The sequence below is a fragment of the Hypanus sabinus genome, chromosome 14, assembly GCF_030144855.1.
Source record: "Hypanus sabinus isolate sHypSab1 chromosome 14, sHypSab1.hap1, whole genome shotgun sequence".
NCBI classification, from domain to species: domain Eukaryota; kingdom Metazoa; phylum Chordata; class Chondrichthyes; order Myliobatiformes; family Dasyatidae; genus Hypanus; species Hypanus sabinus.
In genome coordinates, this window is record NC_082719.1 from 75,009,039 (window position 1) to 75,081,127 (window position 72,089).

Genomic DNA, 72,089 nt, shown 5'->3' on the forward strand with positions numbered 1-72,089 from the left:
TCAGACACCCTGAGCCAATAGGCTGGTCCTGGACTTATTTTTCTACTTGGCATGATTAACTTGTTATTATTTAATTATTTATGGTTTTTATATTGCTATATTTCTTCATTATTCTTGGTGCGGCTGTAATGGAACCCAATTTCCCTTGGGATCAATAAAGTATGTCTGTCTGTCTTAACGTTGCACACAATATTTTGAGATCTGAATAGGTTTTACACCTGCCTGTCTATATGCCCAAGACGGCAGTGGTACCAGCCTACCCACTATCAAGGACATATATACAAAAAGGAGCCAAAAGGGCCAGCAATATCATGAAGGATTCACCGACACAGCTCATCGACTGTTTGTCCCACACCCATCAAGGAGAAGGCTAGGTAGTAACCACGCCAAGACCACCAGACTCAAATAGTTGCTTTCCCCAAGCATTTCCACCTTCAACACTTATTAACCCACCCCACCACACCCTCAAATCACAGCTGTTTTATCATTTCCTGTCAGGGTCACCTTATATACAAACATCAGTCTGTGCTTGCATCACTTTATGAACACAGCCAATCTATGTAGTATATAAGCTAACCTATGCATTTATATTTATTGTGTTGTTTATTATTGTGTTCTTTTACTTATTGTGTTTTATTTTCTGCTGTATCAGATGTGGAGTAACATTTATTTTGTTCTCCTTTACTGGAAGTGGCATTAAACAATCTTTATCTTGATCTCTTGTTCTAAAGTAAATCTCTGATGCTATATTCAAGTCTATATACAGTGGTACCTAGATATGTGCAGATTGCTTGAATTTGCTCAAAACCATAGTTGCAGCCCTGTTTCCCAGGTTGTCTCCCACTCCAGCCTCCTTCCTTTACATACCTGCTGCAGTACCATTATTGTTTTATGCTCCCTATGCTCCCTTTTCCTCTGCATTACTTAACTTATCTTGCTGTATAATATCACTTTACCAAAAATGCAGTATACATTTTCAGAAGAGAATTTATTTTTAAACTCTTCACTTTCTCACTTGACATTCATGCAGCTTTTCGATGCCCCTTTCCCACAGGTGTAAAAAGATACATTTTGGGAACAGCTACTTCCAGGCATATTATTTCTTTTTTTAAATATTTTATTTATAATTTTCTACAAACTACAACGAAGAAAAGAAAATCAATATTATATATAGAAGGATCATTGCCATATATACAAAAATAACAATAATACATGTCTTAACAAATGAGCAAGTCACCCATAGTAAAAAAGGAAAAAAAAGAGAAAAAGAAAGAAAAGCACCCAATCCATCACCTATCCAACTCCAAGCCAACCATTATATGAGATACACTTTTATTACCCCAGAACCACATATTGTAATAAAAAAAGTGGGGGGGGGAGGCAGCCTGCTACCTGTTCAGAAAAAAACAGAAGTCAAAAAGAAACTGGAAATGTAGTGTCCGATTATCAATGGAAAAAAGAACAAACACCTGTAAATCTAGGTGAGAGTTATGAAAATATTCAAGAAAAGATCCCCACACCCTATGGAACTTTATGTCCGAATTAGAAAGTGAGTAGTGAATCTTTTCGAGATCTAAACAAGACATAATATCCCTAAGCCATTGAGCATGGGTAGGGGGAACTACATCTCTCCATTTAAGAAGTACTGCTCGTCTGGCTAGAAGTGAGGCAAAAGACACTGTTCGTTATTTAGCCGGGATCAAATGCTTGTCAGGGTCTCGAAGAATACCAAAAAGAGCAATCAAAGGATCAGGTTCCAAATGATAATTTAATATAGAAGATAAAGTTAAAAAAAACATCTTTCCAAAATTTTTCCAGAGTAGGACAGGCCCAATACAAATGGAAAAGGGAGGCCTCACCTCCTTTGCGTTTGTCACACCAGGGACTAATATCAGGGTAGAACTTCGCCAATTTGGTTTTGGACATATGAGCCCTGTGGACAACTTTAAACTGCAGGAGGCAATGACGAGCACATAAAGAGATTGAATTGACGGATTTAAGAATTGAATCCCAAACCTTGTTGGACAAAGAAAAACCCAAGTCATGCTCCCAAGCTCCCAAAAATACTCATTTTTTTAGATACCTCCAAATTAGATATTTTATTAGCCCTTTAATACCACATTTTCCTGAACAACCTGATAAAAATGTTGTAGACTTGTTTCTTCAAATGAACCCCTTGGGCAAAGGCGTAATTTCTACTATTCGTGTTAAATTTATGATTCTCAGACGAGCCCCTTGTGATAAAACTAAAACTGCTCAGGCATATTATTTCTATCATTTGCATATTCTATTAACATTGACAATGGGGTGGACTAACCTCATCTTCTTGCAGCTGCTTTTTTCCAATATTTAGTATGCATTTCTGAGCAAAGTCAATATGTTTCTCAACTCTATTCTGCTGTTCGGATAAATTACATGCTTGCTATCATTTCTGATCAAGCATACAACTAACCCAAATATTTTCGAAAATTTCAAGCAGATGATGGTACATTTCGTGCATGAATTTAAAAAGACTGACAACCATATTACTACAAATGATTGTTTGAGAATTTTGGCTCGTAAACTTTATTCTTAAGAGTTTTATTTTTTGGTGACTTAGAAATCATTTTGGAAATAGGTAGGATCAGGTTAATGATCCAACAAATTTGTTCCATCATTCAGTGAGATTATCGCTGATCTTTGATTTAACCCCAAATGGATTTCTTTCCCCCATGTCAATTAGTCCCTTATATTTACAAAATTATTTGGGCCAATATTTAAATTAGCATTGACAAAACATCAATTGTCTTTTGCAAAAGTGAGTTCATATAGTGAATACATATAGAAAAGAGACTGGGTAGAGCAGATACCATACAAAGATGTGATGGTGAGAGTTAACATAGACATGTCAAATTTCCTTAGATTTCAGAGGAAGTAGAGACACTGGTATTCTTTCTTGGTCACTATGTCTACATGGTTGGAAAGAACAAGTTATTGGTGATAAGGAAAGGCAACTTTTCTCAATCCTTCAAGAGCCGGAATTCTCGTGTGGTTGAAATGTATTGGAAGCTAATCATCAAAATTCATCATACAGTGAATAGAATATTGGAACTAAGATTAATGAATGTGAGAGTCAATGGCAATAATCTCTTTGCATATTTACTACTTAATGCTTCAAAGACCAATAGTAAATATCATCAGAAATTTGATGCTATTTATTATTTAGTAAAAGTGTATACAACTACTGTACTCCAAAGAGCGCTATGTGAGGTCATTCTTACCCTCGGCCATTAGGCTCTGTAATAAGTCAACCTATAGCTAGAAAAGTGATGACCCCCCCCCCCCCCGTTAGACTGTTTGAGGTAACTTTTTTTTTATTCTTTCTTACTTCTAATATTTGTATTATTTGCATATCTGTGTCCTACTGTGATACTTCATTTTCCTTTGGGATTAATAAAATGTCTATCTATCTATTGGAAACAAAATTTTGAATTACTAAGAATGGAATACCAATCAATAAAAGCAGAAGTAGACATATGGCCTCTCAGCCCTGCTTTACCATTGAATAAGATAATGGCCAATGAAATCTTGGTTTCAGCTCTCTATTCCTGTCTGCTGTCCTTCATGCTTGACTCTCCAAAAGGCTTAAAAAACCTACTTTGAAGAAAATAGCCCAGAGCTCTTTGGATTAAAAAAAACACACACACACAAATGACCAAACTCCTGAGAGGGGGAAATCTTCTTTATTGCCATCTTAATTTGTCAATGCCTCATTCTGAAACTATGCCCCCCCACCCCTGTTCTGGTTTGCTTCAAGATCATTCTCTATTCAAAATCCATCCTGCCAAGCTCCTTAGAATTAATATGTTGTTCTCTCATTCTTCTGATTTCCCACAAGAAAAAGAAACCCAGCCTAATCCTCAGTTCCTCATGAGATAATCAATTCATCTCATCAATTCATTGAGTCAACCTCCTCTAAACTGATATATAGAAATCTGTATGTAGTACCCTAGGAGTGCTCTCATCAGCATCCCCTACAATTATAGCAATTCTTCCCTACTTTTATATCCGATTCCTTTTTTGCAACAAAGGCCAGCATTTAATTAGCCTTCCGAATTACGTAGGGTGCCTCTGTATTATTTTTCCATGTTTCATGCACACAGCAGCATTCTGCAGTCAATTTACAATTGGTTGCTTTCATCCTTAGCTTCAGGTGCATTCCTCCACTGGCATCTGAGACCAGCATGATAAACAATTAGCAGGTGTTGTGTTCAGCATGATCTGCTGAGAAAGGAGCTTGTGTCAATAAATTAAACCACTGACACCACTGTACTTCTCCCTGTTTGTTGAAACATGACCTAGAAAAAAGCATTTTCTGCTGTGTGCAGATGGAAAATGTTATGAAAGACCTTGATGCAAGAATAACAGTGGACTAGACTCCCAATAACAAATTTCAGTGTCATTTGACTTCCGAATTTGATACCTGCCTGTAGATAAAGTGCAATATTGGAGAACTGCAAATCACTTCACCCAGAAGTTATTACAAGATCTCACTTGCACTCCATAAAATGTGCATCTTTTAAAGCAAAATACTTCAAAGGTCCTGATTATTGTATTCTTTTGGAATAACATGATAAGGCAAGGAAAGAGAACAGAAATGTAACTAAAATATCCTACTTTTCTTTAGAAAAGTCAATAGAATGAGCATTTATCAGCAACAATTAAGTTAGTGCCTCTCCAAAATAATGGAGAAATTCCAGTGAAAGATTTTATCATTTTATACCCATTATACCCCTATCTTCAAGTTTTCATAATTTTGGAAGTGTTGTTATATAATAAATTATATACATACTTAGTATTTCATTAGCTTACAGAAAACTAGATACTTCTCATTTTACAATGTTGCTAAATTCTTTCACATTTAAGGTTAAGGAGGTTGAGGCAAGCTAAACACAAGCAATATGTAAATATATTTTCATAAATATAATCAAAATACCTTGCAATTTTGATTGACAGAAAGAATCTGTGGGCTGCAGTAACAGGTGTCAAATGCTGCCAGATTTATTCAAAATCTCCTCATGCCAATAATCTCATGCATAGGTAAATGAGCTGCATGCCATTCAGAGATATCTCAATACCAGAGGCTCTGACATGAAAAAAAATGATAGGAATGAAGCCTTGGGTCTTCTTGATAAAATGCTTTAGTTAGGGTATTGGAAAAGTGAAGAAAAACTCTTCAAGGATAATAACCCGAAGATGCTGAATTTATTTTTGTTACCTTGATGAGACATCGCAAAGTTCAAAGGAGAAGCAACTGGCGGAGCAGACAGCCAATATTTGTGAAAACTAGTAAACTAACTGCTTCGACAGCAAGCAAAGGCTGGAATGTTGAAATTCAGTCTTCAGCAAATAAAAATATACCATATACATCCACACTGAAGTGAACTTTTAGCTGAGCTATTTTTCATATAGAGAACCCACGAAAAGTATCCAGTCTGGATGAGGAACCTGGCCAAGTACTAGCGATCTGTGCTGATCAATTGTTTGGAGTGTTTACGGATAACGTTATCCTCTTACTTTGGCAGTCTGGGGTACCCACCTGCTTCAAGCAGATTTCAGTTATACTGGTGCCTAAACAAAACGTGGTAACCTGTCTCAATGAATGGCATCCAGTAGCACAAACATCCACTATGATGAAATGCTTTGAGAGGTTGGTGATGAAACATATCAACTCCTGCCAGAATAAGAGCAAATTGGATCTCCAGTTTGCCTACCGTCATAGTAGGTCAACAGCAGATGCTATTTTATTGGCTCTTCACCCAACCCTGGAACATCCCGACTATGAAAATGCATATATCAGGATGCTTTTCATTCACTACAGTAGGCATTCAAAACAATCATCCCCTCAAAACTCTTTAATAAGCCTCAAGTCTTAGACCTCAATACCTCCTTGGGCAACTAGGTCCTTGATTTCCTCACTTGCAAGCCCCAGTCAATTCGGATTGGCAAAAACATTTCCTGCATAACCACCCTTAGCACAAGTGCACCACAAGGTTGTGTGCTTAGCCCTCTGCTCTACTTGTTTTATAATTATAACTGAGAGGCTAAGCACAGCTCCAATAACATATTGAAGTTTGCCAATGACACCACTGCCATTGGCCAAATCAAAAGTGGAGATGAATCAGCATATGGGAGGGAGACTGAAAATCTGGCTGTGGTGCCACAATGAAGTCCTCTCACTCAATGTCAGCAAGACCAAGGAGCTGATTATTGACTTCATGAGGAAGAAACTGGAAGTCTATGAGCCAGTCTTCACTGGGGGATCAGAGGTGGAGAAATTCAGCAACTTAAAATTTTTCAGTTTTATTATTTTTAGAGGATCTGTCTCACATCCAGCTCATAAGTACCATTATGAAGAAAGCACAGCAGTGCCTCTACTTTCTTAGAAGTTTGTGAAGATTCAGTACGTCTTCTAAACCTTTGACAAACTTCTGTAGATGTGTAGAAAAAGTATATTAACTGGTTGTGTCATGGCCTGGTATGGAAACACCAATGTTCTTGTTGATGCACCATCAAAAACTCTCGGAGACATGAGTCAAGGTAGACTTTTATTAGCTGGAAGAAAGCACTGCCAGCAGCAAGAGACCATCACACAACATCCTGGAGACTGAGGGAGGAGCAGTGCCTCCAATCGCCTTTATACAGGGGTCTGTGGGAGGAGCCACAGGAGCAGTCAGTGGGGGGGGGGGGGGGGGCGTGTCCAGACAGGTATATGCAGTTCACCACACTTGTACATAAAAGCCTACAAAAAGTAGTGAATATGAAAAGCCCTCCCCATCATTGAGCACACCTATACAGAATGGGATCATAGGAAAGCAGCAAACATCATCAACGTCCCCCACCACCCTGGTCATGCTCTCTTCTCACTGCTGCCGCCAGGAAGAAGGTACAGGAGCCTCTGAACCTGGACAACCAGGTTCAGAACAGTTATTATCCCTAAATCATCAGGCTCTTGGACCAGTGAGGATAACATCATTCAACTTCACTTGCCCCAACACTGAACTGCTCCCACAATCTATGGGCTCAATTTCAACATCTCTTCATCTTAAGTTCTCAATATTTATTGCTTATTTGTTTACTGTTAGTATTTCTTTTTTTTTTCTTTTCTATCTTATTGTATTTTTACAGATTTATTTTTCTTTTTTGCACGTTGGTTGTTGTCTGTCCTGTTGGGTGTGGGACTTTCACTGATTCAGTTGTGTTTCCTGTACCTACTGTGACTGCCTGCAGGAAAATGAATCTCAGGGTTGTATATAGTGACATATATGTACATTGATAATAAATACACTGTGAACTTTAACAACTGTTCATGTGACGCCCAACATCACCTAATGCATATTTAGGATTTCCAAGAAAATCGGGATGCCATGAGCTTCAATCTAAATTTATAGACAATAGACAATAGGTGCAGAAGTAGACCATTTGGCCCTTCGAGCCTGCACCGCCATTTGAGATCATGGCTGATCATCTACTATCAATACCCGGTTCCTGCCTTGTCCCCATATCCCTTGATTCCCCTATCCATAAGATACCTATCTAGCTCCTTCTTGAAAGCATCCAGAGAATTGGCCTCCACTGCCTTCTGAGACAGTGCATTCCAGACCCCCACAACTCTCTGGGAGAAGAAGTCTGTCCTAAATGACCTACCCCTTATTCTTAAACTATGGTACTGGACTCTCCCAGCATCTGGAACATATTTCATGCCTCTATCTTGTCCAATCCCTTAATAATCTTATATGTTGCAATCAGATCCCCTCTCAATCTCCTTAATTCCAGCGTGTACAAGCCCAATCTCTCTAACCTCTCTGCGTAAGATGGTCCAGACATCCCAGGAATTAACCTTGTGAATCTACACTGTACTTCCTCTACAGCCAGGATGTCCTTCCTTAACCCTGGAGACCAAAACTGTACACAATACTCCAGGTGTGGTCTCCCCAGGGCTCTGTACAAATGCAAGAGGATTTACTTGCTCTTGTACTCAATTCCCTTTTTAATAAAGCCCAACATTCCATTAGCCTTCTTCACTGCCTGCTGCACTTGCTCATTCACCTTCGGTGACTGATGAACAAGGACTCCTAGATCTATTTGTATTTCTCCCTTACCTAACTCTACACCGTTCAGATAATAATCTGCTTTCCTGTTCTTACTCCCAAAGTGGATAACCTCACACTTATTCACATTAAACGTCATCTGCCAAGTATCTGCCCACTCACCCAGGCTATCCAAGTCACCCTGAATTCTCCTAACATCCTCATCAGATGTCACCCTGCCACCCAGCTTAGTATCATCAGCAAATTTGCTGATGTTATTCTCAATATCTTCATCTAAATTGTTGACGTAAATCGTAAACAGCTGTGATCCCAATACCGAATCCTGTGGCACCCCACTAGTCACCACCTGCCATTCTGAGAAACACCCGTTCACCGTTACCCTTTGCTTTCTATCTGCCAACCAGTTTTCTATCCATGTCAATATCTTCCCCCCCGATGCCCTGAGCTTTGATTTTACCCACCAATCTCCTATGTGGGACCTTATCAAGTGCCTTCTGAAAATATCTATTATTGTTCCAAATGCACACTGACGCTAGGTTCCTCAGTGAAATTCAATCATCACTTAATGAGTGGGATCCACATGAAAATCACACGCCAGGTAGGCCCTTTCAGAGAGATTCCCTCACACTGATCCCAGAATGGAGAAATAGCTGTGCTTGACTAAACAGAAAATGTAATATTTGTATGTTGTTAATATGGGGTGTATTTATTTTAATCTTATTTTGATTTATTAATATTGTAGTAATTTCAATAGTTGTCTTAATGCTTCAGGATGATCTTAAATGTGAGAAACAGTAAATGCCAAATCAACCTTATAAAAAGGGGTAGTAAATGTGACTCTTATCTCCCAGGCTACAGAATTAAAGAAATGCAAACATCCTCATTAAGTGTGACTCCTGTTCACTTCTCTCATATGTCCTGCACAGAACCTCAAGGACTTTTCCCTTCAGTACTATTGGCCTTTCCCTTCCACAGGCTGTTCATCATCTAAAGAGTAAAACTTTGTTACAACTTATTTTACTTGCTCTCACGTCTTTAAAGGCTGCTCTGACATCCAGGTTATGCCCTGCTCTCATTTTTGACCACTTTTCCTGGTTTTTCCTGCCAACCTGCATGTTATTGGCAAGCAAGATGATATGCGGCAAGCATGGAAGATCCATACCCATTCCCTACCTTCTTACTGGAGCCTCGGCATCGAACAAAAAGAAAATGGTGTGTATGGAATCAAGTTCCATATATTGTAAGTACTCATTAATATGGCAGCTGTCATCAGTGGCAACACGGAAAGACACACAGAAATCAGCACAAGAACCAATTTTCTATGTTCTTCCCATGTCCATCTGGGTTTCATCCAGGTGCTCTGGTTTTGTTCCACTTTCCAATGACATACACATTAGTAGGTCAATTGGTCATATGGATGTAATTGGGTGGCATGGGCTCATTAGGCTGGAAGGGCCTGTTATCATGCTGGATCTCAACATAAATGAAGTACAGTAAATAAAACTTCATGGCTGACATCACATCAACCTTCCTTTCCTTTGCCCTTTCAGCACTGACCACCAGCTATTTGAACATGGCAGCTGGAGCTGATCGACTCTAACTTAACTAATTACTCTTTATGTTTAATCCACTCCCTTTTTCCTTAATCAAGGGTTTGGCTTATTATTATCACATGCACTGAGGTACATTCAACATCTTATCTTGCATACTGTTCACACAGATCAATTCAATCTCCAGTGTTTTCAGATAATACAAGTTAAAACAATCGCAGAATGCAAAATAAGGTGCTGCAGTCCGGATAGACAATAAGCTGCAAGGTCACGTTGAGGTGGATTGTGAAGTAAAGTGTCAATCTTATCGTACTAGAGAACCGTTCAATAGTTGTATAACAGCAGGACAGAAACTGCCCTTGAGTCTGGCAGTACGTGTTTTCAGGCTTTTGTATCTTCTCCCAATGGGAGCGAGGAGAAGAATGAGTGTCAGGGTGGGTAGAGTCTTTGATATTGTTGGCTGCTCAACTGAAGCAGCAGGAAGAGTAGATAGAGTCCATGGAGTGAAGGTGACTAGTTGTGCATTTCAGCCAAGCTGTAAATTGTATCATGGAGGTCTTGCCCTGAACTATACTGGTATCTATCTGTTTTACTAAAAACAATGTACCCAGGATGTGAAAATCCAAGACAGAAATGCTTGGTAAAAAAGGATGGGAAATACAGATGAACATAAAACTTCTTACAAAGGTCACTACAAATGAACTCCGAACTCCAAATGGATATTGTGTAAAGTTGTAACACAAGTACAAGTAGAAATCTAAGTGTCGTTAAAATTCCTTTGATTTGTCATGCCAAGCAACAGTGAAACAGTGGAATGGAAACAAAGGTCTTGAAGTCTGCAATGAAAGAAATCATCCTGCTTCTCCAGAGCAAGACATTCATCCTAAGGAAAGGGAATCACTATATTTCAGAGAAAAGGTCAAATTGCTCTTTTGTTTCAAATGTTTTTATTGTGAAGCAACATCAGCTTAACCACAACAGACAATGTCCTAAAATACAATGCTTCTTTTTTACTTTTTTTTCTTATAACAACATAATGAAAATGAAATGAATGTATGCATAGTAAACAAGCAAACAAGAAAGGAAACCCTACCACCCCATCGCCTTTCCCCTTCCCTCCCCTCTTCCCTCCTGCCGAATTGTTCTTTTTTTGTATTAGTCTGATGACAGACAAAGCCTTTTCCAATCTTGTACTGAACTAAATTCTGTCTGTCTGAAATGTAATTTTAAGGCAATGAACAATTGAAACAAAATTAAACGCATGGATTACTGCTTATTATTCTATCTGCCCAAGAGAGAAGAGGATGTTGGCACCAGAATAAACTTCCTGCAAAAGAGGAATGGGATTGCAATCTGTAGTGATTGTAGGACGCTAAGTACTAATATAATTGAATGCCTCCACTGAGAAGTAATACAGAATAAAAATTCAAGCAGGAAGCAATGAGCAGAAGTGTGTTTAATTTGTCCCAATTGAATTTAAATCTCCGGAAATCTCATAAAATGCAGCAGGTGGAGAACAGCAGATGGCATGTTTCAGAAGTAGAGCAGAATGTCACCTGGCTCACGTTCTCTACTCTGATATAATTGAGCAAAGAGTCCAAAACTTCTGCAACACCAGAAGTTCAAAGTTCAAAGTACATATCTATCACCGTATAAAACCCTGCAATTACAGTAAATACAAGAAACACAACAGGATCAATGAAAAGCCACGACCAACAGGACAGATAACAATCAATGTGAAAAAAACAACTAACTGTGCAAATACAAAAAGAAAGAGAGGAAACAAAAGAGGTAATAATAATAAATAAATAAGCAATAAATATCAAGAAGATTTTGATGAGGAATCCTTGAAAATAAGTCCAGAGCTTGTGGGAACAGTTCAGTGAACTGGGTTGATTTTCTGATCTATGAGTCTATTGTCTTCATGTATTAAGGTTAGTGAGCTGAGATTTCTCTAAACTAGCAATCCTGAAATCCACACTGACATAAAAAATATTGCAAAACCCATATGCTCATGGGAAGGATATAAAAACTTCTCACAAAGGTCACAAGAAATGAACTCTGAACCCCGATGCCCCAAGCTGTAATTGCATCGCGCTAACCACTAGGATACCATGGTAACAAATGTTAGACAACACTTAGAATATTGAGATCAATTCTGTTTGCCTCAACGGGTGCTATAGAGTTCTATGTTCTATATTCCATATGGATTTCTGGTTTGCAAGAGTTTATGTGAAAGATGTTTGATGCTGAACAAAAGACAATCTTTCCTATTTGGGAACACTGAGTTGAGTTAATTGAAATTAATTGCATATACACTAAAATGAATCTGATATGAGGAATTGCAAATTTTCATATCTCAATAGTTATCACTAGTGTAGAATATCATATTCCCTGTTGGTCTTATACTCTCTTATGACGGAAGTTGACTATTTAACTCACTAAATGTATTCTGGTTTTCAATGTAATCCCATTAATCTCATTCTCCTATTTATTTCCCAGTAATCTTTTCTCTCCCCACATGCCCATCTGCACACAAATCTCTCCTATCTGCAACCTATTAGGAATAATTGACAATAGCCAATGAACCTATCAACCAGAACACCCTCTGTGATATGAGGGAAGACTGAAGCAACCAGAGAAAGCCCACCCTCATTCTGTCCTTCATCTTGTTATAGTCTGTGTAGCCTTTCTGTGCACTAATTGGATGTTGTTTTTCTCTGAATTACTGTAGCAGCAACATTTCAAGGATACTTAAATGCTGAAAAATGAAATGGAGAATTCTGGCATCATGAAAGAAAAATTGAATATTGTTATCATGGGGAATAAAGGCTAGTTGGGGTTAAAAGCCCTTGTCCATTAATTCTGTATAATTTTCTAATTCAAGCTACATCTATCTTCACTGGATAAAGCTTATCCTTCTAGGTAAAGAGGAGAAGAATATTTTGTCATGTAACCTAGAACTGCATTTCTATCCACAAAACTGAATAATTGAATTAATAATAATGCTTAAGAGAATAAACCCCTTAAAACTTTTCTCCAATGTTAACACTCCCTAGAAAATAAAAGAAATATTAGAAAGCCACTCAACACTGTCCTTGATTAGCTTCTCTGAGCATGACACTGCCATCCGTCTTCTGGAAAGTGTTTTCCACAATGATGTGGAAACAGATGCAATTGCCTTTATCAAACTTCATCCTAAACAGTTCTCTGGGCTCTTCCCAAAGACAGATACCAAGATAAACACCAGCAGTTGTTTGGAGATAGCAATATGATGAAAATATTCTTTGACCTTCTGGCCTTCTAGTGAGAGGAACTATCCACAATCCAATGTTGCAGACCAACTCATTCCAAGGTTCAAATCTAAGCAATGAAGGATGCACCAAAGCTTGGTACAGCTGCAGCAATAAATGTTGAGAAAAGAACATAGTGTGAGCACTGCCCTTATTTCCAGACATCAACATATGGGATGTAACCCATGTTGAACAAAACACCCTCAGACTCTGCTCAAAGACTGTCAGGGGCTGAAAGTTGATGTCATACTGATCTGGTATAAAGTGAATGATAAGGTCTGTATTGAAGATAACAATAAATGAAGGCATTGTATTGTATGTATGCAACATTTATGAATAGAGTAATACTTCTGAAAATATCAAAATTATATTCCAAATCTTTATTTATACTGCCCCACTAAAGCTTATGTCATTTTTGTCGATCAATGTGTGGAGTCAGGATGACAAATGTAGGTTTGAAACTCATTCCAACTGTTGTTACTGCTAAAACTTTTCTGCAAACAGTGACTGGAACGTTTGACTAGCAAGGATGAGCCTGTCTCCTCTGGATATGAGGTCGGATGTACTACAGGAATCATCGCCCACATCATAGTAAACTTTGGTGGCCTCTTAGAATTCACCATAGCTTCATGGGAGCCATGTTTGGCATATCAAATACTTCTCCCTTCAGTTAAAAGTGGTTGTCAACATTCATTGAAGTAGTAAGTTCAAGTTAATATATACACTCAGTGACCACTCAGTGTACGTTCATGGTCTCCCACTGTTGTAGCAAATCCACTTCAACATTGGATGTGTTGTGTATTTAGAGATGCTCTTCTGCACACCACTGTTGTGACATACAGTTGTCTTCCTATCAGCGTCTAACCATTCTCCTCTGATCTCTCACAGAACCGTCAATCACTGGATGTTTTATTTTGTTTCTTACACCATTCTTTGTAAACTCTAAAGCGTGTAGTGCATGAAAATCCTGAGAGATGAGCAATTTCTGAGACAATCATGCTATAGTCAACATCACTTCGATAACATTTCTCCCCATTCTGATGTTTGGTCTGTACATCAACTGAACCTCTTGACCATGTCTGCATGCTTTTATGCACTGAGGTGCTGCCACATGGTTGGCTGATTAGGTATTTTCATTAATGAGCAAGTGTACCTGTGTAACTAACAAAATGGCCACTGAGTGTCCATACATGAATTTAAAATGTTCTAAATGTTTCTGAATAACAGAACTGACATATGTTTTGGAGGATGGCTAGGGCAGTCCTGGATAGGTTCTGCCATTCGAGGGCTGGTCATAGTTTGCGCCCAATGGTGGAACTGAAGCACTGAGACTTCCAGTCCCATGAGTTTCACAGCGGCTGCATCTGCATGAGGATCAAACACAAGGCATGAGTCAAATATGTCCCAGCCTATTGCATAGATTTATCTCTGCTCTTTGAAAAATAAGTTCACAATTCTGAGAATCTGCCAGTACAATAAATCAGCCTCCTTACCATTTAACCACACTCTGATTAAAATTGCAGTGTGACATTGGTTGTAAAATCTAGTACCAAAAGTACCTTCCAGTAGGTAAATGCCCTTCTTAAGATAATGAACTGTATTTTATTAGTAAAAGCTAGTGGGCTCAAAGAACAACGCATCTTGCAATTCTGCACATACATAGATTGGTTGCCTGAAATTTACTCGACAAGAGAGCGCATTGTAATTGTCAGTTTTTTCTGCTTCTGGGCTCCACATCAAGTCGAATGGTAGAAGTCAACCTTATTGTGACTGTCGATCTGAATTTGACCTGATACAGCATCTGCCAACAGATTGATTTCAATAAGGAATGTAGGACTACAATGAGGGAAATGGGAGTTTAACATCCATCTTTTAATATTTGGTATATATTAATGCCTTTAATTAGTTCCAATTGACTTAAATGTTTTAGATAATTGCATTTTTTAAATTAAGAGAGATTATATTAACTTTCTAAATTACTGCATTTTAAAGAGCTTTGTTTCTGAATGTCAGAGTCTTTTTACAAACTTTCATAGTTGTGACAGCTGTCAAAGCTGCCAGAGGTATTTCAGAAGTAAAGATTCAATACAACTCAGGCGCTGTGGTGAACTCTGTGCCTGTCGGGACACGCCCCTGCTGACTGCTCCTGTGGCTCCTCCCACAGGCCTCTGTATAAAGGAGATCTGCGGCCTGACGCTCGGCCTCAGTCTCCAGGACATAGTATGATGGACACTCACTCCTGGTTCCTTTTTCCAGTCAATAAAAGCCGATATCTCGCCTTACGTCTCAGTGTGAGTTATTGATGGTGCATCAGGCGCTTAAGGTTAAGAACCCATACAAGATAGGTTTGGATTTTGGGCAGCAATCACAGATGATGAATGCATGCCAGGAAAATTTGCTCCAATGATTGTGACCATTATGTATTGGTACAAATTGAATCTATGGAGAATTCCAGCAGTGATTGGTGGGCAAAATGAGTATTCCTCACTTATCACTCACTGCACACCGGGAATTCATTTCCACTGGGAAGGAAAAGTTAAGTGTTGTACAAAACATGGTAAACCCGGTATCAACCATTTTGCCCTTATATATGAAAGTCACATACTAAAAAAAAACTCTTAATGATTATAGTGATCATTGTACAAGACCCTTTTAGTAGCCTTCCACATAACACATCAAGTGGTACTTGACTTTGACAGCATTCACTGAAGATTTACTACTTTATCAAATAAAATCAACCTCAGCAAGCCACAGCTTGAGCACAGGGTTGCTGCAATAGAATCTCATCCATCACACATTCTTCCAGAGGCTACACTTGAAAACTGTGCCTACTGCAAAATAAAATGACTCCTGTGCAATTTACATCAGGTCAACAAATGTAAGTCTAATGATGAATGGGATTATACATTAACATGAATGCTGACTTTCAAATGCAGTCCACAACTTTTATTAACTAAATCTATTTCAGCTTTTTCATCAAATGGTGGCGTAACAACATACACTACTCAAACAATCTCTCAGCTAAACTAGTTTGCAGAAAGTCTAGGCTATTTTCTACTGGGAGAGAAAGAAACTTAGGAGAGACTTCACAGAAATATTCTGCAGTCATTTCTCTTTAAACTATTGGAAGTATAGGGTTGGAAATATTCAAAATTCCCTCATATGTACCAGTGGAATAATGTGGATCTACCAATGCTTACTGCAGTATCAGTGTATTAGTTTGGGATTCCTGTGGAAGTGTGATGAACTTCCACACAGCAGATTGCTGGAGGTATACTAACTACTCTCTGACTTTGGACTCCTCGTGCAATGCCAACTCCTGCATATTTCCCAACATTATGCTGGGGCATGGGTCTCAATGCAGCAGTGATGATGTCAACATAGCTATACGCAATGTACACAACATAATGTGATCTCAATACTAATAAATTTTTTAAAAACGGACATCTAAATCTAATGCATAGCTGTTTAAGACACTAAATACACATGATCACATGATCACTAAATACAGGTGAAATCCAGGTTCCCTCCCTCTGGGTGATTTCTCCTTACTTAGATGAAAAGATGGGTCTCTGCATTGGTCAGAATTAGCATGGACGTAAATGCTGCTGAGAAGCTCTTGGGTCTGTAACTTATATTTCAATCATTCTTTACAAAATTAATTCAGGCATGCTTAAATTGTTTTTAGTGCATCTGAGAACTTTTATGTACTTTCTGTAATGTTAAAGTAAAATTTAAAAAAATAATAGTGATAATTATTTTATCAATTTTGACATACAGAAACATTCATTCTCTTTGACAACTTCGATAAATTTTCCTGATTGCACTTGGTAAAGGTCTGCCCCAGCTTGAGTTGAAGGACTTGTCTCTTCTACATTGTTAATGGCTCCAATACAAAACAAGGTTTTCTATCAACATTCTACAGATAGTTCCAAAGTTTCTCATTTTCGTTCCTTCTTTAAATACCAGCAGAAGGCACAGAATGCACAGTTCTAACTGAAGCTGACAGATCACTCAGCTGACAATAATTTCTCCCCCTTCTCTCTTGAAAGCAGCACAAAGAGTGGTGTTTCATGTTTTTTTTTCAGTCTGTGCTTTGTAGCATAGAATTCCTTCACTAATGTCAAAAAAAGATCAAATATATAAATAATCTTTTCAGAAGCCATAGGTGTCTGTGTTGTGTGTCGACAGGTGAAGTATTTTCTCTCCTATTTTACAAGCTGAAAATATTATATCATATCATTGAAAGGAAAAAAAAAGAAAAGAGTGAGAAGTGTAATTACTGTTCCAGTGTTATATATTGGCAGATCACTTAAAATATTTTATGTCATTTGTGCACAAAGTCTGTGCAGCAGGATCTGGACTCCAGATATCTTAGACATAACTTTGACCTTGGATCAGCCCTCACTCTGTCAACTTCATATCTTTGCTGGTGTGCAACAGCTAGAATTAGATTCAAATTTACTATCGCGGACACGCATAGTGAAATTTGTTGTTTTGCGGCAGCAGGACTGTGCAAATCATAAAATATATTTTATTTTATGTTTTATATATAGAGCGAAAATAGTAAGGTAGTGTTCATGGTTCATTGATCCAGTCAGAAATATGATAGTGGAGGGGAAAAAGCTGTTGCTAACATGTTGTATGTGGGTCTTCATGTTCCTGTGCCTCCTCTCTGATGGCAATAATGAGAAGAGGGTGTGTTCTGATGGTCAGGTCCTTAATGATGGATGCCACCTTTTTGAGGTGTTGCATTTTGAAGATGTCCTCAGTGGTGGGGAGGTAGTACCCATGACAGATCTGGCTGTCTAACAACCCTAAGCAGCTTTTTCTGATCCTGTGCAGTGGCCTCGCCACAATAAACTATTGTGGAGCTCCTCAACATGTTTCCCTAAGACATAAAGGTCAATCCACTCCTATTTGTAAGCTGGGTTTTAAAATCCAATTCATCACTTTAGACCGTTATGGCAAGAGCTTCTCACCAGCATCTCCGAACTTATTAATTCTGACCAATCCAAAGATTTACCTTTATACCTAGTGCAGGTACAGTGGAATCATTCAGTAGAAGAAAACCTGGTTTTCACTGTACTTGTTTTTCAGGGACCATCTTAAACTACTCAGGCGTGTGATCTGCTTTAAAGATGCACATTTCTGATGGGAAATATGGTGAAACCAGAATTGTAAGTGCATTAGCTTAAATGAAACTAACAACCAATGCAGAGCCGAAAGATAATGTTCTCCATCATTACCTGTATACAGCTAATTTGATGCCAGCACCCCTATTTGGAGCTCCATGCCTCAGAATAGATCTTCCTGTCTTCTGTTTCCAGATGATGCAGATTACTTTGCGCAAGTGCTCAGTCTCATCATCTGCAGATCCACTTCCTTCATGCATTTGCCTCGAAAACCAATCATTTCGCTGATAGGAGGATTTTGTTCCACATGTAACGCTCACTTTCCAAGCATTACAGACAATCTTAGACCATGCTGTACCTGGAAGCTCCCATTGTTGTGCACTTTTTAAACAGTCTTGCCTTCCCAGAACAGAGGCAATCTAGGATGCTCAGGACAGAGTTAAGTTACTTACATTGAATCATTCACTGCTGTTCATTTTGTCACATCCAGGAACTACTCGTGTCTTACAGTCCAAATGATCTTCCTTTCGACTGAAAAGATTATTGCGGCAATAATTTTTATGGCTAGTTCTTGACTGTCAAGTAAATTATGCTTTTTCACCTTGGTGACACAAAAATGTTTTTTTTCTCAAATTACAGAGCATAATTAACCCATACGAACATGGTACATGAATTCATAACAAATAGCTTTTACTGCATTTGTGGGCAGCAGTGAGATTCCTTACTAACTTTAATGTGTTGCAATACAGTTTCCTACTTAGCTTTTTCTATAAAATTATACTTGCACCATAATCTACTCATTATTGTGAGATCTTAATACCATGAAATAGTAATAACATTCACAAATCTTCTTTGTGTGCCTTTTATTTATCAAATTTGTGCCTCTTATTTGATTCTGCAAAGACCTATGAGAAACTCAGCCAAATTTAATGCTTGAAGCAAGTCACCTACTAATTTTTTTACCTGTCTGCAAACAGAAAGAGGGTCACGCAATACACTTCCTGTAACTTGTTTTTCAGTGACTTATGCAGCTGATGCTATTGTATGCACACATGTGTTGGCACTGATAATGCTGACTGCACAAAGCAAAACCTTTTTTTTTGGAATGGACATAAAACAGGTGCTTAAAAATAGAATAATGCCCACTTGAAATGCCAACATAATTCATATTTCATATCTCATCCCATGATAAGAATGTGGTTATAATCTTTCAGAACTAAACTTATTACATCTCATGTCCCATTCAACTGACAATGTTATAAGTAGATTATTCAAAAACAGCATAATACAGGATAATACTTCATATCAATAAACAAAAACCTTTCATACCAGCTCCATATTCAGTGTTCAGCCTTCAGGTATGCCCACAGTGTTCTCATTATAAATCAATATCAGCTTGAGTTTTAATTAGGGAAACATCGATTGCACTTATAAATTAATGGTCCAAGTAAAGATTAGCTGTTAATCGGGCTTCTCTAATTCTGTTATGATGCAAGAGCTCTGAGCTCAAAGGATTTGGAAGGTTGCTAATTTGGAACAAAAAACCAATTTGGTGACTTGTTGATAGCGGGATAAGTTTAATGGCACAGTGGTGGATGGATTCTGGACACTGAGAGGCTGTAAAACGGATTGCGGAAACACGGGAGAATGAGGCATTGGAGGAAGTTTGGGTAATGGAATTCCCAACACTGAGTATGAATCTTTGAGAGGTGCGTTGATATTGGAGATAAATGGAGGTCTGGAAACCATTAAAAAGTATACCTAAATGAGGACCCGAATACTGGTCAAAACAGAAACATTTAGAAGCTAGCAGATGTAAAAATACTATTAAACCTAAATTGCCAGATGAATTATTAAATTATGCTCAACAGATTATTCTTATTCTTTCATGGGGTGCGCACACAAATTTCAAGTTCAATTGTCCTTAACAAGGTAGCAGGGATCTGTACCCTGCAGTGCATGTGCCAAAGGCATTCTCAGAGTACTATTGGGTATAAAGTGCCTAGATTTTGATCCAGCAGGTTGAAGGTTTATCAATAGATGTCCAAGTCAAGGAGGTGTACACATTAAAAGGGAGCTTGAATATGCTGGTGTTCCAAACTGCCTGTTAACCTTGCCTTGGTGGGGAAGTCAAGGGTTCCAAAGGTACTGTTGATGAAGAATTGGTTACTTGCAATGGTATTTATTGTGACTGAGTCACTCTGCAGCCATAGTGTCCTGGTAGAAGAGAGAAGGAGAGTGTTAGGTTTTGGATGACAACACCTTTGAGCTAGAAAGTATTGAGTTTCTCAAGAGTTGGCATTACATTAATCCAGCCAGATAAATATATTCCATCACACTTCTAGCCTGCGCTGTGTAAATGCATCACCCATATAGATAAATATAGAACATTCCTTTTGTGGGAACAGGAAAGATTGCACATTATTTCTTAAAGTAAATTCCTGAAGTTCTGCATAAAATTGTTTTTTTTTAAAGCTGATCATTAAAACTCAGTCCTGACAATTAACATGGATTAAATGTCATCTTGGGTGCCACAGTGGTGTAGCCGTTAGCACGGCACAATACAAGCTCAGGGCATCAGAGTTCAGAGTTCAATCCCAGTGTAAGGAGTGTGTATGTCCTCCCTGTGAAATATGTGGGTTTTCTCCAGGTGCTTGGGTTTCCTCCCACAGTCCAAAGACATGCTGGTTAGTAAGCAAATTGGACATTGGTCATTGCGATTAGGATAGGATTAAATGCGAGGTGGGGGGGCAGCTGTTGCTGGGCAGCACAGCTCAAAGAGCCAGAAGTGCCTATTTGACACGGTATCTCTAAATAAGTAAACTAATTGGGTATAGAGGAATTAATCATAAACGTAAGGGATTCTGTAGATACTGGAAATTCAGAGCAACACATACAAAATGCTGGAGGAACTCAGCAGATCAGTCAGCATCAATCGAATTTAATAAACATTGACTGCTCATTCATTTCTATAGTTGTTGCCTGACCTGCTGAGATCCTCCAGCATTTTACGTATTGCTCTGAGAATAGAGGATGCTCACAAGGTTGGCTCTTCAACCAGACTGAGAAAGAGTTAAGTACGTTGGTTTGATTGTAGAAATAGTAAAGGAGAGGTATAAGTGAAACAAAGTGACTGTACCTGATAGGGTGAGACAGGGTGACAATGTGGGAGTTACAAAATCAGATTTAACTTCTGTGTGAGTGTAAATGTGCTGTTATTGGAAAGGCAGTGCCTCAGGATTGGGGATGAATTTCTTCCAGTCTGATTTTGTGGGTTCTGAGGAGGCTGATCAAGTCAATGTGGAAACCATAGATTCTTCCACTGATGGGGTAGACGATGGTTAATGGCTGGTTGGTTTTTACAGCAATGCACTCATTCCATTTATACAGATCTGCTGTCTGTTTTCGGTGCATGCCCTCAATAGTAGTTTAAGTACTCCTTCTCCAAAACAGTCATGACCAGAGATTCCCAATAGGAAACTTGTACTTTTTCTTTACCTACTTTATCTTCTACAGGAAGGCTTTCTCCTTCCACACAGTGCTTGGAATGGAGTGCCTGCTTGTGGAATTTGGTGTTTGATATGGTTAAATAATAGCCACTAGGACCTCAGCACTGGGGATGTTGGCCTTGGAGACGATGCTGATTTTAGTTTGCTTATCCTTCCAATAAATTAAGATGATCTTGAAGAGACAGCATTGATGGTTTTCTTCCAATTCCTTTCAATGACTGCTGTAGGTCGCCAAGGTCTCAGAAGGACGATAGATTCTGGGCCAGCCTTAATCTGAAGATACCCTTTTCTTTAATTTTTCAAAGACTATGTCAGTGCGTTAAAAATGTTGTCTGCTTTTGCCAACAATTTGACCTTGATATATGAGAAATGGCTTGTGAATTTCAGGATCTCAATGCAAATTTTATTGTTAGAGGACAGTGTGTTGCATCAAGGGCAGGCCAATCTACATGACCATCTTTAAACTCACTAAAGCCTTCCTTATGACTCCATTATTCAAGATGGACTGTGGAACATCATCCTCAAATTTGGCTGCATGCAGAAACTCATCTCTTGGATAGACAGGGACTGATTAGGGATAGTCAACATCATTTTGTGTAGGCAGGGTGTGTCTAACCAATCTTACAGAGTTTTTCCAGGAAGTTACCAGGAAGGTTGATGAAGGCAAGGCAGAAGATTTTGTCTACATAGACAAGGCCTTTAATAAGGTCCCGCATAGGAGGATGGTCAAGAAGGTTCAGTCGCTTGGCATTCAAGATTAGGTATTAAATTGCTGGCATGGGAGAAGCCAGAGAGTGGTAGTGGATGCTTGCCTCTCTGACTGGAGGCCTGGGACTAGTGGTGTGCTGCAGGGATCGGTGCTAAGTGCAGGGATCGGACGATGCTAAGGATGTTCTATCAGTCTGTGGTAGCCAGTGCTATCATGTTTGCTATTGTGTGCTGGGGCAGCAAGCTGAGGATAGCAGACACCAACAGAATCAACAAACTCATTCGTAAAGCCAGTGATGTTGTGGGGGTGGAACTGGACTCTCTGACGGTGGTGTCTGAAAAGAGGATGCTGTCCAAGTTGCATGCCATCTTGGACAATGACTCCCAACCACTCCACAATGTACTGGTTAGGCACAGGAGTACATTCAGCCAGAGACTCATTGCACCGAGATGCAATACTGAGCGTCATAGGAAGTCATTCCTACCTGTGGCCATCAAACTTTACAACTCCTCCTCGGAGTGTCAGACACCCTGAGCCAATAGGCTGGTCCTGGACTTATTTCCACTTGAAATAATTTACTTATTATTATTTAATTATTTATGGTTTTATATTGCTATATTTCTGCACTGTTCTTGGCTGGTGCGACTGTAACGAAATCCAATTTCCCTCGGGATCAATAAAGTACGTCTGTCTGTCTAGGTCCATTGTTGTTTGTCATCTACATCAATGATCTAGATGATAATGTGGCAAACTGGATCAGCAAATCTGCAAGTGACACCAAGATTGGGGTCATCATGGACAGCAAGGAAGACTATCAAAGATTGGAGCGGGATCCGGACCAGTTGGAAAAATAGGCTGAGAGATGACAGATGAAATTTAATGCAAACATGTGTGAAGTGCTGTACTTTTGGAGGACAATCCTCAGTAGGTCATACACGGTGAACGGTAGGGAACCTAGGAGTGTGATAGAACAGAGGGATATGGGAATAGAGATCCATAATTCCTTGAAAGTGGTGTTACAGGTAGATAGACCATAAAGAAAGCTTTTGGCACATTGGCCTTCCTAAATCAATGCAATGAGTACACGAGTTGGATGTTATGTTAAGTTTGAATAAGACATTGGTGAGGCCTAATTTGAAGAATTATGTGCAATTTTGGTCGACTACCTACAGTAGAGATGTAAATAGGACTGGAAGAGTGCAGAGAAAATTTACCAGGATGTTTCCCGGACTTAAGAACCTGAGTTATAGGGAAAGGTTGAAAAGGACAGGATTTTATTCCTGAGAGCATAGAAGATTAAGGGGAGATTTGAATGAGCTGGGGGGGGGGGGGGGGGGGTGGGGACGACATCTGCACAGGACCGAAAGAAGCTACTAGGGTTGTAAATCTAGTTGGCTCCATCTTGGGTACAAGCCTACAAAGTACCCAGGACATCTTTAAGGAGCAGAGTCTCAGAAAGGCAGCATCCATTATTAAGGGCCTCCAGCACCCAGGACATGCCCTTTTCTCATTGTTACCATCAGGTAGGAGGTACAAAAGCCTGAAGGCGCACATTCTGTAATTCATGAACAGCTTCTTCCCCTCTGCCATCCAAATCCTAAATGGACATTGAACCCATGAACACTATCTCACTTTTTAAATATATTATTTTTTTAATATATATTATTTCTGTTTTCTGCACTATTTTTAATCTATTCAATATAGGTATATTGTAATTGATACATTATTATTATTATTTTATTTATTTTTCTTTTTTTCTATATTATGTATTGCATTGAAATGCTGCTGCTAAATTAACAAATTTCACAACATTGGCCTGTGATAATAAACCTGATTCTGAATCTGAAACCATGAAAGGTATAGATGGGGTAAATGCAAGCAGGCTTTTTCCACTGAGGTTGGGTGAGGCTACAACTAGAAGTTATGGGTAAAGGGTGGAAGGTGAAATGATTAATGGGAATATGACGGGGAGGGGGGTCACCTTCACTCAGAGGGTGGTAAGAGGATGGAATGAGCTTCCAGCAAAAATAGTTGATGCAGATTCAATTTCAACATGTCAGAGAAATTTGAATAGGTAAGTGAACATGAGGGGTATTAAGGGCTATATAGTCTGGATGCAGGTCTTTGGGCTTAGGCAGATAAATAGTTTGACATTGATTAGATGGACTGAAGTGCCTGTTCCTTTGCTGTTGTCTTCCATGGCTCCATCCCATTGGTTCCACAGAAATTCAAGATGCACCCTGACTAAGTTGCAATTGAAATGCTGAATCTATAAAAGTTGCAAAGTAGAATTACCATAACCATTTTGCTGACAATGACCACATGAACAGAATAAATTTTATTTTTGTTATGTTCATGTAATTGCTTTACAATACAAAATTCATGGAATTGCCAAAGCACACACTGCCCTCTGGTGTTAATCCAAAATTATTTGGTTCATTAACCTAGTCCACCCAAGTTCTCTCTCCCTTGTACACTTTTTCCTTCCCTATCCCCAGGCTTTATTACCATGACTTAATTCTCTCCCCCACCAAGGGGATGCTAATTTTTCAACATATTTTACAAATATAATGATCATTAGGACAAATAAATCCATTTTAAGATGCTGAAATGCGTCACTTTTCTGCTAAAATATATTTAGCCAGAAGCATGCCTAAAAACTACCAAAGTATGCAAATCTACACCAGTAGATTACTAGTAGCAGTTTCTATTTTATTATGTAATCAATGAGCAGTGTACATCAATAACCCTGTACCACTCACTGCAGAAGATGAGAATGATCCCAGGAGCAACATGGCCCGGCCTGGCCCGGCCCAGCCCACCCCGCCTAGCCTTTCATTTCTGTTGACAAACCACTACTTGCTTCATACCAAGTGGCATATAAAGTGACCAAATCCAAGAAGCCCCATATAGTTGCAGAAGATCTCATCAAGCCATGTGCACTGGAAATGGCAACAATTATCCTGGGCAAAGTAGTAAGAAAAAAATTTGAACAGGTGCCCCTATCAAATAATGTCGTTCACACCAGAATCCGTGATTTGAGTGAAGATATTTTGGATCAAGTCATCTCAGATGTCAGAGCTAGTCCTCTTAAAATCTCTATTCAGTTGGATGAGTCAAATGATGTCTCCAGTTGTAGTCAACTCATCACATTAGTGAGGCATGTCAATGATGGTGCTGTGAAGGAAGATTTCCTATTTTGTAAAGATCTGAAAACAAACACAACTGCAACTGATGTGATGAAGCTGGTGAAAGACTTCTTTGCCAAACATGATTTAGATATCAAAGTCATTGGTTCTGTGTGATCTAACGGGGGCACCTGCAATGCTTGGAAATAAATCTGGCTTTTCTGCATTGATGAAAAAGGAGATTCCAGACTCACAATTTACCCATTGTTTTCTTCATTGGCATGCTTTGGTATCAAAAACATTGCTTCCAAATTTGAAGAAAGTCCTTGATACTTGTGTGAAGATCATCAACTGGATCAGGGGGCGTATTTTGAACCATCGTATCTTCAAATCATTTTGTGAGTATCTGGGAAGTGAGCATTCAGTTTTGCTTTTCCACACAGATGTCCGTTGGTTGTCACGAGGACAAGCTTTAACCTGCTTCTTTGAACTGCGGGAAGAAATCAAAGTTTTTCTGGAGGAGCATGAATGTGATCTGGTTGGGGCAATGGAATCATAGGAATTCGCCCAAATGCTGGCTTATGTAGCTGACATTTTCACTCGTATGAATGACCTGAGTGTTTCTTTTCAAGGAAAAGGGATAAAAAGGCTCGTGAAAAGTTGAATGCCTTCAACAAAAAGTTATGTCTTTGGCACCAAAGGATGGAAAGAGGCAGTCTCTCAAATTTTCCTTCACTAGAGGAGATGGTTGATGATGCTGGGTCCATAACTCCTACTGTGCGTGAAGAAATTGTGGCTCATTTGGAAATGTCAGAATCGTTCGATGGATATTTTGCTGCTGGAGACCTGAAGGTTTCAGAAGAATGAATCATGAATCCATATTCCTACAATTTGGAGAAAATGTTAGATGATGAAGAGCTGAAGGAAGATCTTATTGATTTGCGGACAAATCGAGCTCTTGAAATGCAATTTGAAAGCAGGACTTTAGAGGAGTTTTGGTGTGCAGCACTGGATATGTTCCCAAGACTTGGTGGAAAAGCACTCCGTGTCCTCATTCCATTTGCAACATACTCCCAATTGGATTCAGTTCTTTTTTCTGAATTAAGACAAAATCTAGGAATCGCCTGAATCCACAGGCAGACCTGCAGTTCGCAGTCAGCAAGAAAGTTCCACGTTTTGACAAAATCATGAATCATGCAGCAGCAAAGAAGTCATTGAATTTTATGTTCACAATTGGGATTGACTTTACCGTTTACATTTTTTCTGAATAAATTAGAATCTAATTTCTCAGTTTATATTTGCATTTTATGCACTGTTAAAAGCTTTTTTTTTTTAAGTTCAATTTGTTCACCCACAGTATTGTATGTGGTTCAAAAATTAGAAATTAGACTTCTTCATCTCCAAATGTGATATTACTTTTGTAGGGGGGTGCGAACATTAATCAAACATTTCCTAGGGATGTGGGGCATAGAAAAGGTCGGGAACCATTGCTTTACAATATAAAATTCATGGAATTGCCAATGCACACACTGACTTCTAGTGTTAATCCAAAATTATTTGGTTCGTTACCCTAGTCCACCCAAGTTCCCTCTTCTTTGTTCACCTTTTCCTTCTCTTTCCCGAGGGTTTATTACCACGACTTAATTCTCTCCTCCACCTAGTGGACGCTAACTTTTTAAAAACATATTTTATAAATATAATCATCATTAAGACAATTAAATCCATTTTAAAATGCTGAAATGCATCACGTGCTGAAGTATATTTAGCCAAAAGCGTACCTGAAAACCACCAAAGTATGCAAGTCAGATAAATCTACACCAGTTAAAACAGTTACTATTTTATTATGCAAACAGTGAACACTATACATCATTAATCCCTGCACCACTCACTGCAGAACACGATTTATAGCAACTGTAAGCAGCTTTGGGCCCCTTATCTAAGATAAGATGTGTTGGCATTGGAGATGGTCCAGAGAAAGTTCATGACAATAATCCCAGGAATGAAAGGGTTAACATATGGGGCGCATTTGATTGCTCTGGGTCTGTATTCACTGGAGTTTACAAGAATGAGGGGGGATCACATTGAAACGTATCAAATATTGAAAGTGGATGTAGAGAGGATGCTTCCGATGTGGGTCAGTCTCAGACAACAGGGCACAGCCTCAGAACAGAATGTCATCAATTGGGAATGGTGATGAGAAGGAATTTCTTTTGCCATGGAGGCCAAGTCATTGAATATAGTTAAAGCAGAGGTTGATAGGTTCTTGGTTAGCCAGTGTGTCTAATGTCACAGAGAGAAGGCTGGAGAATGGGATTGAGAGGGATAATAAATTAACCATGATGGAATGACGGAGCAGACTTGATGTGCCAAGTGACCTAATTCTGCTCCTATGTCTTATGGTCTTATAAAGACCGCCTATTTTAACCCTCGTACCTGAGATCAATTATACAGGTTCATTGCTGAACACATGAAAAAAGTGTTCCTAATTCCACATTTTAGGTAGTGGGTGTATTCAAAACTATGCATCATGTTCTTAAAGTAGAAATATATCAGTATTCCTGAAAAGGCTATGCAATAACTATCACTGTTATTATTAAAACAATACTGTAACAGTCCCACATTCATCTTCCTTGTGCAAGCTATATTGCCATCTGCACTTTTTCCCTTGATTCCCACTGAATCTAATTTTAAAGAGGATTGAATTCACTCCATGTAATATCAAGGAATGGTTGATAAAACTGGATAAGTAAAGGCTAAAGGCCCTGGTAATATTCCAGTTGTGATGTAGACATACTGTACCCCAAAGTTCAGCTCCAAATCTTATTAAGGTTTTGATTGAAATCAACAAAAGACCTGAATTCCAGAATTGTGGTCAATGTGATTGGCCTTACCATCAAGACTGCACATGACTGAGTGACTGCCATCAAAGAGCCTTAGTAACATCATTGCTGGAACAAATCTAGAACTACTTACTTAATAGAACTGTGGTTTGCTGTCACCATAGTAATTCAAAAAGGTTACTCATTATGACCTTCTTCAAGCCAGTTAAGGGAGGCTAATTCACATTGGCCAATGCCACTGATACATTCATCCAACAGAAGAACAAAATCAATGTCATCTCACTACTAAACCCACAAACACATTATGATTCCTAAATGTTGGTTGAAGGGGACTAATCAGAACATATACTATAACTATATATAAGAAACTGCAGTTTGGAGATAAACAGGGACCAAAAGTGGAGTCAGATGCATTGTACATGAAGTTCAAATTGCATGCTGTTAATGTCAGATATGAAGCTATCCATGGGATCCATGGGAATGTGGTAAGTTGCATTCAAACCTGGTTCAGAAATCAAAACGTAACATTTAATGAATGTTTTATAAGTGAAGGTTTATTTTTAGTAGAGTTCTACAAAGTCAGAATTTGGCCCCTTGAGACTGCGCCTGTCTGTGAATGAAGTAAAAGAAGTTTCTCTGCTGCTCCTAGTTTTGTTCCTTTCCCCCTAGTTTAAATTTCAAATTTAAAATTTTTAGTTGCTGATTCTTGAAGGGGAACAATATGTCTTTGAAGAGTGGGAAGAACTTGTCTGAACCTCATGATAAAGGCAACGGGAAAGGAAAGATGCAAAAGGAAAGATCTGATGAAATGTCATCGTGGGCCAAAGATATGGTTCGAACACTGAATTCAATTAAACACCAACTGGAAAAGAACAGTAATGAAATGATGTCATTTTTGGGAACACTTAAATATCTGGAAACTCAAGTCATTACACATGAAGATCAATTTAAGATAACTAAACAAAAATTGCTTGAAACTACAACTTATTTGGAAAGATATCAAAATAAGATTATAGACCTGGAAACTAGGTCTCGCCAAAAGAATATACGAATTGTTGGGCTGCAGGAAGGAATCAAAAATGGAGACTTAACAGTTTACTTTGGTAAGCTTTTTTATACCTTATTTGCTACTATACTATTGCAGCCGCCTACTATAGAAAGAGCACATAGATAGTTTACTTCAAGGCAAGATACAAATAAACCACCGCCTCACCTTGCTGTCGATAACACTAAGGGAAAGGCAATTCCTTTTTTAGAATTAATTGTTTATGATTTTCTACAATACAACTACAAAAAATCAACAAAATGCAGACTTATACAGTGCAAAACAAACCTGTCAAATATATAATTCATAGCAATAAAGAAAAAGCACGCAAAATAAAATCATATAGTGTCTTCCCCACCCTCCCACAACAAAACTCCAGGCCAACCAGTTCAATGTGTAAGAGAAAAATTAATAAGAGCATTTGACCCCACAGAGCTGTACATGTATATATATATAAAAAAAATATAATGCCTACTACCAAAACTGTAATGTAATTCACATCAGAAAAACTGTAAAACTTACAGGGAAAAAGCTGAAAACTTAATCTAAAGAGAAGTTATGAAAGTATTCAAGGTCGCTACACCTTATGAAAATTTATGTCCAAATTGAGAAGTGAATAATGAATCTCTTTGAAACAGGATGATATCACTAAGCCATTGAGCATGAGTGGGTGGGGCAACATCTCTCCACCTGAGAAGATCTAACCGTCTAGCCAAAAGAGAAGCAGAAGATAATGTTCAACATTTAGTGGGACTCAAATATATGTAGGCCCAAGGTGCTAAAAAGAGCAATGAGAGGGTTAGGTTCTAGGTGGCAATTAAAATATGAGATAAAGTTAAAAAAATGTTTCCAGAATTTCTCTAGACGAGGACAAGCCCAGTACATATGAATAAGAAAAGCCTTGCCCCCTTTACACTTGTCACGAATGGGACTAATGTCAGGATAAAATCACGATAATTTAGTTTTAGATGTACGAGTCCTACTTACAACTTTAAACTGCAAAAGGCAGTGGCGAACACATAAAGAAGTTGAGTTAACTGATTTAAGTATTGAATCCCAAATCTCATCAGATAAAGAAATATTTAAATCATGCTCTCAGTCAGTTCTAATATTATCGAAGGGGGCACACCTCAAGATAACTAACTTATCATGAATAGTAGATATTAAACCTTTACCCAATGGATTAATACAAAGAAACAGGTCCACAACGTTTTTGTCGGGCATCTCAGGAAAGTTTGATACTAAAGGGTTAATGAAATGTCTAATTTGAAGATATCTAAAGAAATGAGTATTAGGTAGATTAAACTTGATAAGTTGCAAATCTAGGAAAAGATCTTCCAAGCACTTAATGCTCTTTCGGTACCAATCATGAAATGTTGAGTCTTGCATAGAAGGTAGAAAAAGATGATTGTGTAAAATAGGACTAGAGAGACAGAGAAACCATGAAGGCCATTATATTTTCTGAACTGAACCCATATTCCCAGAGTATGTCTAATAAGAGGACTAACAATTAGTCTAGGCAAGTGACAAGGAAGTGCAAATTCAAGAAATGCAGAAATGGAGAGATCCTTATGAGAGTTCAACTCCATTGCCACCTATTTTGGGCAGTCCGACTGATTATGAAAGAAGGACCAAGAAGTAAGGCAACAAATATTGGCTGCCCAATAATATAAATGAAAATTAGACAAGGCCATACCACCTTCCCTTTGTAGATTTTTGAAGGTGAGCTTTATTAAGTCTGGAACTTTTGGCTTTCCATAGACAGGACAAAATAATAGAATCTAATGAATCAAAAAAAAGCTTTAGAAATAAAAATTGGTAAAGATTGAAATAAGTATACAAATTTAGGAAGGATATACATTCAAATAACATGAATTCGACCTACCAGAGACATGGACAAGGGTGAGCACTGTGTCAAAATCTATTTTGCAGAATTTAAAAGATTAGCAAAATTTTCTCAAAAAAGTTTCTTGAAGTTCCTTGTTACTGCAATATCAAGGTAAGCGAATTGATAATTAACCACTTTAAAAGGGAGGTCAGGAAATACTAATGCTTGTGCTTCTCTATTGATTGGGAAGAGTTTGCTCTTGTGTAAATTAAGTTTGTAACCAGAAAGCTGACTAAATTGATTAAGTAGTAAAAACATTTGGGGTAAAGAAATAGTCGGATTTGATATAAAAAGTAAAAGATCATCGGTATAAAGAGAAACTTTATGTTCAACAACTCCCCTCCAAATCCCCATCAATTCAGCACAGCAACAAAACGCAATCACCAGTGGCTCTATGGCCAAATCAAAATGTAAGAGATTTAAAGGGCTTACTTGTTGGGTGCCATGTTTGAGGCTAAAAGACTAGGATTGCTGAGAGTTGGTCAAAACAGAAGCAGTGGGACATGAATGTAACAATTTAATCCATGTATTAAAACTTTGTCCAAAATCAAATTTTTCTAAAACTGCAAAAACATATGTCCACTCCACACAATCGATTGCTTTCTCCGCATCAAGAAAAATGACAGTCAGGAGTCCTAACTGGGGGTGAATATAAGATATTAAATAAATGCTGTATATTAAAAAAGGTGATTTTTAATAAAACCAGTTTGATCTTCAGAAATAATAGAAGATACAATGTTCTCCAATCTACAAGCAAAAACGTTAGCCAAAATTTTAACATCAACATTTAGCAAAGAAATTGGCCAATACGAAGAAAACTCTGTTGGATCTTTACCTTTTTGGCTAAAAGAATGATAATGCCTCGTTAAATGATGCTGGCAATTTACCATGTTTAAACAAATCAGATAGAACTAAGAATAATTGAGACAAAAGCAGTGAGGAAAATGATTTATAAAATTCTGCAGAAAACCCATCAGGTCCAGAAGATTTATCCGACTGCAATGCAGAAATGGCAGAGGAAGGCAATTCTGTATTTAAGTTTGTATAGTGAACCAAACTTCATTAGGGATTTTAAGGTAAAGGAAACTTTAGGAGACAGTGATCAAATATATGACAGAATTCACTCTGCATTTTGAGAAAGAAGATAAAGTCAGATATATCAGTATTGCAGTGGAGTAAAGGGAATTGCAGAAACATGAGGAGCTGGACAAAGTTGAATGGAAGGGGAAACTACTAGAGATGACAGTCGAACAGAAATGGCTGGAATTTCTGGGAGCAACTCGGAAGATTCAAGTTAAATATGTCCCAAAGATGAACTATTCCTAAGGGAGGCAAAGACAGCATATAATGTGGCAAAAAATAGTGGGAAGTCAGAGGATTGGGTAGTTTTTAAAGACTAACTGAAAGCAACTAAAAAAGCCAGCAGAGGAAACATGAAATTTGAAGGCATTAACCAATAATATAAAAGAGAACATTAAAAATTTTCATCAGATATATAAAGAGTAGAAGAGATATCAGACTGCTGGAAAATGATGCTGAAGAGGTAGTCATTGGCAAACAAAGAAATGGCAGACAAACTTACTAAGTATTTTGCATCAGTATTCACTGTGGAAGACACTAGCATAATGCCAGAAATGCTGGAGGAAGGCATGCTGAAGGGTGCTTGGAAATCTGGTATGTCCTTATGTAGATAATTCACCTGGAGCAGATGGACTACACCCCAGGATTCTGAAAGAGGTAGCTGAAGAGATTGTAGAGACATTAGTAATGATCTTTCTTTTCTAGAGGACTGGAAAATTGCAAATCCCTCCACTCTGAAAAGGGAGAAAAGCAGAAAAAAGGAAATTATAGGGCAGTTAGCCCAACTTCAGTAGTTGGTGAAATGTTGGAGTCCATTATTTAGGATGGGGTTCCAGGGTTCTTAGAGGATATAATAAAAAGGAAATCTTGCCTGACAATATGTTGGAATTATTTTATGAAATAACAGGCAAAACAGACAAAGGAGTCAGTGTTTTCATGGATTTTCAGGTTTTTGACAAACTGCAATACATGAGGCTGCTTAACAAGAGCCCATGATATTACAGGAGAGATGCTAGCATGGATAGAAGATTGGCTGACTGGCAGGAAGCAAAGAGTGGGAATAAAGGGGGTCTTTTCTGCTTGGCTGCCGGTGACCAGTGGTGTTCCGCAGGGGTCAGTGTTGGGACCACTTTTCACTTTATGTATTAATGATTTGGATAGCTGAAATGCTGGTTTTGTGGCCAAGTTTGCAGAGAATACTAAGATAGATAAAGGAACAATATTGAGGTAGCAGGGAGTCTGGAAAATGGGCAAAATGGCAGATGGAACAATATGGGGGAGGATCATGCAGTTTGGTAGAAGTTGTAGACTATCTTCTAAACCAGGAGAAAATTCAAAAATCTGAGGTGCAAAGGAACTTGGGAGTCCATGTGCAGGATTGCCTAAAGGTCAACTTGCAGGTTGATAGGTGGTAAAGAAGGCAAATGTACTGTTAGCATTCATTTTGAGGGGACTAGAATACAAGAACAAGGATATAATACTGAGGGTCTACAAGGCATTGGTCAGACCTCATTGGAACACTGAGCTGTTTTGAGGTTCTTATCTAAGAAGGGATGTGCTGGCACTGGAGAATGTCCAGAGCAGGTTCAAGAGAATGATTGTAGGAATGAAAGGGTTAACATATGTGGAGCTTTTGATGGCTCTGGGCCTGCATTTTCTGGAGTTTTGGGAGAATTGAGGGTGGGGGTGGGGGGGAAATTTCATTGAAACCTATCTATTATTGAAAGGCTTAGATGGAGTGGATGCAGAGAGGATGTTTCCTATAGTGGATGAGAACCAGAGGGACAACATCAGAATTAAGGGACATCCACTTAGAACCGAGATGGGAAGGAATTTCTGAAGCCAAACAGTAGTGAATCAGAAGAGTTCATTGCAACAGATGGCTGTGAAGCCAACTCAAGGAGTATATTTAAAGCGGAGGGTTAGAGGTTCTCGGTTAGTCAGGACATCAAAGGTTACTGGAAGAAGGCAGTAGAATGGGGTTGAGAGGGATAATAAATCAGTTATGATAGAATGGCAGAGCAGAATTGATGGGTCGAGTGGCCTAATTTTGCTGCTCTGTCTCCACTCCACACTACATTTTGAAATACATAAGCAAATTATATTTGTAATATTTTAGATATAAACACTAGAAACAGTTTAGTAACCAGAAACATATTCTTCACAACTACTAATTTTCTTAAGTACAAAATAATAAAACAATCTGCCTTATGCTGGAATTGTTTCGAAACATTTATTTTAGATAGTTTAACACAAGTAGTTTTTGAAATTATGATTGTGTGCTGTTCCTTCAAGTTTATAATGTACATTTTAAATTAATTTCAAAGTCTGAGGTTTTACATTCATCTTTTCAGTTACAACTGATTCAGACCTATGAAGCAAAAACCGAACAAGCAGATCCAGAACCTCATTATTCAACCCTTTCACATCATCTCCGTCAATAGTCTCATATAGACGCATACTCTCCGTCCCCCAGCAAATGTTCTTTCGGAGATTATGCTGATCTGCTTGAACAGTCAGAGCTAAAGTGTTCAACTGATAGCAAAAGAAGGAGAAATAAACTCCATCTGTAATTACAGCTTGAGAGACAAATGGTCTGGTCACATCTGCCTCACTCCAGAATCCTGAAATAACAACAAAAACAGATTAAGTGGTTGCCAAGCTTTTGCTGTTTGCCTACAATTTTTTATAAAATCAGTCAAGAAAAATTAGACATTGTGTTTAGTCACACCCAAAACATACTTTGGACTAGTGAGGATAACGTAATGGTTAGCCCATACTTTACAGTACAGGCAACACGAGTACAATTTCCACTGCTGCCTGTAAGGAGCTTTTATGTTCTCCCTGTGACCGTGTGGGTTTCCAGCGGGTGCTCCGGTTTCCTCCCACAGTCCAAAGTCGTACCAGTTGGTAGGTTAACTGGTTATTGTAAATTATGCTCAGATTAAATCGGGGATTACAGTGCGGCTTGTTCGAAGGGCCGGAAGGATGCTGCATCTCAATAAATAAATAAAATAAACTCAAATAATTAAAATAGATCAATTCTGACCAATTAAAACATCATTCCCAAACACCCTTAGAGATTCTAAGTTTCAGGTAACAAAGGTAATTAAAATAAAGACAACACAGAAAACAAAATAGAATTCAATTTATCGCTGGATTGTGGCACAGGTGTTTCATTATTTTGTCATCAGTCCAAATATCATACATCATATTCAAATATCAAGTAATCAGTCCATTCGTGAAATATACTAGCCAATAAGCACTGCAAAAATAATCTGTATTTAAAATTTTGAAAAATAATTACTTAACCTTGGTTGAAACTAGAAGTTGTGCATACATAAAATTTCTCCAGTTCCAACCAATAAGATAAAGATCAAGCGACATCAGTTAAAAAATATTTTTTTCTTCTAATTCAAAAAGTTGTAGGTTCAGTACCTAGCCAGAGACAAAAAAAAAATGAACCATGACATTCCAGAGCTATATTAACATGCAGGTTAGAGCTGCTGTATTCTGGATTAACAATATGCTAGCTGAAGGTGGGTGCCATATTTTACACTCTACTTTTAAAAGGTACTTATTTGACAACTTAAGGGAATGCAAAAGGTTCTACAACACAATTGCCAAGACTATGAGGAAGTATTTCCATAAATATTTAAACCCAAATCAAAAATCACAAAATTTGATTTAATTGCTGTGCTGTTAATAGTGATCTGTAATACCTTATCAGTTGGCTACACTGCATAAAACTTAATACATTTGAAAAGTGACCTCACTGGGATTGGAACATACTGAGATTGTAAAATTCAAAGGAATTCCTTCACCTTCCAAGGACAATTTGGTGCTTCTCCCCCACAGAACATTTTTTTGCCCCGCATTGACCCTTAAATTGTAAATAGAAATGAGAACAGTAATCACACCCCACCTCCCCAGAGTACAAATTAGTCAAGCTTTGCTAATCTACAAGGAAATGGAATTCTGTATCTTTCTTCAAAATATAATGACTCGAATTGTCATCTCCCAAGGTTGGTGGAGGTGAGATCATTAGTTCTATTTAAAGCAGAGATAAATATTTGAAAGACTGAAGTTAGCATCATGTACAAGTGTCACAGAAAAGGGGTTGAGGCCAGCATTGATAAGCCATGATCATAATGGTAAGACGGGCTTAAATACTCAGAAGGAAATAATATGAGTTAATATTGCAATGAAAAAGCATACATCTTAAATTATGAAATATTGAGCTCCGCATCCTTCCAAAGGGTCAACAGTTACTTGTTAGAACCATAGAACACTATAGCACAGTACAGGCCCTTCAGCCCTACATGTTGTGCCAACCCATATAATCCTTTAAAAAAAGTACTAAACCCACACTACCCCATAACCCTCCATTTTACTTTCATCCATGTGCCTGTCTGAGGCTCTTAAATACCCCTAATGCCTTAGCCTCCACCACGATCCCTGGCAAGTCATTCCAGGCAATCTAAACCCTCTATGTAAAAAACTTACCCCTGATATCTCCCCTAAACTTCCCTCCCTTAATTTTGTACTTACGCACTCTGGTGTTTGCTATTGGTGCCCTGGGAAACAGGTACTGACTATCCAACCTATCTATGCCTCTCATAATATTGTAGACCTCTATCAAATCCCCTCTCATTCTTCAACGCTCCAAAGAGAAAAGTCCCAACTCTGCTAACCTTGCTTCATATGACTTATTCTCCAAACCAGGCAACATCCTGGTAAATCTCCTCTGCACCCTCTCCATAGCTTCCACATCCTTCCTATAATGAGTTGACCAGAATTGAACACAATACTCTAAGAGCTGTCTCACCAGAGATTTGTAGAGTTGTTCTATAATTACTTATGTCAAACCAAACAAGGAGTACTCTTAGATCTATAAAATGCTGTTTATAGCATCATTTAATGCATATAATAAACGTCTGGCTATACAAAAGAATTATCTGAAAAGTAATGTTGCAAAAAACATCTACTTTTAAAAATTCAAAAAATGTATTTTTTTTCAACATTACTGAATATTTAAATTTAGATGGTTAATATTTCCATTTAGTAATAAGTCATCAAGCCCAAACTTTCCAACAACTTTCAGAAATCATATTCTACAAGCTGCAATCAAACTTGCTATTAGACACCAATCTTCTGCACATCTTCCTAATCTTCAAGAACACACGTCTAAAACAATTTTAATTTCACTCAGCACAGTAAAAAAGTGCAATTTGTAACCAGAATCAAAACAAATTAAGTGAAGCAGATTCCAGTTGAAGTTTAGTACGTTAAATATGTACTGTATTTGTCTTTATAAAAATGATCTTCCCTTTGGATTCTATGAATTTGTAAAATAAAGATAGTTAGAGGATGAATAATGAGAATCTTTGATGAATTAGCATCATCTAACCTTGATAGGCTGCCTGAGCTGCAGTCCAAGCAAACAGACTTGCAATGCCATTGGCTCGCAAACGCACTTCAATTTGATCAGCTAAGTTGTCTCTTAGAAGTTTTTCTCGTCTCAACTTTTCAGAAGCAAAGTGAAACTGGGTATGCCCATAACAGGCAGGATCATCCATCTTTGAACCTACAAGTAGAAGACAAAACAAAGAAGTCTTGCATTAGCTCAAGGTAAGATTGTAATACAGTAATTTACTGTAACTCCATCTCAAATCATACACAGGAATACTACCAATCTATAATAAAGCATATTAAAATGTATAAAATATTCAATTTTGTAAAACAAATCATGGAAATAAGTAAAATGCATGCAACTAAACAGCAAATTAATTTTATCCCTACCTGTGAAAATATTGTTGTCATACTGCCTCTGAAATAAAGGAAATCGACTTGGTTCCAAATGAATAACAGGAACATCTTCAGTGATTTTATTTTCTAGCGGCACAAACTAGGAAGGAAAATAAAACGAATTTATAAAGCATTCTTCAAATTGCATTTTACTTTTAAGGATTATTTACAATTCACTATCAAGCACTTATTAACCATAGCATAGATCTAGAAAACTAATATGTCAATCCAGAGATTAAAGTAGAAAACTTCCATTCAAATTTGTATTGATTGCTAAAGCATGAGACAAAGATTTAATTAAATATTATTAATCAGAAGAGTATACTCAATTTCTGGAGCAATCAACTAAAAATGATTAACACAGGACTGAATACTGCCAAACTCTTAATAATAGAGCATGATGCTCTGGAGAGGAATTTTTCTACATGTTTTGTATATTTATCGGAGTACAACTCTTAATTCCACTTTTTTTTAATGATGCTCAGCAGCATTAATGATATTTCCAATGAACCAGTTAAGTTTCAAGTGAGTGAGGGAACTGGAATCCAGGCAGGCAGCCGTGCAATCAAATAGCAGACATTCACCATATCTATTAAAATTTAGCCCTTAGATCCAAATCCCTGGAGCAGCCCAGAGTAGGTCCAAAGCCTCACTATCTAGTTTATCATATTAGAACAGCAACTCACCATAACATTTCTACGAATGAAGCACAGCAGCTGGGGCAGTCTCACAGCCGTAGCATTGCAGAGACTGAACACCAGTCTTTCTGGGCCAGCATTTAAATTATCCGAACCTTGCACTGGGACCAGTGCCCCACCACTGGCAAATCGCTCTGGGCCTAGATTTCACTGCCAAAGGAGCTGTTCTCAACCTCTCCAACCTCGGCTGACTTCTGACACCCTGCCTTTCCAGTCTAAATGGGTGGCATTTGGATTGTCCGAATAGTGGATTGTACTTTGCCTTACGACCTGGACCTCACCACGGCAGATTGGTCCGGGCCTTGAACATGCCGCCCATCGATTTGCTTCAGACCCGGATTCCGCTACTAAAGAAACTGATCTTGACCTCTCCAATTTGGCATGGCATTTAGAACGACCCTCCCTCGGACCTGGGTTAGTTGGATGGATTTCGGAATTCTTCTCTCCTGTCCCTTTCCCTCCAAAGCATCTGCGCCAACCAGCATGACTCCAACTACAAGTGCATCCATTTTGCAGTGCACCAACAGAACACGCCCTGTGAATTCATTTTGCCTTCACTCACTTCTTCATAGAATGGGATGATAGTTTACCTCAATTTACTTTTAAAAAAATGGTTTTAATCAAATTCCTTTGCTTTGAAACTACCAGTGAACTGCCACATCTTCAGTAGCACCATCTTTAACCAGAAGTGCTATCCTGTGCTTGAGAGTCAGAACCATGTACAATTCCTATATCATTTGGCTTTTCTGTACTACAAAGTAATAGTTGCCACCAAACTACAAGAAAATTTGCAGATAAAAACAGATGTATATGAATCCTAATTCTATTACCTCAGGGAGCTGTTGATGAACCCGAACTTGGCAGTAAGGCTTGTCTTCAATCTGGAAACGAATAGGGTCAACCTGCCTTTTCCGGTGTCCTCGGGGAACTGTTCGCTCACCACGAACCCAATAAAAACTAACTTGTGGTTCATGATCTGTAAGAATAAAGATTATTTAGCTATGCCAACACACAAGTGCAATAATGTTTATTGCATTCCAAAGAAATTTTAAGCAGGTGCTTAAAAACAAGAGGACACAGGTTTAAGTTCAAAGTTGAGGGATTTTAAAAAAAAGGAAATCCGAGGCAGCTTCTTCATGCAAAGGGGGTGTCAATGTAGAATGAGCTGCCAGAAATAATGGTTGAGACAGGCATGTTAGCAACTTTTAACAGCCATCACATGGATAGGCAACAGTGTTGACATGGGAAGTTGGTCAAAAGGCCTATTTCCAATGCCTTATGGTTCTGACACTGTTCTGACATCTTTCAATGTGGAGAGCAGAACCCTGACACAGTAAAATCTTTCAATTCTAGCTTGAAATTCTATTCATGTGGAAAGTCTTGTGTAGTTTTAAACTACCTAATGTTTTCCTTTGACCATTCCTACAATGAAAGTTACTAAAAGATTCAGAACACTATCAGACTTGTAAAATATGTAAACCAAATGTAACAAAGTCAAAATCCTCAAAATGTTTAAATGTTTCAGACTGACCTTCCATCTAAGAAAGCATAAAGGTTTTCTAAGGAAAAAAGGCGGTTAAAGAATCAAGAATGTGAAAGGTTATGAAGAATTGAGAGTTCTGGATGGTAATTACAGTATTGTGCAAAAGTCTTAGGCATCCTAAATTTCTATATAAATTTTGTTCCAGATGTGTTTTTTTTTTGTTTTTTGCATTAGTGTCAGTAAAAAAGTACAACTTTTAGATTTTTAAGCATTTTCCAAAAAAACACTAGTTTTTTTTTGTATTTTGGTAAAGAAAATAACATTAAGTAATTGACCATTTTTCAAATAAAAACGATTACTTTCTAGGTAGAAAGCCTGATTATCCATTAAACAAAGACAACAAACAGGATGCTAATGATCAATGACATGAGTTGAATGAACTAATCTGATAAACAGAAACAAAAAAAATTGAAAGTATGGGAGATATGACAGTTTAACGTTCAAATCATCAATTCTTATACCTTGGCAAGAGTGAGCATAACAACAAAACAGAAGGAAGTCCACATGCATCAGCAAGGTCTCTCCCAAGCAGAAATTATGCAGCAGACTGGAGTTTCAAGAGGTACTGTACAAGCCTTTCTGAAGAAGCACAAAGAAACAGGCAAGGTAGATGATCAGAAATGCAGTGGTTGGCCACAGAAACTAAGTGCAGCAGACTAGGGATTGACATCCCAGTTAAATCAGGAGAAAGTGTACAAGATGATGAGAGGCAATGATTGTGTGGTGAGTGCGTGGAATGGGCTGCCAGCAGCAGCGGAGGAGGCAGATACGATAGGGTCTTTAAAGTGGCTTTTTGATAGGTACATGGAGCTTAGTAAAATAGAGGGCTATAGGCAAGCCTAGTAATTTCTAAGGTAGGGACATGTTCAGCACAACTTTGTGGCCCGAAGGGCCTGTATCGTGCTGTAGGTTTTCTTTGTTTCTAAATCCAGCACTGCTACCTTCTCTGAACTCACAGAAACCAAGTCCACCCCTCTACAGCCCAGTGAACTCTTGTCAGAAGTGGTCTTCATGGAGGGGTTGCTGCCAAAAGGTCATTCCTCTGAAATGGAAAAAAAGCAATAAAGCTAAGAGATTCACCTATGCACAAAAACACAAGGGTTGTGGTCCTAAACAATGGCAGCAAGTGCTCTGGACTGACGAGTCAAAATCAGAAATATTTTGCTCAAACAGGAGGCAGTTTGTCTCTAGAAGAGCTGGCGAGCGCTACATGGACCAGTGTCCGCAGCCAACAGTGAAGCACAGTAGCTGTTCCCTGCGGGTTTGGGGCTGCATTTCTGTAAGTGGAGTTGGTGGTCTGGTCAGGATTAATGGAATTCTCAATGCTCAGAAGTACACACAAATTCACATCCATGAGGGAGGAATCTGATCAGTCCCAACCTCATTCCGCAGCAGGACAATGACCTGAAACACACGGTCAAAACTATCTTCAGCGAAAAGCAGAACAGGAGTTCTGCAACAGACGGCATGGCCTCCACAGAGCCCAGATCTCAACATCGTGGAGGCCATCTCAGATTACTTGGAGAGCCAGAAGTAAGAAAGATAGACAAAATCTACAGAACTGTGACAAGTTCTCCAAGATGTTTGGAACAACTAGCAACTAATTTTCTTATAACACTGCACAACAGTGTACGTAAGAGAATTGATGCAGTTTTAAAGGCAAACGGTGGTCACACCAAATATTGATTTTTACTGTTTACTGCTTTATATTTTTTGATATTTAGAAATTTTTCATTACTTTTGAAAGCATCACTTAACTGATTTTTTATGTGCCTAAGATTTTAGCACAGTACTGTAAAAATGTAAGACAACGGTTTGAAAACAGTTCACATAATCATTATTATCAAAGAGCTATTATGCAACTTTAAATAATCACTATTGATCACTTTTCAATAGGGTTTTCCCATTTTGGATGGTGAACTGCATCAACCATCTGTCTCCTCCGATGCTGCTTAACCCAAGTTGCTCCAGCAGTTTGTGCTTTGTTCCAGACTCCAGCATCCGCTGTCTGTGTTTGTTTTCTTGTTGATTTCCTAACTCTCCACACCCAGCATAAAAGGCTTCCTTCACCAAATCTGAAAGTGATGCTTTACCCTCAACCCAGTTGGTGCCTTACTTGTTGACTGTTCCCTCAGCCACTGCAGTGTTTAAAAAAGTTGGGACTTTTCCCCCTTGAGATGTAGGTGGTTGAGAGATTGTATAGAGATTTATAAAATCATGAGAAGTGTGGATAAGGAAGATCAACACAAAAACGGTTAGTCTAAAACTAGATAATTTGGATTCAAGATAAAAGAACTGGCACTGCCTCAATGATCCATCTAGGTAGAAGGTGACTGCGACAGAGTTGTCAAAAATGAACATGCGTCTCCAGAGACAGGGTTTGATGGCCCGGCCGGGCCTGTACTGTGTGTGTAAGTGACAGGACTGTTGCTTCTAAACCTAAATGTTACCCGGGCGGGGTTTAAACGCCGCGTCCTTACCCAGGGTGGAGCGTTCGAGTAGTGGGTTGCGGCCGGCCAGGGAGCCGACGAGCCGCGGCACCAGGTTGCCGATGAGAGGCAACACAGTCTGCTCCCGTTCGCGGTACAGAGCGGGGCGCCGCCTTTTCAGGTAGAAGTTCTCCTGCAGCAGTACCTCGCACACCAGCGACTTCACCTCGGCTAGGCCGGGGTCGGGGTCGGGGCCGGGCGGTAAGCCGGCGGGCAGCCCCTGCACGAAGGCGGTCTTGGTGAAGTGTTGGAACCAGCGGTCCGCATCCAAACCAAGCGTCTGCGGGAGGATCACGTACTTAGGCCGCTGCAACTTGGTCAGCAGCCGGATCTTATCGGCGTGCGACTGGCAAGCGTGCACCCGCTGGTGGAACTCCTCCAACCGCCGCCGCTTAGCCGCCTTGCTCTTGGCGGTCAGGGATGGCAGCAGCGGCGGGTAGCGGGCGGTGACGGACCCTCCCTCCGCCGCCGTTGCCACCGAGCTGAACGTAGCCCGACCCCCGGCCCACGCCGCCAGCAACCGCGGCAACCTGCCGGGCGCCGCCATCCTCGGTCCGGTCCGGTCCCGCCGACGTCATCCAGACTCGGACAAATCCGACCAATAGCCACTACACCTCTCATGCAAGGTGACCAATCATCTGCAGAGTATCAAGACGCCGGAACGTCAGTCGTGGAACAAATTTGACCAATGGTCAGTCACTCGCTCTTGCAAGGTGACCAATCATCTGCAGAGTATCAGGAGCTCGATGACGTGAGATGCGAGGGTAAAGTGCCGCGGAGTCCTGCGCCACAGATTCGCAAACATCTACCAGGAAGTAAGTTGTTTCGCCCCGGTGAAGTGATGACTGTACCGGGCTGAAAACCAGACAGGAAATAATTTCTTAGAATCACAGAAAACCTAGAGCATAATACAGGCCTTTCGGCCCACAAAGTTGTGCCGAACATGTCCTTACCTTAGGAATTACTAGGGTTATCCATAGCCCTTTACTGAGCTCCAAGGACCTATCCAAAAGTCTCTTAAAAGACCCTATCATATCCAACTCCACCACTGCCACCGACAGCCCATTCCACGTACTCACCACTCTCTGAGTAAAGAACTTACCCCTGACATCTCCTCTGTACCTACTCCCCAGCACCTTAAATCTGTGTCGTCTTGTGGCAACCATTTCATCCCTGGGAAAAAGCCTCTGATTATCCACACAATCAATGCCTCTCATCATTTTATACAGCTCTATCAGGTCACCTCTCGTCCTCCTTCTCTCCAAGGAGAACAGGTGGAGTTCACTTAACCTATTCTCATAAGGCATGCTCCCCAATCCGGGCAACATCCTTGTAAATCTCCTCTGCACCCTTTCTATGGCTTCCACATCCTTCCTGTAGTAAGGCGACCAGAACTGAGCACCGTACTCTTAAGTGGGGTCTGACCAGAAAGTAATTCCCCGGACCCATTTTTCATTGAGTAGATGACAGTTTACCTGGACAGGGTATTGTGAGGGGCAGGGCTTCTCTGCTGTGGGCGAGTGGCCTGTGAGGTTCTGCCCACGGGAGCACCCGGGTTTGTCCCCTACTCAGGGACTATCCGATGTACCAGGTTGGAACCTGCTGAACCCCAGAGGGCAGTCATTGCTATCACAGATATGTTGGCAATTTTACTCAATGCCACAGCTTTTACTGTGAGCACTATTAACCAATACTGGTTTATAATTGCCAGTCATCAAATTTTAATAGTGATTTGCATGAACATTAGGTTCCTTCGGAGTAGTGGTCATCGAAAAAATTCCAACTTTAGATTAGAGCAAGGTGCACAAAGAAACCAGCAACACTTCAATGTTAATAATTTGTGTAAAAGCCTTGCTTGCTTACTAGTTTCATTTCCTAAGTCACAGTCATCTATTGGCTGAGTTTGAAGTGAAGTTAATGGAACTCAATGGTTGTAGGGTAATAACTGTCCTGAAACTGGTGGTGCAGGTCCAATTCAATGACAGAAAGAAGAGGGCATCACTTGGAATGAGGGGATTTTTGATAACAACCACTTCTTTCTTGTGCCAGTGCTCCCTGTAAATATATTCAGTGGTGGGGAGTGCTTGATTTGTGGTGGACCAGGGTATACCCATCACTTTCTGTAGCCTTTTCCATTCCTGGTGATTGGTGTTTCCATACCAGGCCGTGATTAAACCAGTCAGGATACTCTCCACTGTGCATCTACAGAAATCTGTCAAAATTTCAGAAAAATATGCCAGATCTGCATAGCCTGCTAAAGAAACAGAGGGGCAACCATGCCTTCTTTGTAATGGCACTTCACTGATCCCAGGACAGATCCACTGATATGCTAACAGCAAGGAATTTAAAGCCACTGACCCTCTCCACCTCCGATCCCCTAATGAAGACTGGTCCATGGGCCTCTGGTTTATTTCTTCTGTAGTCAATAATCAGCTCTTTGGGTTTGCTGACAATGAGTGAGAGGTTGTGTCATTGAACCAGATTTTCAATCTCACTCCTATAGGCCGATGGGTCACCACCTTTGATTCCGCCAACCACTGTGGTGTCATCAGCAAACGTAAATATGGTATTGGAGTTCACTTAGCCACACAAGCATAGGTATGAAGTGAGTAGAGCAAGGGGCTAAGCACACAGCCCTGTGGTGTATTTGTGCTGATGGTGATTGTGAAGCAGAGAGATTAGTTTCGAAGGGATGACAGTGTTGAATGCTGGTCTATAGTCAATAAAAAGCACACTATACATAGAAATCTACAGCACATTACAGACCCAAAACTGTTACTCTAGAAACTGCCTAGAATTTCCCTACTGCATTGCCCTCCATTTTTTCCATTGTTCTAGAGTTGAGGAAAGAGCAAATGGAAATGGCATCTGCTGTTGACCTTTTGCTGTGTCAAGAGACAAACTGGAGTGGATCCAAGTCACATCTGAAGCAGGAGTTGACATGCTTCATGACCAGTCTCTCAAAGCACGTCATGTAAGTGGTACTGAACAGTAGTCATTCAGGACTGCTTCACTAATGTACTTCAATAATGGCCTAGCAGCATCCATGAAACTGAATAAACAGGTCTCAGCCTGAAACGTTGACTGTTGATTAATTCCTATAGATGCTGCCTGACCTGCTGAGTTCTTCCAGTATTTTGTGTGTGTTGCTCTGGATTTCCAGCATCTGCAGAATCTCTTGTCAATAATAGCCTATATATGACCCTTGGCCATAGCCCCCTCATTTGGTTCAGTCTTAGCAGCCTCTTCTGTTGAAGGGCAGTTAAGAATTTGCATCCCCAAAATGTTAATATTTCAAGTTATAATTTCTGGTGAACGAATAATTTTGTCTTTGTTCTTCAATGTATATTTTTTGTATTGCCTACTCTGCAGTTCTTAACTCCACCACTGAAGGTCATCATATGCCTGATTAATAATAAGAATTCAAATCGACATGCTCATTAAATTACATGTGAACAACTCACTTTGGCCCAACCTGTTTAAATCATTGTTTTCTACTGATATGAGTAAATGAATTTAATAATGTAATAATAAACGTATATGTACGTTGCTTTCTTATCAAGCACGTGACTAAATAGGATCTATCATAGTATAATTATAAATCTGGCAACTCCTGAATCTGAATCCTGTACTTCCCTCATTTGCAGGACTTTGCAGAGAGTGGTGTGGACAGCCCAGCACATCTGTAGATGTGAACTTCCTACTATTCAGGACATTTACAAAGACAGGTGTGTAAAAAGGGCCTGAAGGATCATTGGGGACCCGAGTCACCCCAACCACAAACTGTTCCAGCTGCTACCATCTGGGAAATGGTACCATAGCATTACAGCCAGGTCCAACAGGCTTTGAGACAGCTTCTCCCACCAGGCCATCAGACAGATGAACTCATGCTAACACAACTGTACTTCTATGTTATATTGACTATCCTGTTGTACATACTATTCATTATAAATCACTATTAATTGCACATTTAGACAGAGACTTAATATAAAGATTTTTACTCCTCATGTATATGAAGGAGGTAAATAATAAAGTCAATTCAATTCAATTCCAACAACATTGTCTGAACAACTTCAGAAGGGCTGTAGCAGTTCAAGAAGATGATTGATGCTCATCTTCTCAATGACAATAATAATCAGCTTTGTCTATAAATGACTATTTAAGCAAACACATTCTGTAATTCTCTTTTCCATGTCCACCTTTCTAATTTAGTATTAGCATTAACATTTCTGGGTGATTTTAAGTCCCCCAGTTCTTAGAACCACCTCATAGATCTGGATTAATGATCTGGAGACATGAGCTCAGATCGCAAAAAAGCACCTGGGAATTAAAATGCGATTAAATAAACCTAGAACAAAGTTTATTATTAGTAATGGTAACTGTGAAATTGTTGGGTTGTTGTAAAATTCCATGGAGTCCAATCACTCGAGCCGAGTGCCATCTTCTCCTAGGGGGTTGTCTTTTGGTGCGTCCTCAGGTGCCTGTAGAGGCTGATCTGGGATTCTGCTACAGTGTGAGCAAGAACAAGTGGTAGCCGTGGTTAGTGGTTGGGTTTTTTTTTGCATCTGTCGCTTGTTCTCTGAGGCGTAGAGGAGGTCGTTCATGTAGCGCAGCTCCCTCTTGAACAGATTTCTTCCCGGTGTGTCTATTGACTGCAATGTCTTCTCGGTTTTTAGATGTTGAATTCCCATCAGTGCGACTGACTGACTCTTCACTGCCCTCCAAGATGTCTCAATAAATTAGTTCTGGAAGAAATCAGGAATTCCACTGAACCAGGGCTGTTGTAAAAGTTAATTTTATAACAGCTTCAAATAGTTACAGGATCGTGCACTGTTGGTTTCCTGGTACAAGTATTTGAGGCACTTAATTACTTTACGTGCCTGGTCTTGCAATATAGGAATGGCGGCAGTTTCCAGTTTAGCTAATAATAAAATCATTATAAGTTATTAATGTACGTAATAGTGTCTGAATATTCTGTATCTGAACCTAAATGTTCAGATCATGCTCTGTGTATTAAAAGCATTAAAATATGATTTTCTCTAAAAATAGATTTAAAAATTTGCTACAACAAGATTGTAAGGATTTCAGTTTCTAATTAAGTAAAACAAGTCAAGTAATAGTCTTAAATTTACAGAAATGGACATTTCACGACATGCCCTGTGAATCAGAATTTTTCCTCGCCCATCATCTGGAAACATTTTTGCAAACCAAGCTGCTGGAAGTGCAGGTCAATAGAGCATCTGGGGTGATGGCAAACAACTGCTCGTCTCCTTTACCAATAATACTTAATAACAGGAGGAAAAGGAATAGTGGAGACGGAAATTGGGTAAAATAGATATGATGGAGAGCGCTCGGTAAATGCACCCCACACACACACACCCCCTGCTGTGGGTGCACTGAGTGTGCAAACCTCAATGTCTCCCCCAGCATATTCTTATAACAAGTTCAATTTATGGTGCCCTCCCACCACGCACGGTACAACTTTCAATTTCTTTAGCAACTGGGATGTGTAAATGTGTAAATATTGTTTGTTATATACTGTATTTAAGGTAGATACTTCTGTTTATTTTGTAATATGATTGTAACCACATTGTGGGGTGCATCATATTCTAATTCATGTGTAGCCTTAAGTTAATTTTTTTGGGTAATTAAAGATGGTATGTCCTAGTCCCCTAAAAAAACAGGACAGTTCCCTCTCGGTAGGAGAGAGAGGGAGAGAGATCGAGCAGCCAGGTGTTCACTCTGGACAAAAGTAGTATGGAGACATTTATTGTGTTTTCTGGTAGATAACTTTCTGTAAATATTGTCAGTTATTTTTGTTATTTTCACTAAATTTTGTAAGTTTTGATTTTTGACGCACCTCAGCTAATAGCGCTAAGTGGCTCCAGCCATTTTTTTCTCAGTTTATAACCCACCAATCATAACAATAGAGGAATATTAAAATTGAAAGGAGAAGAAAAATGGGATTGGATAATGAGAGAGAACAAATATAAAGGAAAGGTCATGTAGAGATCTTTAAGAACAATTTACAGACTGAAGGAATGAGACTCCAACTACACTTGTTTCATTTCTGGACCTCCAAGGTTGAATGTCATTGCAGGATCATAAATTATGTTCTAAAAAGTAGTTTTTATGCTGCTAAATGCCAGTACAAACATTCTGTGAATAATTTGATTAATTCTAATGGCGCACTTCCTGCAATTTTGTGGGACTCATTGGGAGGTTGATGGCAGGCTTAGTTTTCTGCAAGGCTATTAATGGAGCGGTGGCATTTACAAAGCAAGAGGTTGAAGGGTTACCACAGGCAGACAGAAATGCAAAGCTGAGGTTGCAAACAGATCAACCATTATCTTAGTACTTGGCAGTAAGGGGTTGAGTGGCCTACTCCTGCTAGTTTGTTAGTCCACCCAAGTCTTCCAATATTCTGTGCTGTTCTGACAATCAACCACTCCTGGTGTGTTGCTGTTCTTTTAGAAAATAAGTAGAAGAATGCAGATTTAACTTGGTATTTTTCCCGAAGAATATTATTTTCTATTCCTCAAGAATATGTTATCTTGGGAATTTATTCCCAAGAATAATTCAAACAATTTTCTCATATTTTCACCAATTAAAAACACATGTAGGAGTTGCACATTACATTCAAGCACATTGCATTGAAGTTTTTGAGCATTTGGAGATGCATGGCCTGATTAGAGATATTCAGCATCACATTGTAAGGGTTAAATTGTACCTCATGAGCCTGACTGACATTTTTGAGGAAGTGGCAAAACAAATTGATGAAAGTAGAGTGGTTGATGTGGTTCAACAGGGTTCACCATGGTAGCCTCATTCTGAAAGTCATGGCTGTGTTGATTTGGGATTGGTTTGCCCACAGAAGGCCAAGGATGGTAGTAGATGGAGCATGTTCTGACTGGAGGTCAGTGATCTGTTCTGGGATCCCCATTTTAGTGATTTTTCTAAATGACTTGGAAGAGGAAGTGGAAGGGTAGGTTAGTGAGTTTGCAAAGGACATGAAGGTTGCTAGTGTTGTGGATGGTGAAGAAGGTTGTCATAGGTTACAGCGGGACAGTGATAGGATGTAGAGCTGACAGAGAAGTGATAGATAGAGTTCAATCCAGAGAAGTGTGAAGTGAGACACTTCGGAAGGTCGAACTTGAACCCAGAGTACAAGGTTAATGCAGGATTCTTAGCAGTCTGAATGAACAAAGGGATCTTGGGGTCCACATCCATAGATCCCTCAAACCTTCCATGCAAACTATTCATTAAGAATAAGAATCTGTTTAATGTGTTGGCCTTCATTAGTTGGGGAACTGAATTCAGGAGCTATGAGGTAACGTTGCAGCCCTATAAAATTCTAGTTAGAATGTGCAGTATTGTGTTCAGTTCTGGTTCCCTCATCATAAGAAGGATGTGGAAGCTTTGGAGAGGGTGCAGAGGAGATTTACCAGGATGCTGACTGCGCTAGAGAACATGTTTTATGAGAAAAGGTTGAGCAAGTTAGGGCTTTTCTTCTTAGAGTGAAGGAGGATGATGGGCAATTTGATAGAGATAGAGGAATACAAGATGATAGGAGGCATAGATATGGTGGCCAGCTACCACCTTTTCTCCAGGTGTCAATGGCTAATAAAAGAGGAGATACTTTTAAGGTGATTGGAGGAAACATACGGCGGAGGGGGATGTCAGAGGTTAGTTTTTTTTAACACAGGAAGTGGTAAGTGCATGGAATATACCCTGCTGGGGTGGTGTTAGAGGCAGATACATTAGGGGCAATTAAGAAACTCTTAGATAGATGCATGGATGATATAAAATGGAGAGTTATGAAGGAGGGAAGGGCTAGATTGATCTTAGAGTAGATTAAAAGGGCGGCACAACATCATTAGCTGAAGGGCTGGTACTGTGTTGTATTCTATGTTCATAGTTAAAGGCAGGTTATTTAACAACAAGATAATAACATTTAAATAAAAACACAGTGCTGAAAGCAAAGCTACTGGGAATATAATACAAGCAGAGATGTGACATATTCTTTAGGAGTTTTTCTTTCAAAAAACGATTATTCTGCCACATTTGTGTGAACTGCTATGACACCAAACAGGTCTGATCTCATTCCTGTTAACCCAAGTTTACTCCACCTTCACATGTGTTTTCAGTGCTAGGATCAATTCAGATCTTCCTCAAAAATACATGAAATTAGTCAATTTGAAATCGTGTTAGGCTGTTTTTAGGCAGAGAGAATCTTTAAGGTGCAGCCTATATCTTTCCAAATAAGGTCACACTCTTCTCAGTACAGCTGCAGCTACTTTGCAAAGCAGCCATATGAGAAGTGTATCACCTAAAGGTGTATTTGCCGTGGCGTACAGACAGCAACACTCATTATGACTTAATTGGGAAAGAGTGAGACTGCAAGAGGAAGGGGGATAGGTCCATGATTTCCTGAAAGAGGCATTGCAAGCCAGAGATGTGACATGACAGGAGGGAGGAGCAATTGCAGATCATTGCAGCCTGGCAGGAGGACTCACTGGGTCTCATACAACAGTAGAAAGTTTTCCCCACTATTGTATTGAAGCCCTCTTGCACGAAGAGCCAGTGTACAATTTATCTTGCCGATTATCTGCTACACTTTCATGTTAGCTTTGAAGGATGTAAGTAAAAGGACATCAAGGTCCCTTTGAACATCAAGTACTCCCAGTCTCTCACCTTTTTAAAAAGAACGGAGCCTCCCAGGCCCATCTGACCAATGGGCTGCTTGGATATGTGCATCCGGTATTTTGAGTGAATTCCGGAATTCGGGAACCTCTTTTCTACCTAAGGCTATGATCTTTTTAAAACCACAATCCCTCAATTGATGTGACTCACTCCAGTAAAGAATTAACTAATAACATAATTAAATCCATGTAAATACTTTGAATTTTTGATACCTTGTTGTACCAGCTACTGTTCTGTTGTAAGTTGACTACCTTCAATTCAATAAAACATGTTTCAAGTAGCTGCACTTCTTTTGCTTGCCAAGGCATATAACACCGCTAAAGAGCCCACAGACATGATATATAATACAAGCCTAGAAAATGGATTAGAAAAAAAATTGCTTTTGTTTCATATAGAGTGAGCCAAAGTCAAAATTGTCTTTTTTTTGTCATATGCACAGGGGCAACGAAAAACTACCAACAGCATCATAAGCACATCATCAGCATCAGATACACAGTGTTCACAAGAAAAACATCAATTAACAATGTAACATGCAAATTATATGAGAAAGAACACAATTAGAATAAAGGAAAAAACAAGTCCATTGAAGTGCAAAGTGATTGAGATGTTGCTCCACTGAGGTATTGGTCCCTAAGGTTGTTACAGCTGGGGGTGGTAATGGGGATGGACTTCTATTACCTATTAAATCTCCCAAAGGCATGCATCTCAAATAGCCACTGACAACAAAGTCCAGCTCCTGGCCTTTACATGAGGCTTGGCTACTAAGCCTGGCAGAATCGTTTCTACCAACAGAAGGGGCAAAGTTGGGTTACCGGCATCTTAACACCAGTTGCTTCTGTCAGATGGGACTTGTCAGCTATAGTTGGCAGCTCATCAAGGAGAAGGAAAACTCTGACCTCAAACTGCCGCAACATCTATGACTGAACCTGACCAACAGAGTCCTCTCACTGAGGTATAGATCAGGGTTGCATTGATTGAACAGAGAACAGCTCGTAATGTGGTGCTGCCCTTTTAACCAGCTCTAAAATCCTTCCCTCCCACATAGCCAATACACCACATCCCTGTTGTGGTTCACCTGAGCATAAATGTCACCTTATGTATGCTATGACATCATCAGTATACATGATGTGCATGTTTGACTTAGCAATGCAATCAGGAGGTCCTGAGGGAGGAATGAATGTGTACTATTCACTCTTATTATTTCAGAAACTGCAGCATTCAAACAACTGCTTTATGCAATGTCCCATATGGTAGAAGGGAGCATGTTTGCTGATCATGCAGAACACAGACCTTATCATGGAAAGGTCATTGATGAAGGAGATGAAGATCACTGGGCCAAGTACAGGTTTCTTATGATATTCTGCAATCATGTCCTGCAACTGACATCCAATAAGCACATCTAGCTATTTCTTTGTACAAGGTTTAACTAATCAAGCGAGTCAATCTTAATAGGACACAATTGGTCCTATTAATGCTTAGGATGGCCACTCTCATCTTAGCTCTAGATTGCATCTCTTTCAGTCCATGATTGAGACAAGGCTGTTAGAAGATATGGTGTTAGTCATTCAGCCGAAACTCAAGCTGGACATCAGCAAACTAGTTATTGCTAAGTAAGCACTTATTATTGGTCAGCTAGGACCATACTGCAGTGTAGCAGTATGTGTGAGCAAGCGAAACACTATAATGTTTCCCTATTTACTGTCCTCTGGGATATTCAGAAACTTCGCATTGACGTGTATGCGAAGAAAAATCAACAGCCCAAGCTAGGAGCCAAAAATGAAGGGAGATTGTTAAAATGAATGGAATTGTACTTAATGGTTTCACAGGAATTCTTTAATACCAATAAGCTCAATTGGGAAAATGTAGGGCACAATAAAACATGTCAGTTACTTTCAGATTTTCTTGAATTTTATGTTTTTGATTTTCAGTGTCAAACCCTCCTCCTCAAAATCTGGCAGCTTGTTAGTTCTATCCTTGATAAGAATCAGCATTATGAAATTAGATGTAAGGGCAAAAACAACTTGTTTTCAAACACACACCATTCATTCCCATTTCTAATTAATGTAAAAAATAACTGGAAGAGACAGCATGCAAAATAGTGACACATGTCTGGAACTGGTCAGAATCAAAATTTGGAGCCAAAAGGGAAGAATCTCAAGTATTAGCATATGCCTTCAGGTCACATCGGTGACCCCTGCTGGCGAGTCAATAGCTAACAGTGCCCTGAAATAATGTGGTCTCCCCAATACAAAGTATTGGATTATAAATTATCTTTCAGGAGCTTGACTTAATCCTGAGCTTTCATCACCAGGTGGTCATATCAAAACTCTCTCTTCACTTAGTCACCTCTTCTGATGTCATCCACCAAGGATTGTTATGGGTTGATCATTTTCCTTTCATGTTTATAGAAAACATTTGTTTAGCAGATGTGTAGAAATATTACTATTTAGCTACAAAAATAAATAAAAAAATGAAAATCAGGGAAATATGAATAACAAAATGATAGAAAGACTGTAAATAAAGTAAATTGTGAACATTTCCCAGCCTCGTCCTGAGCTCATATCTTTGTTCAGTTTCTCTTCTATCTTGCTTCATTCTCCTTGACATGGCCTATCCTATTGAGCCTACTCCCACCTAACTATTGGCCTCCTAACTTTATTTTTTGGCCCTAATGTTAGCAGATGTTATAAATGACTGCCTCCTTTATGGTGCTGGGGACCACACCCTCAAAACTGCTCCCAATACTCTTAATATCTCACACTTGGCCAACTGAGATTGTTACTAAATGCAATAGAATAAAAAAAATCTGAATTATACATTGCAAATTTTATTTTTTAAATGAAAATATGTCAAACAATTAAAATAAGTAAAACTCAATTAATTAAAATAAACATCAAGAATCTAATATCTGGCTTGACAGTGGTGAATATACCAGGTCTAACCTGGTTTCAGTTATGCAGTAGATTCATAGTGATACAGAGTCATAAAGTATACAGCGTCGATACTGGCTTTTATACCCACTGAGGCCAATTATGCTAATTCCATTTTAATTTCACCATGATGAGTTTGAAGTCAGAGTGAATTCCGAAGAAAGGCTGTTAAACTATATCCAGCCATTTCAGGACCTCTGCATTCAAACTGTATGAATCGTAACCTGCCTCAGATAAAAATGGAAAATGCTGGAATGAGAAGATCATCGGGGTCTCTCTTCCCGCCATTACGGCCATTGACACTACACACTGCATCCACAAAGCAAACAGCATTATGAAAGACCCCACGCACCCCTCAAACAAACTATTCTCCCACCTGCCATCTGGGAAAAGGCTCCGAAGCATTCGGGGCTCTCATGACCAGACTATATAACAGTTTCTTCCCCCAAGCTATCAGACTCCTCAATACCCAAAACCTGGACTGATACTTTGCCCTACTGTCCTGTTTTATTATTTATTGTAATGCCTGCACTGTTTTGTGCACTTTTTGCAGTCCTGGGTAGGTCTGTAGTCTAGTGTAGTTTATTTTTCTCTGTGTTGTTTTTTTACGTAGTTCAGTCTAGTTTTTGTACTGTGTCATGTAACACCATGGTCCTGAAATAACATTGTCTCATTTTTACTATGTATTGTACGAGCAGTTATGGTCAAAATGACAATAAAAGTGTGACTGGACTTGACTTGACTTGAAATACATGGGCAACATCAATGGAAAGAGAAACAGTTAACATTTTGGGTCTGAGGTCTTTCATTAGAACTTTTCTACAAATGTTACCTGACTTCCAGAGTTCATCCAGCATTTTCTGTTTTTATTTCAGTTTGCAGCACCTGCAGTTATTTTGACTTTGAGATATTACATAGACTTGTGCTGGCAATTCCCCACAAACTCCAAGCTGTCAACTCCATTTCTCCCCCAGTAATGCTTCAGGTGGCTATTTCTCAAAGTTTGTGTTTTTACCTTGCCCATCTTTTCCCCACATCCACTTGCCCTATCCTTACAAACTACTCCACCTTTTCCAACCACTTTTTACTCCCTAGATTCCTTGAAAATTATCCTTTCCAAAATATAACATGTTTAACTATTCTTAGAATTCCATGTTTGAACCCCCCAATCAAGTTCCTGTCTTTGCCCTCATACTTAAGTGGTCCTTATCAAAGTCATAAATAAACTGCAGAAAGATCATTATATTTTTATGGTGGCATGGTAGTATAGTGTTACTGTAACAGTATTACAGTTCCAGTGACCTGGGTTTAATTCCGCTGCTGTATTTTACCCTGTGAATGCATGGGTTTCCTCCGGGTTCTCCAGTTTCCTCCCACATCCAAAAGTTCAAAGTAAATTTATTATCAAAGTGCATATATGTCACCAAACAGAACCCTGAGATTCATTTCCTCATGGGCACACTCAATAAATCCATAATAGAATCAATGACAAACCGCAACAACTTGGGCTTTCAAATAATGTGCAAATAAACAACAAACTGCAAGTACAAAAATAAATAAATAATAAAAACAAATAATAAAGAAATAAGCACTAAATGTCAAGAATATGAGATGAACAGTCCTTGAAAGTGAGTCCTTAGGTTGTGGGAGCATTTCAATGATGGAGCAAGTAAAGTTATCCCTTTTGGTTCAAGAGCTCGATAGTTGAGGGGTATCCGCTGTACTTGACCCTGATGACGAGAGTCCTGAGGCTCCTGTACTTTCTTCCTGGTAGTGTATGTTTCCCTCCTGTGACAACACATCATGTAGATGTACTCAATGGTAGTGAGAGCTTTACCTCTGAGGAACTGGGCTGTATCCACTACTTTTTGTAGGATTTTCTATTCAGGGGCATCAGTGTTTCCATATCAAGCTGTGATGCAGCCTGTCAATATACCCTCCATTACACGTATGTAGAAGTTTGTCTAAGTTTTAGATGAATGACAAATCTTTGCAGACTCCGAAGGAAGTACAGGCATTGCTGTGCCTTCTTCATAATTGCCACTTGCATGCTGGGGCCCAGCCAGGACAGGCCCTTAAAAATGATAACACTGAGGAATTTAAAGTCACTGATCTTCTCCACATCTGATGTGGCACCATTCAGCCAGATTTTCAGTCTCCCTCCTATATACTGATACATCTCCACCTTTGATTCAGCTAATGACCTTTTATTCAACCTATGACAGTGATATCATCAGCAAACTTGAATATGGTAATGGAGCTGTGTTTAGACACACAGTCATAAGTGTAAAGTGAGCAGAGCAGGGAGTTAAGTACACAGCCTTATGGTGCACCTGTGTTGATGGAGATTGTGGAGGAGATGTTCTTGCCAATCTGAACTGACTGGGGTCAGCAAGTGAGCAGATAGAACATCCAATTGCACATGGTGTTATTGAGGCCAAGGTCTTGAAGTTTATTGATTAGTTTTGAGGGGATGATGGTATTGATTGCCAAACTGTAGTCAATAAAGAGCATCCTGATGTGTGCACCTTTGCTGTCCAGATGTTCCAGGGGTGAGTGAAGAACCCATGAGATGACATCTGCTGTGGACCTGTTGCTCCTGTAGGGAAATTGGAGCAGATCCAAAGTCACTTCACAGACAGGAGTTGGTATGCTACATCAATAATCTCTCAAAATACTTCATCAGAGTGGATGTAAGTGTTACTGGATGATCGGAGTAAGGCAGGTTACCACCTTCTTCTCAGGTACCGGTATAAGTGACGTCTGCTTGAAGCAGATACTGATGTGATCTCAGTGAACACTCTAGCCAGTTGATTTGCACAGGCCTTTAGTACTTGGCCAAGTAACTCAACAGGTCTGGATGCTTTTTTACACTCCCGAAGGCTGTTGACAGGTTGGCCTCGGAGACTGAAATCACAGGTTCATTGGGGGCCGTGTGAGTTCATGATGATCCCTCATTGTTTTGATGGTCAAAGTGAACACAGAAGGCACTGAGTTCATTTGGAAGTGAAGCCCTGTTCTCAACTCTGTTCTTTGATTTACTAGATAAGAGGTAATAGTATTCAAGCCCTGCCAGAACAGTCAAGCATTCTTCATTGATACAGGTTTAGTCGGAAATGCCACTTTGTCCGTGAGATGGTTTTCTGGAGATTGTACCTGGACCACTTGTAACTTTTTTGGTTCTTGCTCACTGGACTTGAATGCCTTGGATCTGTCCCTCAGCAAATTGTGGATCTCATGGTTTCATCTGGGAGATCTGGATGGGAAAGACTCTAAATGATTTTATGTATGCACATTCATCTACAGCTGTTTTAATAAAGTCCATGACAACCAATGAATAATTTGTATTCATTCAGATCCATAGATGAGTCCTTGAACATGACCCAGTTTACCAACTTGAAGCAATCTGATAGCCGCTCCTCTGCCTCCTGTGACCACCTCTTTGCTGTCCTTATCTCTGGAGCTTTGCTATTTACCATCTGCCTGTGTGCAGGTAGGGGAAGGACAGCTGAGTGACTAAATTTATCAGGTCAGAAAGACATGCGGGTTAGTAGGGTAATTGGTCACATCGGTATAATTGGGTCATGTGAGCTCTTTGGGTGAGAAAGTCCTGTTACTGTGCTATGTTTCTAAATAAATAAAAGAAAAGAAATAAATAAAATCTTATGGACTCCACAATAACACACCACCTTCCAATCCTCTTTATCAGAAAAACGAGTGAAGTCAACCTCACTACATTTGCCAAAGTTGGGAAATAATTTGTGATACCCACTTTTCTGGCTTCAGACGAGTAATTCTTTTTTTGCTCACACAGTTATCTAAATACATCACCTTCTCGTGCCATGGTGCTATAGATTTCTGGTATGAAACAATATAGTTGCATATCTAATCCAATACTGTGAAGATCAAGCATCCCACTGGTGGGCCTAAGGCTGATGAGACTATACAAAGTATCTCCCCAAGATGACTTTATGACTATTAGACCTCTCCATCATCAAGATTTATTTAAATAGAAGCAAAAGTGAATGTTCAATTATAAATATCAGGCCTAAAGAAATAGAGATTTCTTTCTGACAGAAGATAAGATTAAAGGTAAATTTAATAGAGATATTCAAAGTATGACAGGTTTTGATGAAGTAGATAGGAGGAAATGTTTTCCACAGAAAGGCTGGTCAGTAACCCAATGGCTCAGAAAAAGACTTACAGAAAAGAAATTTAAAGGAAGTCTTAATCAGAATCGGGTTTATTATCACTGAGTTTATTATCGGGTTTATTTGTCATGAGATATGTTGCTTTGTGGCTTCAGTACAATGCAAGACAAAAATACTGTAAATTACAACAAGAAGATAAAATAAAATGATCAGAATCAGGTTTATTATCACCGGCATGTGATGTGAAATTTGTTAACTTAGCAGCAGCAGTTCAATGCAATTCATAATCTAGCAGAGAAAAATAATAATAGTAATAATAATAATAAATAGACAAGTAAATCAATTTAGTATATTGAATAGATTTTTGAAAAAGTGCAAAAACAGAAATACTCTATATTTAAAAAAAGTGAGGTAGTGTCCAAAGATTCAATGTCCATTTAGGAATTGGATGGCAGAGGGGAAGAAGCTGTTCCTGAATCGCTGAGTGTGTGCCTTCAGGCTTCTGTACCTCCTACCCTATGGTAACGGTGAGAAAAGGGCATGCCCTGGGTGCTGAAGGTCCTTAATAATGGACACTGCCTTTCTGAGATACTGCTCCCTGAAGGTTAGTACCCAAGATGGAGCTGTCTAGATTTACAACCTTCTGCAGCTTCATTCGGTCCTGTACAGAAGCTCCTCCATACCAAACAGTGGTGCAGCCTGTCAGAATACTCTCAACGGTATAACTACAGAAGTTTTGAGTGTATTTGTTGACATGCTAAGTCTCTTCAAACTTCTAATAAAGAATAGCCACTTCTTGCCTTCTTTATAACTACATCGATATGTTGGGTCCAGGTTAGATCCTCAGAGATCTTGACACCCAGGAACTTGAAGCTGGTCACTCTCTGCACTTCCGATCCCTCTATGAGGATTGGTATGTGTTCCTTCATCTTATCCTTCCTGAAGTCCACAATCAGCTCTTTAATCTTATTGAGGTTGAGTGCCAGGTTGTTGCTGTGGCACCACTCCACTAGTTGGCATATCTCACTCCTGTACACCCTCTCGACACCACCTGAGATTCTACCAACAATGGTTGTATTGTCAGCAAATTTATAGATGGTATTTGAGCTATGCCTAGCCACACAGTCATGTGTATATAGAGAGTAGAGCTGTGGGTTATGCACACACCCCTGAGGTGCACCAGTGTTGATCATCGGTGAGGAGGATATGTTATCACCAATCCGCACAGACTGTGGTCTTCCGTTTAGGAAGTTGAGGATCCAATTGCAGAGGGAGGTACAGAGGCCCAGGTTCTGCAACTTCTCAATCAGGATTGTGGGAATGATGGTGTTAAATGCTGAGCTATAGTCGATGAACAGCATCCTAACGTAGGTGTTTGTGTTGTCCAGGTGGTCTAAAGCCGTGTGGAGAGTAATTGAGACTGCACCTGCCATCGACCTGTTGTAGCAATAGGCAAATTGCAATGGGTGTAGGACCTTGCTGAGGCAGGAGTTTAGTCTAGTCATGTCCAATCACGCAAAGCATTTCATCACTGTAGATGTGAGTGCTACCGGGTGATAGTCATTAAGGCAGCTCACATTATTCATCATAGGCACTGGTATAATTGTTGCCTTTTTGAAGCCAGTGGGAATTTCCGACCGTTGTAGTGAGAGTTTGTAAATGTCCTGGAATACTCCCGCTAGTTGGTTGGCACAGGATTTCAGAGCCTTACCAGGTATTCCATCGGGACCTTCCACCTTGCGAGGGTCCACTATCTTTAAAGACAGCTTAACATCGGCCTCTGAGCTGGAGATCACAGAATCATCAGGTGTAGCAGGGATCTTCACAGCTGTAGCTGTGTTCTCCCTTTCAAAGCATTCATCAAAGGCACTGAGTTCATCTGGTAGTGAAGTATTGCTGCCATTCATGCTATTGGGTTTTGCTTTGTAGGAAGTTACGTCTTGCAGACCCTGCCAAAGTTGCCGTGCATCTGATGTCACCTCCAACCTTGTTCAAAATTTTCTCTTCACCCTTGAAATAGCCTTCCACAAATCATACCTGATTTTCTGGTACAAGCCTGGATCGCCAGTCTTGAATGTTACAGATCTAGCCTTCAGCAGATGGCATAACTCCTGGTTCATCCATGGCTTTTGGTTTGGGAATGTACAGTAAGTCTTAGTGGGCACACACTCAGCCACACATGTTTAATGAAGTCGGTAACAACTGCAGCATACTCATCCAGATTCGAAGATGAATCCCTGAATACAGTCCAGTCCACCGATTCAAAGCAGTCCTGTAGGCACTCCTGTGCTTCCCCTGTCCATACCTTCTTGGTCCTCACTGCTGGTGCTGCAGTCTTCAGTCTCTGCCTATACTCAGGGAGTAGAAGTACAACCAGGTGATCAGACTTCCCGAAGTGAGGGTGTGGAATAGCACGGTAGGCATTCTTGATGGTGGTGTAGCAATGGTCCAGTGTGTTGTTTCCTTTGGTATTGCAAGTGATCTGTTGATGGTAGTTGCTTAGTGATTTTTTTCAGCCTGGCATGGTTAAAGTCTCCCAAAACAACGGTGAAGGTGTTAGGGCACACTGTTTCGTGCATGTTGATCCCATTACTCAGATCATCTAAAGCCTGCTTGACATTGGCCTGAGGAGGAATATAAACTGCTACCAAAATGACCCCAGAGAACTTCCATTGTAGGTAAAAAGAACAGAACTTTACTGCTAGGTATTCCAGGTCTGGTGAGCAGAATTGGGACAGCACTGATATATTTGTGCACCAAGAAGAGTTGATCATGAGGCATACTCCTCCACCTCTGCTTTTGAGAGACTCTATAGATCTATCCTGACGGTCTATAGTAAACTCATCGATCTGGATCGCTGCATCCGGTACGGAAGGGGTTAACCAGGATTCCGTGAAACAAAGGACACATGCAGTCCTAATGTCCCTCTGATTCAGCACTCTAGCTCTGAGATCATCAATTTTATTCACCAGAGGCTGCATGTTCGCCAGCAAGATAGTTGGTACAGGGAGTTTTAAAACTCTCTTTCCTGAAATACACTTGTAACCGTGATCTACACCCGTGCTTCCTCTGAGGTGTCCTCTGTGGGCACTTCTGATTACAACCGGTGTTGTTTCCGTCAGTTTTAAGCAGCGATTGTTCGTTTAAATGCACTAAGACATCTTTATTGACTGTGCTGACCTTGGAAGCAGTTGTGCTTTTCAGCTGTATCTGGCTGAAATGGTCTGCTACTCCAGTTGCACCTAGTCTATTTAAATAAATAGTGCAAAAAAGAACAAGACAATCAGGTTGTGTTCATGGGCTCATAGATCATTCAGAAATTTGATGGTGCAGGAAAACAAGCTGTTCCTAAAACATGGAGTGTTTTAGTGCTTCAGGCTCCTGTCCATCCTCCCTGATAGTAGTCATGAAAAGAGTGGATGGATGGTGAGTGCTTAATGATGGATGCCGCCTTCCTGAGGCATCTCCTTTTGAAAATGTCCTCAATAGCGGTATCCATGATAGAGCCGGCCAAGGCTACAATCCACTGCAGCTTTTTTTGAACCTGTGCACTGGAGCCTCCACACCTGGCAGTGATGCAGCCAGTTAGAATAGTCTCCATGGTACACTTGTAGAAATGTAATAGAGTCTTTGGTGACATAGCAAATCTCCTGAAGCTCCAAATGAAGTATAATGACTAGCATGCTTTCTTCAATATTACATCAATTGCTTAGGGAAGGATAGATCCACTGTGATGCCCAGGAACTTGGAGCCTCACACTCTTCCCCAAATTATGCCTTGATGAGGACGGTTGTGTGGTGCATCTCTAAACAAACAAACAAACAAATAAATAAATAAAATTTCCTGACTTCCCCTTCCTGAAGTTCACAATCAATTCCCTGGTCTTGCTGACATTGAGTGAAAGGTTGTTATGACTCCACCCAACCATCTGATCTACCTCACTCCTGTACAAGTCCTCATCACCATCTGAGATTCTGCCAACAACAGCTGTGCCCTATCCGGATTTCTAGATGGTGTTTGTGCTGTACCTTGCCATACAGCCATGAGTATAAAGAGAGAAGAGCAGTGGGTTAAGCACGCATCCTTGAGGTGCGCCTGGGTTGATCGTCAGCAGAGTGGACATGTTATTTCTGATCCGCACTGAATGTGGTGTCTCAATGAGGAAGTCAAGGATCCTGTTTCAGAGGGAAGCACAGGTGCCCAAGATTTGAAGCTTGTTGATTTGCATTAGAGGACAATAATGTTGAGCACAGAGCTGCAATACATAAAGAGCAGCCTGACATAGGTATTGCTGTTGTCCAGGTGACCCAAGGTTGAGTGGAGAGCCAGTGTGAGTGGATTCGCTGTAGTTTGGCTTTTGCAGCTCATGCAAAAGTTAATTCTAGCCATGACCATCCTGTCAAAGTACTTCATCAGAGGAAATGGCAGTCATTGAGGCAACCTACCCTGCACCTGATGCCCTTTTGGAGTAGGGGAAAAACTTCAGTTGGAGCAGTGAGAGGGCGAATACACCAGCCAGTTGGTTGCCACAGGTTTCAGAGCACTGACAGCTACACCACTGGGACCTGACCCCACATGAGGGTTCAATCTCTTGAAAGATATTCCAATGTGAGCCTCTGAAACAGATATCATCGGGTCGTAAGATGCTGCATAAAGGTATAGTTTTACTCTCCTTTTCAAAGCATGTATAAGATTTGTTAAGCTCATCGGGGGGGGGGGGGGGGTGAAGCATCAGAGCCATTTACCTTATTTTATTTAGAGATACAGTGCAGAACAAAGCCTTCAGACCCACCAAGCCACACCGCCCAGCAACCCACCAATTTAACCCTAGCCTAATCACAGGACAATTTACAATGACCACTTAACCGACTAGCCGGTACATCTTTGGACCGTGGGAGGAAACCGGAGCACCCAGAGGAAATGCACACGCACATGGGAAGAACGTACAAACTTTCTTGCAGAGACGGAACTGAATGCCAAACTCTGATGCCCTGACCCGTAATAGCATCCATTAATCGCTATACTACCATGGCACTTTGATATTTGGTTTTGCCTTACAGGAAGTACACCCTGCTGGAGTTGACGTGCATCCAATTGCATTTCTATAAATTGGTAAGATCTGAAAAAGAAGCAGGTTAAGTAATAATCTAAAAATGAATTGAGAAGGAGAAATATGCAGAGCAATTAGAAAGACCAATGAAGTGTGACTAATAACTTTAACAAAGAGCCACCAGAGACTCTGTGGTAGATATTTCCTCTTACTTTGTTATGTAATTTCTCAAAAATTGCTTTTGCACAATGCAAAATCCTCGCTGATGAAAAAATACCTTAAGATTAGAGTACTGAACATTAAGGACATTGTCTTTTAAACATTAAATATTTCCACCTCACTAGGTTGGCAAGTAAGGAATAGACTTAAATATCAAAGAGAAGGTTAGAAGATTTTATTGGCAACAATTATTAAAACTATATATTTTTCACTTATAAGCCATTTCACAACCAGGTAATTCTGTCATAGGCATAGCACCAAAACATTTAGAATGAGCCAAAGTACTTCTGATTTGCTGCTTCTGAAATATTTGGCATCATTCTCCCCCTCAGCATTGGGTTGCTTATTGTTAGTAACTGCAGTGCTTTGTCCTCTTGGCTTTCTGTGGTTGTTACTATTTCACATGCAGTTCATAAGCAACGCCTCAATAGATGGGAGAATTGTCTACCTACAGTTTTGCTAATTTCTCTTGGCCACATTATCAATATCGTAAAGAAAACAAATGCAACATTTAAAAAGTAGATTGCTTTCATATTTTAATGAAGAAAATACAAACTTATACAGGATAGTTGGGACTGTTTCAACAAATAATGGAATAAGTTACAGTATTTATAATACTCAGCATTTTGCATATATCTGTTATGAACATCTGCTGGATTTAGTTAACAGCAAGATGCAGTCATGCAACATCAAAGGTGATTTTTCTTAGACTAAAAGCTAATTAAACATGTGAGGACAAAGTATTTAGCTTTCAGTTCTTATTGCCATCATTAAAAGGAACCTACCATTAAGTATTAAAGGATCACTTTTGCATGACAAAGGAGGATCAAAAAGCTGGTGGAAAATTTCTCTTTAGCACATTTCTTAAGCTTCATCTAACACTTTACAATTTTTATCAAGTCACAGATTGTAGGTGAAGGTAAATGTGGCTGATATTTTCACAATGGTGATGATACATTCAGTCCTCAGATCTATAAACCATTATAATTTGCTCTTCCTTATACTTTTTAAACTACTTTTATGGCATTTGGAAATAACTTGAAATAACATATTCATTAAGGAACGCAAATATGTATGCTGTATGAACAACATTTAATTCCTTCATAAAGTGGGATCAGATTTACTTAATGATTCATTCCCACAAAAGCTGATGTTTGGTTTCTTGGTTGCATGAAAGTAATTCTTTGAACATTGGAAATACCTCAGACTCAACATCATCATCAAAGGAAAGGATTAGCACAGGTGGTGAATTGATTAGTTTGTAGATGGTTGTACCACCTGATTTGAATGGAGTAATACTGTTGAGTGCCGGATGAAATGTGATAGGAGGTATTATTCCCAAGCCATGACTTCAGCAATGGAATAAAAATAGTATCAGGCTTTTGAACTTGATATTCAAGAAGCAACAAATAGGTTTGCATTTGAATAGGAAAGGAAAAAGAAAACAGTTGAACCTTTACTAGTTCCACCATATTTTTGAAACAAAGAAATAAAAGCTAGACATGTTGAAAGGAAGCACTTGTAGCTGTGGACATAGGGGAATCTTGAACTTGTCAGTCTCCATAAGCTAATAGTATTAAAGGATGGCTAGCATATTTTTAAAGTGCTGCACACAAAATATAATATTCTTGTGAAAAATATGTTTCTTGGGCAAAATTTCTTGTGGAACTCAGGTGTGACACAATTCTAAACTTATAAGTTTTCAACCTATTTAGTCTGTGGGAAAAGCTTGGAACACTTTGCACTAATTTGATGGTCTCCTACCACCTCTCCAGCCTCTGCATCCAGCACATAATTCTCTGTAACTTCCAATAGGTTCCCATCACCAAGCACCTTTCCCTTGCTTTCCCCCCCCCCCGACACTTTCCACATTCTGCAGCGATCTCTCCCTATGAGACTCCCTTGTCCAGTCATCCCTCCCCAATGATCTCTCTCCTGATACTTATCCTTGCAAGTGGAACAAGTGCCACACCTGCCCTTACACTTCCTCACTCACTACCATTCAGGACCCCAAAGGTGAGGCAACACTTCACCTGCATGTCCACTGGGGTCATCCACTCTATCTGGTGCTCCTGGTGTGACTTCCTGTAGATCGGCCAGACCCAAAATAGATTGGGAGACTGCTTCGCTGAGCATGATCACTCCGCCTGCCTCAAAGAGTGGGATTTCCCGGAGGCCACTCATTTCACTTCTCCTTCCCATTCCCATTCTGACATGTCAATCATTGGTTTTCTCTACTGCTGTGTTGAGGCCACACAAGTTGGAGGAGCAACACGCTATATTCTATTTAGGTAGCCTTCAACCTGATGACACAGTTATTGATCTCTCAAACTTCACCATTCCCTATTTGTGTTACCCTCTCACACCTTCTCTTCTTACTGGTCCAACACTTCCCTCTGGTGGTCCTTCTCCTTTCCTTTCTTCCATGGTCTTCTGTCCTCTCTCTCTCCAGCCCTTTATTTCTTTTTTCACCACTCAGCTGCCCAGCTCCTTACTTCAGCCCTCCCCCTCTTTCAATTTAACCCATCACCTGTCAACCTGTGCTTCTTCCACCCCTCTCCCCACCTTCTTAGTCTGACTTCTTCTCCCTGCCTTTCCAGTCCCAATGAAGGGTCTGGCCCAACACATCGACTGTTTACGCTTTTCCATAGATGCTTCCTGGCCTGCTGAGCTCCTCAGCAATTTTTGTCCTTTGGATTTCCAGGATCTGCAGACTTTGTTGTGTCTGGGGGTAAAGTGATGTCTCCTTCAAAGAACTGAATAAACCCTGTCGTGCAATGACACTGCTAACACGGCTTCAGCTTCAAAATTTCAGTGGCCAAAGTTCAGTCCTGATCTTTGTGGAGGTTAGGATTGTATCGAGTTCTTCTCGTGACCAAGTTTTCCCCTGGCTCAGACTTCCTCCATTATTAACAGAAATGTGTGGACTGATAAGTCATGTTGCTTAATCCAGAGAAAGCTAATGGAACTGTGAGGAGAAGTAGGTTACAGGGAAAATTCAGAGGGAATGGATTGCTTTGTGAACTGGCATAGACTTGATGGGTGGAAATGGCTTCCTATGTTGAAAAGAAATACCAATGACAAAAGAATTTTCCCAAAATTCCCTTATTTACAGCATTCACGCTGTTATTTTCTGACACATCGAAGTTGTCAATAGAAGGTAAGAGCATGTTGTCTTACTGGTTGCTTCATAGCTCTTCAGATTCCCTTGGGATGAGAAGGGAAAACATGATTGTAATGCCTGCATTACAGGGACTGTGTATCTAAAAAACAGCCAATCTCACAATTTTCCATAATCCTGAGGCATGATATCTGTGCACACGTTATTTACATGTTATTTATATAGATTCCATGAAATAGAATTTCATTCCAAATCTCCAAGTTTTGGGCAAATGAGGGCAAATTCCCATTATCGTAATGGCAATAATGTGGAAGTCACCCATAAACTGATAGAAATACTGAAGAATGTGTACCCCAAGATAACTAGTTGTGAGATCTAATCGATTGGCTCTCTTGTTGTTTCTGTGGAGATGTAAATATCATGTCCATCTGTTGGATCTGTCTTTATACAATGCCTGTAAAAAGTATTCATCCCCATTGGAAGTGTTTATGTTTTATTATTTTACAATATTCTTAGTGGATTGAATTTGCTTTTTGACACTGATCAACAGAAAAAGACCCTTTCATGTCAAAGTGAAAATAAATCTCTACCAAGTGATGTTAATTAATTACAAATATTAAAAAAAATGATTGCATAAGTATTCACACCCCCCCCCCCCCTTTTAATATGGCACACCAAATCATCACTGGTGCACTCACTTGATTTTAGAAGTCATATAATTAGTTAAAGGGAGATCTGATTTTGGAGACCTGTGTGCAGCCAAGGTGTTTCAATTGGTTGTAGTAAAAATACACCAGTATCTGTAATCTGTATCTTCCAGTAGAAGTGGTAGAGGCAGGTTCGGTATTGTCATTTAAAGTAAAATTGGATAGATATATGGATAGGAAAGGAATGGAGGGTTATGGGCTGAGTGCGGGCCAGTGGGACTAGTGAGAGTAAGTGTTCAGCATGGACTAGAAGAGCCGAGATGGCCTGTTTCCGTGCTGTAATTGTTATATGGTTATCTGGTTATCTGGAAGGTCCAACTGCTGGTGAGTCAGTATCCTGGGAAAAACTACACCGTGAAGACAAAATAACACTCCAAACAACTCCATAAAAAAGATTATTATAGAGCACAAGTCAAGAGATGGATACAAAAAAATTTCCAAGTCACTAAATATCCCTTGGGGTACAGTTAAGTCAATTATCAAGAAATGGAAGGAATATGGCACAGCTGTAAATTCACCTAGAGCAGGCTGTCCTCAAAAACTGAATAACCATGCAAGCAGCGAACTAGTGAGGGAGGCCACCAAGCCACCGATGACAACTCTGGAGGAGATCCACGCTGCAGTGACTGAGATGGGAGAGACTGCACTACAACAACTGTTGCCCCGCTACTTCAGCAGTTGCAGCTTTATGGGAGAGGGGCAAAGAGAAAGCCACTGCTGAAAAAAAAAACTCACATGAAATCTTGGCTGGAGTTTGTGAGAAGGCATGTGAGGGAGACTGAATTCAGCTGGAAGAAAGTTCTATGGTCTGGCTCCAAGGGTAGTATTAGCCGAAGGGTGGTGGTGCGGACAAGCTCCCACTGCCAAACAAATACTCTTCATGGCGTGCGTCTCAGTCTCTGACAACCAAGTCCAACTCCTGGCCTTCACGTGTGACATAATTCTTATGCCTGGTGGAGCTGTTCTCACTGACCAGAGAAGGGGCAAAGGCGGACCACTGGCGCCTTAAAACCAGTTGCTCTGGGCAGATGGTAGCTCATCTAGGAGAAGGAAAACTCCGATTTCAAACCTCCGCTGCCTTGTGGCTCTACCCACTCATGGGAAAGGCTTTGGGAGTAAATCCCGAGGAAAAATGTGGAGTCGGAGTCCGGAAGGCGGCTGACTGCTGTACCCAGCACCGGCACGGCAACTCCTGCGATGCTGCTGGAACTTTCGTCGTTCCTTTGGACCTGTCATCAGCATGGAGAGGGGGGGTCCCACTGCATGGGCAACAGACAGATCTCCATATCAACTCTGCCCTGGCTTGTGCCCTGGAGAAGCCACTCCCAGTGACCAGCAGAGGCTCAGTACCCATGGTCGACCACGACTGACGGAGGCCACGCTGGTCTGATGAAACCAAAATTTTTGGGCATCAGACTAACCGCTATGTTTGACATAAGCCAAACACTTCACATCTGCAAAAACACACCGTCTCTACCGTGAAGCACGTGCTGAGGGGATGTTTCACTGCAGCAGGCCCTGGAAGGCTTTTGAAGATAGAATGAATGCAGCAAAATACAGAGAAACACTGAAGGAAAACTTGATGTAGTCTGCTAGGTAACTGCGACTTGGGAGAAGATAGGTTTTCCAGCAAGACAGTGACCCCAGCATAAAGCCAAATCTACACAGGAATGGCTTAAAAACACCAAAGTTAATGTCGTGGAGAGGCTGTGTCAGAGTCCAAACCTCGATCCAATTGAGAATAAATGACTGGACTTGAAAAGGGCTGTTCACTGATAATCTTCATGCAATATGATAGAGCTGGAGCAGTTTTGTAAAGAAGCATGGGTAAAAATGCAGTTTCCAGGTGTGCAAAACTAATAGAGACCTAGCCACACAGACTCAAGGCTGTAAATGCTGCCAAAGGTGCATCTAGCAAATATTGATTTGAAGGGGGTGAATACTTTCACAATCAATTATTTTTGTATTTCATATTTCTCATTAATATAGGTCACTTTTAAGAGATCTGTTTTCACTTTGACAAGGAAAAGTCTTTTTCAGTTCATCAAAGTCAAGGGAGATGCGGTTGAGTGCATCGTCATTCTAGAATGAAGGACGTGTCCTCCTTTTTCAAAGAAAGGGGCTTTCCTTCCTCCACCATCAACATTGTCCTCAACTGCATCTTGTCCATTTCACATACGTCTGCTCTTATCCCATCCTCCTGCCACACTACCAGGGATAGGGTTCCACTTGTCCTCACCTACCATGCCACCAGCCTCCACGTCCAACACATAATTCTCCAAAACTTCCACTACCTCTGACAGGACCCCACCACCAAGCAATATTGCCCTCCCCACCACTTTCTGCTTTCCACAAGGATCACTTCTTACGCGACTCCCTTGTCCATTCGTCCCCCCCACTGAACTCCCTCCTCGTATATATCCATGCAAGCGGAATAGGTGCTATACCTGCCCCTACACCTCCTCTCTCACTACCATTCAGGGCCCTAAACAGTCCTTTCAGCTGAGGCGACACTTCACCTTTGAGTCTTTTAGGGTCATTTATTGTGTTCGGTGCTCCCAGTGTGGCCTCCTGTATATCGGTGAGACCCGATGTAGATTGGGAGACCGCTGCACTGAGCATCCACACTCCGTCCACAAGAATAAGTGGACTCTCTAAGTGGCCACTCATTATAATTCCACTTCCCATTCCCATTCTGACATGTCCATCCATGGCATCCTTCACTGTCGTGACAAGGCCACACTTAAGTTGTAGGAACAATACTTCATATTCCGTTTGGATAGCTTCCAACCTGATAGTATGAACATTGATTTCTCAAATGTCTGGTATTGCTGCCCAACATCCCCCCCCCCCCACCTTTTCCATTTCCCATCCTCTTTTTCCTCTCTCACCTTATCTCCTTGCCAGCTCATCGCTTCCCTCTGGTGCGCCTCCCTCTTTTTTCTTTCTTCCATGGCCTTCTGTCTCTTTCACCAAACAACTTCCCAGCTCTTTACTTCAGTCCTCCCTCTCCCAGTTTCACCTATCACCTGTTGGTTCTCTTTCCCACCTCCCCACCTTTTAAATCTACTCTTCAGCTTTTTGTTTCCCGGTCATTGCCTTACAATGCCTTCCAGAAAATGCATGCTCACCTTTATTTTGCTCTGCCCTAAACTGGCTTAGAGTCATATAGCATCACAGCACAAAACCAGACCTTGCTGAACTATTAATCTGCTAGTCCCATCAACCTGTAACTGGACCATAGCCCCCCATACCCCTCCCATCCTTGTACCTTCTTGTACCTTCTTCTGCTCCTGCACAATTGTCTTCAATTATAGGTTCCCTGCTATTAATGGCATCAGCAATAATTTGTATTTATACAGCTTTAACAGAAAACATCTAATATCCATTCATATGATTGTTATCAAACAACATTTGACACTCAACTGTGTAGGAAGAAGTTATGATTTGGAAAGAGATTTCTAGGATGGAGAAGTGAAGTCAATTTAGAGGTTTGTTGATGATTGTAAACTTTAGATTAGACATTGGCTTTGTGAGAGAAGCCAGAGAGTGGTAATATATGGTTGCCTCTCTGACTGGAGGCCCGTGCCTAGTGTTGTGCCGCAGGGATTCATGCTGGGTTCTGTTGTTTGTCATCTATATCAGTGATCTGAATGATAATGCAGTTAACTAGATCAGCAAGTATGCAGATGACACCAAGACTGGAGGTATAGTGGACAGTGAGGAAGGCTATCATGGCTTGCAGAGAGATCTGCATCATCTGGAAACATAGGCTGAAAAGCAGCAGATGTAATTTAATGCAGACAGTGCAACGTGCTGTACTTTGGTAGGAGCAACCAGGGAAGGTCTTACACAGGGCACCGAAGAGTGTGGTAGAACAAAGGTATCTGGGAATAAAGGTATATATCAGCTGAAAGTGGTGTCACAGGGTGATAGGGTCATAAAGAATGCTTTTGGTACATTGGCCTACATAAATCGCTGGAGAAGTAGCTATGATCTTTGAATCCTCTTTGGCTGCAGGAGAGGTGCCGGACAATTGGAGAATGGCAAATGTAGTTCCCTTGTTTAAGAAAGGTAATAGGGAGAACCCTGGGAACTATAGACCAGTGAGTCTTATGTTGGTGGTCTGCAAACTATTAGAAAGGATTCTTAAGGATAGGATCTACGAGCATTTGGAGAAGTACAGTCTACTCTAGGATAGTCAACATGGCTTTGTGAAAGGAAGGTCATGCCTCATGATCCTAATTGAGTTTTTTGAAGAGGTAACAAAAGAAATTGATGAGGGTAGGATGGTAGGTGTGGTCCACATGGATTTTAGCAAGTCATTTCACAAGGTCCCACGAGAGACTTATTCAGAAAGTCATGAGGCATGGGGTCAGTAGACCATTGGCTGTTTGGATAAA

General features: G+C 39.9%; 1 protein-coding gene across 1 annotated transcript; it reads right to left on the reverse strand.

The window, feature by feature from the left end:
- Positions 1-27,052: 27,052 nt before the first annotated feature.
- On the reverse strand, positions 27,053-43,395 carry mrps30 (mitochondrial ribosomal protein S30). The gene is made up of 5 exons (XM_059989444.1): positions 42,797-43,395; positions 39,604-39,749; positions 38,070-38,175; positions 37,678-37,854; positions 27,053-34,891 (listed from the first exon to the last, which is right to left on the reverse strand). Exons 1-5 carry the CDS (start codon positions 43,350-43,352, stop codon positions 34,578-34,580), a joined length of 1,299 nt encoding a protein of 432 aa, XP_059845427.1. The 5' UTR covers positions 43,353-43,395; the 3' UTR covers positions 27,053-34,577.
- Positions 43,396-72,089: the final 28,694 nt, after the last annotated feature.

What these genes read in the sequence shown, in the direction of transcription:
- mrps30 (XM_059989444.1), bottom strand. Translation starts at nt 43,352, where the DNA reads ATGGCGGCGCCCGGCAGGTTGCCGCGGTTGCTGGCGGCGTGGGCCGGG. An exon ending in ACTCGAACGCTCCACCCTGG is followed by an intron (nt 39,750 to 42,796) that starts GTAAGGACGCGG and finishes TTATTCTTACAG; the next exon opens with ATCATGAACCACAAGTTAGT. An exon ending in TGACAACAATATTTTCACAG is followed by an intron (nt 37,855 to 38,069) that starts GTAGGGATAAAA and finishes TTCTACTTGTAG; the next exon opens with GTTCAAAGATGGATGATCCT.